Raw genomic sequence first — 66618 nt, 5'->3', positions numbered from 1 at the left:
AGGGTTAGGGCTAGAGTTATGGTGAGGTTGAGGGTGAGGGTGAAGGATAGGGTTAGGGTGGGTTTTAGGGTTCGGGATAGGGTTAGGGTGAGGGTGAGTTTTAGGGTGAGGGTGAGGTTTAATGTTAGGGTTAGGGTGAGAGTTAGGGTTAGGGTTAGGGTGAGAGTAGGATTCAGGTTAAGTTTAGGGTTAGAGTGTGGGTTAGTGTAAGGGTTACGGTGAGGTTGAGGGTTAGGGTTAGGTTGAGGTTTAGGGATAAGATTAGGTTTAATGGTGGGTGAGGGTTAGGGTTAGGGTAAGGTTTACGGTGAGGGTGAGGGTTAGGATTAGGTTTAGAGTTAGGATTTGTGTTAGGGTGAGGGCTAGGGTGAGGGTGAGGGTTAGGGTAAGGTTTTGGTTTAGGCTTAGGTTTAAGCTGAGCGTGAGGTTGAGGGTGATCTTTAGGGTTAGTGTGAGGTTTAGTGTTAGGGTTAGGGTTAGAGTTAGGATTAGGGTGAGGTTTAGGGGAAGAGTTAGTGTTAGGGTGAATTTAGGCTTAGGGTGAGGGTTAGGTTGTGGGTGACTCTAAGGGTAAGGTGAGGGTTAGGCTGAGGGTGAGGGTCACGGTAAGGGTGAGAGTTAGGGTTAGGTCGAGGGTTAGGGTTAGGGTTAGGGTTAGGGTTAGTGTTAGGGTGAGGGTAAGTGTTAGGGTGAGTTTTAGGGTTAGGGTGAGGGTTATGGTTAGGATGAGGGTCAAGGTTAGGGTTAGGGTTACTTTGAGCGTGAGGGTTAGGGTTAGGGTGAGGTTAGGGTTCGGGTTATTGTGAGGGTTAGTGTTAGGGTTAAGGTTAGGGGTAGGGTGAGGGTAAGTGTTAGGGTGAGGTTTAGGGTTAGGGTGAGGATTATGGTTAGGGTGAGGGTTAGGGTTATTGTTAGGGTTATGGTTAGGTTTAGATTTAGGGTTAGAGTGAGGGTGAGATTTAGGGTTAGAGTTAGGGTTAGTGTTAGGGTTATTGTTAGGGTGAGGGTTAGGGTTAGGTTTTGGCTTAGGCTTAGGCTTAGGCCGAGCATGAGGGTGAGGGTTAGGGTGAGGGTTAGTGTTAGGGTTATTGTTAGGGTGAGGGTTAGGGTTAGGTTTTGTCTTAGGCTTAGGCTTAGGCCGAGCATGAAGGTGAGGGTTAGGGTGAGGGTTAGGGTTTGGTTTGTATCAGGTTTAGGATGAGGTTTAGGGTTAAGGTTTGGGTTAGGGTGAGGGCTAGGCTGAGGGTTAGGGTTAGGGATTGGGTTAGGTTTAGGATTACGGTTAGGGTGAGGGTGAGTGTGAGGCTTAGGGTTAGGGTTAGGGTTAGGCTTAGAGTTAGGGTGAGGGTTATGGTTAGGGTTTGGTTTAGGGTTAGGGTTAGGGTTATGGTGAGGGTTAGGCTTAGGGTTAGGGTTAGGCTTAGGGTTAGGCTTATTGTTAGTGTTATGGTTAGGATTAGTGTTATTCTTAGGGTTAGGTTTAGAGTTATGGTGAGTGTGAGGTTGAGGGTGAGGGTGAGGATTAGTGTTAGGGTTAGGGTCAGGTTTAGGGTTAGGGTTAGGATTAGGACAAGGGTGAGGGCGAGGTTTAGTTTTAGATATAGGGTTAGGGGGAGGGTTACTTTGAGGGTTAGGGTTAGGGTTAGTGTCAGGGTTAGGGTAAGGTTGAGGGTTAGGTTGAAGTTTAGGGTAAGGGTGAGTGTTAGGGTTAGAGTTAGGCTTAGGCTTAGGGTTAAGCTGAGTGTGAGGTTGGGGTGAGGATTAGGGTTAGGGTGATGGTTAGGGTAGGTTAGGGTGAGGGTTAGGAGGAGGTTTAGGGTTAGGATTAGGGTTAGGCTGAGGGTGAGGATGAGGTTATTGTTACGGTGAGGGTTAGGGTTAGGGTTATTGTTAGTGTAATGTTTAGGGTGAAGTTTGCGGTGAGGGTGAGGCTGTAGGTGAGGGTCATGGTTATGGTTATGGTTAGGGTTAGGGTTAGGGTTAGAGTTAAGGTTAGGTTGTGGGTGAGGTTGAGTGTTAGGGTTAGGGTGAGTTTTAGGGGGAGGTTTAGGGTTAGGGTTTGGGTTAGGTTTAGGGTGAGGGTGAGGTTTAGGGTTAGAGTTAGGATTGAGGGGAGGGTTAGGGTGAGGTTTAGGTTTAGGGTTATGATGAGGGTGAGGGTTAGGTTGAGGTTTAGGGATAGGGTTAGGTTTAGGATTAGGGTTAGGATGAGGGTGAGTGTGAGGGTTAGGGTGAGGGTTAGGCTTAGGCTTAGGGTTTGTCTGAGGGTGATGGTGGGGGTGAGGATTAAGGTTAGGGTGATGGTAAGGGTTAGGGTTAGTGTAATAGTTAGGATTAGTTTTAGGGTTAGGATTAGGGTGAGGGTGAGTTTTAGGGTTAGAGATAGGGTTAGGGTGAGTGTTAGGCTTAGGGTGAGTGTTAGAGTGGGGGTGACGTTAAGGGTAAAGGTGAGGTTTAGGCTGAGGGTGAGGGTTACGGTAAGGGTTAGGTTTAGGGTCAGGGGGAGGGATAGGGTTAGGGTTAGGGTGAGGGTGAGGGTTAGGGTTAGATTGGGGATTAGTGTTAGGGTTAGTGTGAGGTTTAGGGTGAGGATGCGGTTTAGGGTTAGGGTGAGGTCTAGGGTGAGGATGAGGGTTAGGGTTAGTGTTAGGGTGAGGTTTAGTGTTAGGGTTAGGGTTAGGATTAATGTGACGGTTAAGCTTAAGGTGAGGGTTAGGGTGAGGGTGAGGTTTAGGGTTAGGGTTTGGATTAGGAATAGGGTTAGGGTTAGGGTGAGTGTGAGGTTTAGGTTTAGCGTTAGTGTTAGGCTTAGGGTTAGGCTGAGGGTGAGGGTGAGGGTGAGGGTTATTGTTAGAGTGAGGGTTATGGTTAGGGTTAGGGTGAGAGTTAGGGTTCGGGTTAAGTTTAGGGTTAGAGTGAGGATTAGGGTAAGTGTTACAGTAAGGGTGAGGGTTAGTTTTAGGTTGAGGGTTAGGGTTAGGGTTAGGGTGAGGGTTAGGATGAGGGTTAGGGTTTGGATTAGGTTTAGGGTGAGGGCTAGGGTGAGGGAGAGGTTTAGGGTTAGGGTTAGGGTGAGGTTTAGGTTTAGGTTTAGGGTTACGGATAGGGTGAGGGTGAGGTTTAGGGTTAGAGTTAGGGTTAGGTTGAGGCTGAGGGTGAGGTTTAGGGTTAGAGTTAGGGTTAGGTTGAGGCTGAGGGTGAGGGTTAGGGTTAGGGTTAGTTTACGGTGAGGGTTAGGGTGAGAATGAGGGTTAGGCTTAGTGTTAGGATTAGGATTAGTGTAAGGGTTAGCATGAGGGTGAGGGTGAGGGTGAGGGTGAGGGTTAGGGATAGGGTAAGGTTTAGGGATAGGGTTAGTTTGAGATTTAGGGTTCGGGTTAAGTTTAGGGTTAGGGTGAGGGTTAGGGTTAGGGTTATGGTGAGCGTGAGGGTTAGGGTTAGGTTGAGGGTTAGGGTTAGATTTAGGATTAGGGTGAGGGTTAGGTTTAGGGTTTGGGTGAGGTTTAGGGTGAGGTTTTGGGTTAGAGTTAGGTTTAGAGGCAGGGTTAGGGTGAGGTTTAGGGTTAGGGTTTGTGTTAAGGTTAGGGTGATTGTTAGGGTTAGGGTTAGGATTAGGGTTATTGTTAGTGTTATGGTTAGGGTGAAGTTTGCGGTGAGGGTGAGGCTGAGGGTGAGGTTTATGGTTATGGTTATGGTTAGGGTTAGGGTTAGTGTTATTGTTAGGGTTAGGTTTAGAATTAAAGTTACATTGAGGTTGAGGGTGAGGGTGAGTGTTAGGGTTAGAGTGAGTTGTAGGGTGAGGTTTTGGTTTAGGGTTAGGGTTAGGGTTAGGGTGAGGGTGAGATTTAGGGTTAGAGTTAAGGTTGAGGGGAGGGTTAGGGTTAGGTTTAGGGTTTGGGTTAGGATAGGGTGAGGGTTAGGTTGAGGTTTAGGCATAGTGTTAGGTTTAGGATTAGGGTTAGGTTGAGGGTGAATATGAGGGTTAGGGTGAAGCTTAGGGTTAGGCTGAGGGTGATGTGGGTGAGGATTAATGTTAGGGTGATGGTAAGGGTTAGGGTTAGTGTTATTGTTAGGGTTAGGGTTAGAGTTAGGATTAGGGTGAGGGTGAGGTTTAGCGGTAGATATAGAGTTAGGGTGAGTGTTAGGCTTAGGGTGAGGGTTAGGGTGGGTGTGAGGGTAAGTGTAAAGGTGAGGGTTAGGCTGAGGGTGAGGGTTACCGTAAGGGTTAGGGTTAGGTTTAGGGGGAGGGATATTGTTAGGTTTAGGGTGAGGGTGAGGGTTAGATTGAGGATTAGTGTTAGGGTTAGTGTGAGGTTTAGGGTGAGGATGCGGGTTAGGATTAGGGTGAGGTCTAGAGTGAGGATGAGGTTTAGGGTTAGTGTTAGGGTGAGGTTTAGTGTTAGGGTGATGGTTAGGGTTAGTGTTATGGTGAGGTTTAGTGTTAGGTTTAGGGTTAGCATTAATGTTAGGGTTAGGCTTAAGGTGAGGGTTAGGGTGAAGGTGAGGTTTAGGTTGAGGGTTAGGATGAGGGTTAAGGTGAGAATTAGGGTTAGTGTGAGGGCTAGGGTGAGGGTGAGGTTTAGGGTTAGGGTTAGGGTGATGTTTAGGGTTAGGGTTAGGGTTACTGATTGGGTGACGGTGAGGTTAAGGGTTATTGTTAGGGTTAGGGTGAGGCTGAGGTTGAGTGTTAGGTTTAGTGTTAGTGTTAGAGATAGGGTTACAGTGAGGATAAGGGTGAGGGTGAGGGTTATGCTTAGTGTTAGGATTAGGTTTAGGGTAAGGGTTAGGGTGAGTGTGAGGGTTAGGGTTACAGTGAGCATGATTGTTAGGGTTAGGTTGAGGGTGAGGGTTAGGCTTAGGATTAGGGTGAGGGTGAGGGTGAGGCTTAGGGTTATGGTAAAGGATAGGGGTAGGGTTAGGGTGAAAGTTAGGTTTCAGGTTAAGTTTAGGGTTAGGGTGAGGATTAGGTTTAGGATTAGGGTGAGCCTGAGGGTTAGGGTTAGGTTGAGGTTAGGGTTAGGCTTAGGATTATTGTGAGGGTTAGGGTTAGGGTTAGGGTGAGGTTTAAGGTGAGATTTTGGATTAGGGTTAGGGTTAGGTTTAGGGTGAGGGTGAGGTTTAGTGTTAGCGTTAGGTTTAGGGGCAGGTTTAGGGTGAGGTTTAGGTTTAGGATTACCGTGAACGTGCGGTTTAGGGTTAGGTTGAGTGTTAGGGTGAGGCTTAGGATTAAGGTGAGGGTTAGGTTTAGGGTTAGGGTGAGATTTAGGGTTAGGTTTTGGATTAGGGTTAGGGTTAGGGTTAGGGTGAGGGTGAGGTTTAGGGATAGAATTAGGTTTAGGGGCAGGTTTAGGGTGAGGTTTAGGGTTAGGGTTAGTGTTAGGGTTAGGGTGAGGTTTAGGGTTAGGGTTATTGTTTGGGTTATGGTTATTGTTAGTGGTATGGTTAGGGTTAAGTTTGTGGTGAGGGTGAGGCTGAGGGTGAGGTTTATGGTTAGGGTTAGGGTTAGGGTTAGAGTTAAGGGTAAGTTGAGGGTTAGGGTGAGGGGAGGGTTAGGGTGAGGTTTAGATTGAGGTTTAGGGTTAATGTTAGGATTAGGGTAAGCGTGAGGGTGAGGTTTAGGGGTACAGTTAGGGTTAGGGGAGGGTTAGGGTGAGGTTTAGGTTTAGGGTTAGGTTGAGGATGAGGGTTCCCATGAGGTTCAGGGATAGGGTTAGGTTTAGGATTAGGGTTCAGGTGAGGGTGAGTGTGAAGATTAGGGTGAGGGTTAGGCTTAGGCTGAGGTTTAGTCTGAGGGTGAGGGTGGAGGTGAGGATTAGGGTTAGGGGGATGGTAAGGGTTAGTGTTAGTGATATTTTTAGGGTTAGGGTTAGAGTTACTCTTAGTGTGAGCGTGGGGGTGATGGTTAGTGTTAGGGTTAGTGTGAGTTTTAGGTTTAGGGATATTTTTAGGGTTATTGTGAGGGTGAGGTTTAGCGTTAGTTATAGGGTTAGGGGGAGGGTTAGGGTGAGGGTGACGGTTAGGGTTAGTGTTAGGGTTATGGTGAGGTTGAGGGTTAGGTTGAGGTTTAGGGTTAGAGTTAGGGTTAGGGTTAGTGTGAGGGTTAGTGTTCGGATTAGGGTTATTTTTAGGGTGAGGGTTTGGGTTAGGGTGAGGGTTATGGTTAGGGTGAGGGTTAGGGTTAGGATTATTGTTAGGGTTAGGTTTAGGGTTATTCTGAGGGTGAGGGTGAGGATGAGGGTTAGGGTTAGGGTGAGGTTTATGGTTAGGGTTAGGGTTAGGGTTAGTGTTATTGTTAGGGTTATGGTTAGAATTAAGTTTAGGTAGAGGGTGAATGTGAGTGTTAGGGTTAGGGTGATTTTTAGGGTGAGTTTTAGGGTTAGGGTTAGGGTTAGGGTTAGGGTGAGTGTGAGGTTTAGGGTTAGAGTTTGGGTTGAAGAGAAGGTTAGGGTGAGATTTAGGGTTAGGGTTAGGATGAGGGTGAGGGTTAGGTTGAGGTTTAGGGATAGGGTTAGGTTTAGGATTAGGGTTAGGGTGAGGGGGAGTGTGAGGGTTAGGGTGAGGGTTCGGCTTAGGCTTAGGGTTAGGCTGAGGTTGATGGTGGGTGTACGGATTAAGGTTAGGATGATGGTAAGGGTTAGGGTGGGTGGGACAGTAAGGGTAAAGGTGAGGTTTAGCCTGAGGGTGAGGGTTACTCTAAGGGTTAGGGTTAGGGTTAGGGGGAGGGATAGGGTTTGGTTTAGGGTGAGGGTGAGGGTTAGATTGAGGATTAGTTTTAGGGTTAGTGTGAGGTTTAGGGTGAGGATGAGGATTAGGATTAGGGTGAGGTCTAGGGTGAGGATGAGAGTTAGGGTTAGTGTTAGGGTGAGGCTTAGGGTTAGAGTGATGGTTAGGGTTAGTGTTAGGGTGAGGTTTAGTGTTAGGGTTAGGGTTAGGATTAATGTGAGGGTTAAGCTTTAGGTGAGGGTTAGGGTGAGGGTGAGGTTTAGGGTTAGGTTTAGGATTAGGAATAGGGTTAGGGTTAGGGTAAATGTGAGGTTTAGGGTTAGCGTTAGTGTTAGGCTTAGGGTTAGGCTGAGGGTGAGGGTGAGGGTGAGGGTTATTGTTAGGTTGAGGGTTAGGTTTAGGGTTAGGGTGAGAGTTAGGGTTCGGGTTAAGTTTAGGGTTAGAGTGAGGATTAGGGTAAGGGTTACCTGGAGGGTGAGGGTTAGGGTTAGGTTGTGGGTTAGGGTTAGGGTGATTGTTAGGGTGAGGGTGAGGGTGAGGGTTAGGGTTAGTGTTAGGGTGAGGATTAGGATGAGGGTTAGGGTTCGGATTAGGGTTAGGGCGAAGGCAAGGGTGACGGTGAGGTTTAGGTTTAGGGTTAGGGTGAGGTTTTGGTTTAGGTTTAGTGTTAGGGAAAGGGTGAGGTTTAGGGTTAGAGTTAGGGTTAGGTTGAGGCTGAGTGTGGGGGTTAGGGTTAGGGTTAGTGTTAGAGTTAGTGTTAGAGTTAGGGATATGGTGAGGTTTAGGGTCAAAGTGAAGTTTAGGCTTAATGTTAGGATTAGGATTAGGGTAAGGGTTAGGGTGAGGGTGAGGGTGAGGGTTAGGGTTAGGGTAAAGGTTAGGGGTAGAGTTAGGGTGAGATTTAGGGTTCTGGTTAAGTTTAGGGATAGGGTGAGTGTTAGGGTTAGGGTTACGGTGAGCGTGAGGTTTAGGATTAGCTTGAGGGTGAGGGTTAGGCTTAAGATTTGGGTTAGTGTTAGGGTTAGGGTTAGGGTGAGGTTTAGGGTGAGGTTTTGGGTTAGAGTTAGGTTTAGGGGCAGGGTTAGGGTGATGTTTATTGTTACGGTTAGTGTTAAGGTTAGGGGGAGGGTTACGGTTAGGGTTAGGGTTATGGTTACTGTTAGTGTTATGGTTAGGTTGAAGTTTGCGGTGAGGGTGAGGGTTATGGTTATGGTTATGGTTATAGTTAGTGTTAGTGTTATTGTTTGGGTTAGGGTTAGAGTTAAGTTTAGGTTGAGGGTGAGGTTGAGTGTTAAGGTTAGGGTGAGGTTTAGGGTTAGGGTTAGGGTGAGGGTGAGGTTTAGGGTTAGAGTTAAGGTTGAGGGGAGGGTTAGGGTTAGGTTTAAGGTTAGGGTTAGGATGAGGGTGAGGGTTAGGTTGAGGTTTAGGCATAGGGTTAGGTTTAGGATTAGGGTTAGGGTGAGGGTGAGTATGAGGGTTAGTGTGAGGGTTAGGGTGAGGCTTAGGGTTAGGCTGAGGGTGATGTTGGGGGTGAGGATTAAGGTTAGGGTGATGGTAAGTGTTAGGGTTAGTGTTATTGTTAGGGTTAGGGTTAGAGTCAGGATTAGGGTGAGGGTGACGTTTAGGGGTAGAGATAGGGTTAGGGTGAGTGTTAGGCTTAGGGTGAGGGTTAGGGAGGGTGTGAGGGTAAGGTTAAAGGTGAGGGTTAGGCTGAGGGTGAGGGTTACGGTAAGGGTCAGTGTTAGGTTTACAATTAGGGTTACGGTGATTGTGAGTGTGAGGGTTATGGTGAGGGTTACCCTTAGGCTTAGGTTTAGGCTGAGGCTGAGGTTGAGGGTGAGGGTTAGCTTTAGGGTGAGGGTTAGGGTAAGGTTTAGAGGGAGGGTTAGGATGAGAGTTAGGGGTAGGATTAGGGTTAGGGTGAGGGCTAGGGTTAGGGTGAGGTTTAGGGTTAGGGTTTATGTTAGGATTAATGTTAGGGTTAGGCTTAAGGTGAGGGTAAGGGTTATGGTTAGAGTTATGGTGAGGGTGAGGTTTAGGGTTAGGGTTATGGTTACATTGAGCGTAAGGTTTACGGTTAGGTTGAAGGTTAGGTTTAGTGTTAGGGTGAGGTTAGGGTTAGTGTGAGGGTTAGAGTTGGGGTTATGGTTAGTGTTATGGTGAGGGTAAGTGTTAGGGTCAGGGTTTGGGTTAGGGTGAGGGTAATGGTTAGGTTAGGGTTAGGATTAGGGTTAGGGTTATTGTTAGGGTTAGGGTGAGGTTTAGGTTTAGGGTTAGGGTTAGGGTTAGGGAGAGGGTGAGGTTTAGGATTAGTAGGAAGGTTAGTTTGAGGGTTAGGGTTAGGGTTAGTTTTAGGGTTAAGGTTAGGGTGATGGTTAGGTTGAGGTTTAGGGTTATTGTTAGAGTTAGGGTTAGGATTAGGGTTAGGGTGAGGGTGAGTGTGAGGTTTAGGGTTAGGCATATGCTTAGGCTTAGGGTTAAGCTGAGGGTGAGGGTGGGAGTGAGGATTAGAGTTAGGGTGATTGTTAGTGTTAGTGTTAGGGTGAGGGTTAGGATGAGGGTTAGCGTTAGGATTAGGGTTAGGGTGAGGGTGAGGGTTACTGTGAGAGTTAGTGTGAGGGTTAGGGTTAGTTTTAGGGTTAGGCTTAGTGTTAGGCTGAGGGTTTGGTTGAGGATGAGGATTAGGGTTAGGTTAGGGTGAGCTTTAGTGTTAGGGTTAGGTTATATTTACGGTTAGGGGGAGTGTGAGGATTAGGGGTAGAATTAGGGTTAGGGTGAGGGTTAAGTTTAGGGTGAGGTTTAGGGTGGGGGTGATGGTAAGGGTAAAGGTGAGGTTTAGGATGAGAATGAGAGTTATGATAAGGGTGAGGGTTAGTGTTAGGGTGAGTGTAAGGGTTAGATTGAAGATAAGTGTTAGGGTTAGTGTGAGGTTTAGGGTGAGGATGAGGGTTAGGGTTAAGGTGAGGGTAAGTGTTAGGGTGGGGGTTAGGGTTAGGGGGAGGGTTATGGTTAGGGTGAGGGTGAGGGTTAGGATTAGGGTTAGGGTTAGTGTTAGGCTGAGGGTAAGTTTTAGGATGAGGGTTAGGGTTAGTGTGAGGGTTATGGTTAGGGTGAGGTTTAGGGTTAGGGTTATGGTTACATTGAGTGTAAGGGTTAGGGTTAGGTTGAAGGTTAGGTTTTGTGTTAGGGTGAGGTTAGAGTTAGTGTGAGGGTTAGAGTTGGGGTTATGGTTAGTGTTACGGTGAGGGTAAGTGTTAGGGTCAGGGTTTGGGTTAGGGTGAGGGTAATGGTTAGGTTAGGGTTAGGATTAGGGTTAGGGTTATTGTTAGGGTTCGGTTTAGTTTTAAGGTTACAGTGAGGGTGAGGATTAGGGTTAGGGTTAGGGTGAGGTTTAGGGTTAAAATTAGGGTTAGGGTGAGGGTTAGGTTGAGGGTTAGGGTTAGGGTTAGTGTTAGGGTTAGGGTTAGGGTGAGAGTTAGTAGGAGGGTTTGGGTTAGGATTAGGGTTAGGATTAGGTTAGGGTTAAGTTGAGGGTGTGTGTTAGGGTTAGGTTTAGGCTTAGGCTTAGGTTTAGGATGAGGGTGAAGTTCACGGTGAGGGGTAGGGTTAGGCTGAGGTTAAGGGTAAGGGTTAGTTGGAGGCTTAGGATGAGTGTTAAGGTTAGGATTAGGGTTAGGGTGAGGGCTACGGTGAGGGTGAGGTTTAGTTTTAGGGTTAGGGTGAGGTTTAGGGTTAGGGTTAGGGTGAGAGTTAAGGTTCGGGTTAAGTTTACGGTTAGGTTGAGGGTTAGGGTAAGGGTTATTTTCAGGGTAAGGGTTAGGGTTAGGTTGCGGGTTAAGGTTAGGATTAGGGTTAGGGTGAGGGTGAGTGTGAGGGTTAGGGTTAGTGTTAGGGTAAGGATTAGGATGAGAGTTAGGGTTAGGATTAGGGTTAGGGTGAGGGCCAGGGTGAGGTTGAGTTTTCGGGTTAGGGTTAAGGTGAGATTTAGGGTTAGGGTTAGTGTTAGGGTGAGTGTGAGATTTAAGGTTAGAGTTAGGGTTAGGGTGAGGCTGAGCGTGAGGGTTAGGTTTAGGGTTAGTGGTAGAGTTAGGGTTAGGGTGAGGGTTAGGTCGAGGTTTAGGGTTAGAGTTAGTGTTATATTTAAGTTTAAGGTGAGGGTTAGCTTGAGGTTTAGGTTTAAGGTTAGGGTTAGGGTTAAGATTAGGGTTAGGGTGAAGGTTAGGGTGAGTGTGAGGGTTAGGGTTAGGGTTAGGGTTAGACAGGTTTAGGCTGAGGGTGAGGGTGAGGGTTAGGGTTAGTTTGAGGGTTAGGTGTATGGTTAGGGTGAAATTTAGGGTTCAGGTTAAGTTTAGGGATAGGGTGAGGATTAGGGTTAGGGTTATGGTGAGGGTTAGGATGAAGATTAGGGTTAGGATTAGGCTTAGTGTGAGGGCTAGGGTGAGGGTGAAGCCTAGGGTTAGTGTTTCGGTGAGGTTTAGGTTTAGGGTTAGGAGTAGGATGAGGGTTAGAGTTACGGTTTGGGTGAGTTTTAGGGTTAGGCTGAGGGTTAGGGTTAGGATTTGGGCTAGGGTAAGGGTGAGTTTTAGGGTTACAGTTAGGGTTAGGGGGAGTGTTAGGTAGAGGATTAGGGATAGGTGTAATGTTAGGGTTAAGGTTAGGGTTAGGGTTAGGGTCAGGGTTAGGGTTAGGATAAGGGTTAGGGTTAGGGTGAGGATTAGGTTGAGGTTTAGGGTTAGGGTTAGGTTTTGCTTTAGGGTTAAGGTGAGTGTGAGGGTTAGGGTTAGGGTTACGCTTAGGCTTAGGGTTAGGCTGAGGGTGAGGGTGTGGGTGAGGATTAGGGTTAGGGTAATGGTTAGGTTTATGGTTAGCGTGAGGGTTAGGATGAGGATTAGGGTTAGGGTGAGCGTTAGGTTGAGGGTGATAGTAAGTGTAAAGGTGAGGGTTAGGCTGAGGGTGAGGGTTAAGATAAGGGTGAGGGTTAGGATTAGGGTGAGGGTGTGGGTAAGGGTTCGGTTTAGGTTTAGGGTGAGGGTTAAATTGAGGAATAGGGTTAGGGTTAGTGTGAGATTTAGGGTGAGGATGAGGAATAGGGTTAGCGTGAGGGTGAGGGTTAGAATTAGGTTTAGCATGAGGGATACCGTGATGGTGAGGGTTAGGGTTAGGGTTAGGCTTAGGGTTAGGGTGAGGTTTAGGATTAGATTGAGAGTTAGGGTTAGTGTGAGGGTTAGTGTGAGGGTTAGGGTTAGTGTTAGGGGAGGGTAATTGTTAGGTTGAGGGTTAGGTTTAGGGTGAGGGTTACGGTTAGGGTTAGGTTTGGGGTTACATTTACGTTGAGGGTGAATGTGAGGGTTAGGGTTAGGCTTAGGTTTAGTGTTAGGGTATGGGTTAGATTTAGGGTTAGGGTGAGGGTGAGGTTTAGGGGTAGAGTTAGAATTAGTGTGGGGGTTAGGGTGAGGTTAGGGTTAGGGTGGGGGTGACGGTAAGGGTAAAAGTGAGGGTTAGGCCGAGGATGATAGTTAGGGTTAGGGTCAGGGCTAGGGTGAGGGTGAGGGATAGGGTTAGTTTTAGGGTGAGTTTTAGGGTTAGGTTGATGGTTAGGGTTGGTGTGAGGGTTAATGTTAGGGTTAGGTTAATGTTAGGGTGAGGGTTAGTCTTAGGGTGAGGATTATGGTTAGGGTGAGGTTCAGGGTTAGTGTTAGGGTTAGAGTTAGGGTTAGTGTGAGGGTTAGGGTTATGGTGAGGGTAAGGTTGAGGGTTAGGGTTGGGGTTAGGATGAGGTTTAGGTTTAGGTTTAGGGTTAGAGTTAGGTTTATGGTGAGGGTGATTTTTAGGGTTAGAGTTAGGTTTAGTGTTAGGGTTAAGGTTAGGGTGAGGGTGAGGGTGAGGGTTAGGCTTAGGCTTAGGCCTAGGCTTAGGCTTAGCCCGAGCATGAGGGTTAGGGTTAGTGTTAGGGTGAGTGTTATTGTTAGGGTGAGGGTTAGGGTTAGGGTTAGGTTTAGAGTTAGGTTTAGTGTTAGCGTTAGGGTTACGGTGAGGGTAAGTGTGAGGCTTACGGTTGGGGTTAGGATGAGGTTTAGGGTTAGAGTTAGGTTTGGGGTGAGTGTAAGGTTTAGGGTTAGAGTTAGGGTTAGGGTTAGTGTTAGGGTTAGGGTTAGGATGAGTGTTAAGTTTAGGATGAGGTTTAGGGTGAGGGCTATTGTGAGGGTGAGGTTTAGGGTTAGGGTTAGGGTGAGGTTTAGGGTTAGGGTTAGGTATAGGGTGAGGGTTAGGTTTAGGGTTAGAGTTAGGGTTAGAGTGAGGCTGAGGCTGAGGGTTAGGTTTAGGGTTAGTGTTAGATTTAGGGTTAGGGTGAGGGTTAGGTTGAGGTTGAGGGTTAGGCTTAGAGTTAGGATTAGGATTATGGTAAGTGTTAGGGTGAGTGTGAGGGTTAGGGTTAGGGTTAGGGTTAGGCTTAGGGTTAGGTTGAGGGTGAGGGTGAGCGTGAGGGTTAGGGTGAGGGTTAGGGTTAGGGTTAGGGTGAGTGTTAGGGTTCAGGTTAAGTTTAGGGTTAGGGTGAGGGTTAGGGTTAGGGTTAGGTTGAGGGCTAGGATTAGAGTTAGGGTTACGGTGACGTGAGGGTTAGGGTTAGGGTGAGGGTTAGGTTTAGAATTAGGGTTAGGGTGAGCGTGAGTGTTAGGATTAGGTTTAGGGTTAGGGTTAGGGTTAGGTTTAGGGTTAGGAGTAGTGTTATTGTTAGGGTTAGGGTTAGAGTTACAGTGAGTGTGAGGGTGAGGTTGAGGTTTAGGGTGAGGTTTAGGGTTAAGGTAAGGATTAGGGTTAGGGTGAGGTTGAGGTTTAGGGTTAGATTTACGGTTATGGGGAAGGTTAGGTAGAGGGTTTGGGTTAGGGTTGGTGTTAGGGTTAATGTTAGGGTGAGGGTTAGGTTGAGGTTTAGGGTTAGGGTTAAGTTTAGGATTAGGTTTAGGCTGAGGGTGAGGGTGCGCGTTACAGTTAGGCTTAGGCTTAGGGTTAGGCTGAGGGTGAGGGTGGGTGTGAGGATTAGGGTTATGGTGATGGTTAGGTTTAGGGTTAGGTGACGGGTAGGGTGAGGGTGAGGGTTAGGGTAAGGCATAGACTTAGGCTTAAGTTTAGTTTGATCTTGAGGTTGATGGTGAAGGTTAGGCTTAGGGTGATGTTTAGGTTTAAGATTAGGGTGAGTGTTAGGATGAGGTTTAAGGTTAGGGTGCGGGTAAGGGTGAGGATGATGGTAAGGGTAATGGTGACCTTTATGCTGAGGGTGAGGGTTAAGATAAGGGTGATGGTTAGGGTTAGGTTTAGGGTTAGGGTTAGGGTTAGGGTGAGGTTTAGATTGATTATTAGGGTTAGGGTTAGTGTGAGGTTTACAGTGAGGCTGAGGGTCAGGGTTAGGTTGAGGGTGAGCGTTAGAATTAGGGATAGTGTGAGGGCTAGTGTGAGGATGAGAGTTAGTATTAGGGTTAGGGTTAGGGTGATGTTTAGGGTGAGGGTGAGGTTTAGGGTGAGGGTTAGGGTTCAGGGAATGGGTAGGGTTAGGGTGTAGGTGAGGGTTAGTGTAAGGGTGAGGCTTAGGGTGACCATGAGGGTTAGGGTTCAGGGGAGGTTTAGGGTTAGGGTTAGTGTTCGGGTTCAGGTTAGGGTGAGTGTTAGGGTTAGGTTTAGGATGAGGGTTAGGCTTTTTGGGAGGATTAGAGTTAGGGTTCGGTTTAGGGTTAATGTGAGGATAAGGGTTAGGGTAAGGGTTAGGGTGAGACTGAGGGTTAGGGTTAGCCTTAGGGTTAGGGTTAAGGTTAGGGTGGGGGTTAGGGTGAGGGTTAGTATGAGGGTTAGGGTTGGGTGAGGGTTAGGGTGATTGTAAGGTTTAGGGTGAGGGTTAGGTTGAGGTTGAGGAATAGGGTTTGTTTTTTTTTGTCTTTTTTTTTTTAATTGTATTTTATTTTATTTGAGAACATACTGTACAGAGGGGCTACAATTACATGGGCAGGATAATGCATACATTTCTTACCAAGCATTGCAGCCTCCTCCTTTGTTTACCCTTCACTTCCCTTCCCCACCTCCCCCCTCCCCCCACCCAATTTTACCCCCCTCCCCCCACCCAATTATACCCCCTCCCCCCCCCACACCGACATTGTAAAGCTTGCTTTGACATGACATTTTGTACTTCTCATTGTTGCAACAGGTCCACCTGAATCCTTAAACGACTTGTTTGTCCCCATCTCCTCCACATGTTATACTGACATCAAATATAGTGAAAGCGGGGGTTACACTGTGGGGGAGGGACATACAAAGCAACAAAGAAATAATCTTATAAATGCGTTAGAAACACATGCATGAAAGAAACGAAAACATTAAAATACATATTTAAGGGTTCATTTTCCTAACATCACATTATCTGACCTTTTCCGCTTGACTCATACCTATACTAGATATTGCAAATAAGGGAAACCATGGGACCTATGCTTCTTTGGGCCTGGCTTACTTCACTTAATATAATTTTTTCCAAACCTTTCCATTTCCTAACAAATGGGGAAATGTCATTCTTTCTGATGGAGGCATAGAATTCCATTGTGTATATATACCACATTTTCTTGATCCATTCATCTACTGAGGGGCATCTGGGTTGGTTCCATATCTTAGCTATGGTAAATAATGCTGCAATAAACATAGTTGTGCTGGTAGCTTTAGTGTGGTCTTGTTTGTAAACATTTGGGTAAATGCCCAAAAGTGGGATTGCTGGATCATAGGGGAGATCTATGTGAAGTCTTTTGAGGAACCTCCATACTGCTTTCCAAAGTGGTTGAACAAGTTTACATTCCCACCAACAATGAAGTAAGGTTCCTTTCTGTCCACATCACCTCCAGCATCTGTTGTTGTTAGAGTTCTTGATTTTTGCTGTTCTAACTGGAGTGAAGTGATATCTCAATGTTGTTTTGATTTGCATTTCTTTTATGGCTAGGGATGTTGAACATTTCTTCATGTGTCTATTGGCCATCCTTGTTTCTTCTTCAGAGAAGCTTCTCTTTAAGTCTTTCGCCCATTTATTTATTGGGCAGTTGTTTCTTTGAGGATTTGTTGTTGGGTGGTTTAATTTTTTGAGTTCCAAGTATATTTTAGATATGAGTCCCTTGTCCGTTGTATGGCTAGTAAAGATCTTCTCCCAATCGGTGGGCTTTCTATTGATCTTGCTAGCTATGTCATTTGCCCTGCAGAAGCTCTGCAATCTTATGCAATCCCATTTGTCCAACCTTTCTTTGATTTGTTGTGCTTCCGGGTCTCTATTCAGAAATTTTCGACCTGAGCCAAGGAGACCTAGGGTTTCTCCTATTCCATCCTGTAATGTTTTCAGAGTGTCTGCTTTGAGTTCAAGGTCTTTGATCCATTTGGAGTTGATTCTGTTGCAGGGTGATATATAAGGATCTAGCTTTAGTTTTCTACATGTAGTTAACCAATTTTGCCAGCACCATTTACTGAAGAGGCTGTCTTTCTTCCATTCTATTGTTTTAGCTTCCTTATCGAAGATTAGATGGCTATAGGTCTGTAGGTTCATTTCTGGGTTTTCAATTCTATTCCATTGGTCCTGAGGTCTGTTCTTATGCCAATACCAAGCTGTTTTGATTACTATGGCTTTATAGTAGAGTTTGAAATTTGGTATTGATATTCCTCCAGCAGTGTTCTTTCCGTTGAGGAGCGTTTTTGCTATTCGGGGTCTTTTATTGTTCCATATGAATTTTTGGATTGCCTCCTCTATTTCCTTGAAGAATGAGGGTGGAATTTTGATAGGTATCGCGTTGAATTTGTAGATAGCCTTGGGAAGCATTGCCATTTTCAGGATGTTAATCTTGCCAATCCAGGAGCATGGGAGGTTTTGCCATTTTTTAAGTTCTGTGTTGATTTCCTTTTTCAAGATTTTAAAGTTTTCATCATAGAGGTCCTTCACTTCTTTGGTTAAGTTAATTCCTAGGTATTTTATTTTTTGTGGGGCTATTACAAATGGAGTTGCTTTCCTAATTTCAGCCACACTTTTCTCATTGTTGGCATATAGAAAAGCCATTGATTTTTGGGGGTTAATTTTATAACCTGCTACTTTGCCAAAGTTTTGAATCAGCTTGAGTAATTTGGGAGTGGAGTCTATGGGATTCTTTAAATACAAGATCATGTCATCTGCAAAGAGGGAGAGTTTTATCTCTTCTTTCCCTATTTGGATCCCCTTTATGTCTGCATCTTGTCTTATTGCTGTAGCTAGGCATTCTAATACTAGATTGAAGAGAAGTGGAGAGAGTGGGCATCCTTGTCTTGTTCCTGAGTTAAAAGGAAATGGCTTTAGTTTTTCACCATTGAGTATAATGCTGGCTGTAGGTTTGTCATATACAGCCTTTATTGTATTGAGGAATGTTCCATGGATTCCTAATTTTTCCAGAACCTTCATCATAAAGGGGTGTTGGATCTTGTCAAATGCTTTTTCTGCATCTATTGAGATAACCATGTGGTTCTTATTCTTGTTCCTGTTGATGTGATGAATAATATTAATTGATTTACGTATATTGAACCAGCTTTGCATCCCTGAAATGAATCCTGTTTGATCATGGTGTATGATTTTTTGGATGAATTGTTGAAGTCGATTGGCCAAAATTTTGTTGAGAAGTTTTAGGGTTATGTTTAGCATTAAGGGTAGTGTGAGGTATAGGGTTAGAGTTCGGGTGTTGGTTAGGTTGAGGGTGAGAGTTAGAGTTAGGGTTAGGGTGAGGGTTAGGGTTGGGGTGAGTGTTAGTGTTACGGTTAGGGTGATGGTTTGGTTTCGGGTGAGGGTTAGGGTGTGGGTTAGGGTTAAGGTTGTGGTGAGGGTAAGGGTTAGGGTGAGATTTAGGGTGAGGGTTAGGGTTAGGTTGAGGGTTCGGGTGACGTCGAGGGTTAGGGTGACAGTGATGATTAGGGTCAGGGTTAGGCTTAGTGTGAGGGTTAAAGTGAGGGTTAGGGTTAGGGTTGGGGTTAGTTTTAAGTTTATAGTGAGGGTAAGGGTTAAGGTGAGGTTTAGGCTGATGGGTAGGTTTAGGGTAAGGGTGAGGGAGAGGGTGAGGGTAAGGATTAGAGTGAGAGTTAGGGTGAGGTTGAGGGTTAGGGTTAGCATTAGGGTTAGGGTTTGGGTTAGGGTGAGGGGTAGGGTTAGGGTTAGGGTGAGGATGAAGTTTAGGGTTAGCATTAGGTTTAGGGTTAGGTTGAGGGTGAGGGTTAGGGTTAGGTTTAGGGTGAGTGTTAGGTTCAGGTTTAGGGTCAGGGGTAGAGTGAGGGTTAAGGTTAAGGTGTGGGTTCCAATTAGGGTGAGGGTGAGGCTAAGGATTCGGGTGAGGTTTAGGGTATGGGTGAGGGTTAGGGTTTGAATTAGAGATAGGGTTAGGGTGAAGGTGAGGGTGAGGGTTAGGGTTAGAGTTAGGGTTTAAGTGAGGGTCAGGGTGAGGGTGAGGGTTAGGTTTAGGGTTAGGATTAGTGTAAGGTTGAGGGCTAGATGAGGGTGAGGGTTAGGGTTTGGGTTAGGGTGAGGGTAAGTATTAGGGTGACGGTTAGGGTTAGGGTTGGGATGAGGTTGGGGGTTAGGTTTAGTGTGAGGGTGTGGGTTAGGGTTAGGGTAAGGTTAAGGTTTAGAGTGAGGGTTAGGTTGAGAGTGAGTGTTAGGGTTAGCGTGAGTGTGAGGGTGAGGGTTAGGGTGATGTTTAGGGTGACAGTGAGGGTTAGGATGAGGGTTAGGTTTAGGTTTAGTGTTAGCGTTACAGTGAGGGTTAGGGTCAGGGTTAGGATTAAGATGAGGGTTAAAATGAGGGTGAGGGTTAGGTTTCGGTTTAAGGTGTGGGTTATGGTTAGGGTTAGGATTAGGGTGAGGTTTAGGGTGAGGGGTTGGGTCAGGGTTAGTGTGAGGTTTAGAGTTAGTGTGAGGTTTTGGGTTAGGTTTAGGGTAAGTATGAGGATAAGGGTTAGAGTGAGGGATAGGGTTATTTTTAGGGTTAGGGTGAGGGTGAGGTTGAGGGTGAGGGTTCGGTTAGGGTGAGGGTTAGGGTGAGGGTTAGGGTTAGGGTAAGGCATAGGGTTGGGGTTAGGGTAAGGGTGCGTGTGAGAGTGATGGTTAGTGTTAGGTTTATGGTGAAGGTGAGCGTTTGGTTTAGGATTAGGGTTAGGGTTAGTTTTAGGGTGAGGGTGAGGGTTAGGTTTAGGATTAGGGTTAGGGTTAGGCTTAAGGTGAGGGTGAGGGTGTGGGTGAGGGTTAGGGAGAGGATTAGGGTTAGGTTTAGGGTTAGGGTGAGAGTGAGGGTTAGGTTGAGGTGAGGGTTCGGGTTTGGGTGAGGGTGAGGGTTAGGGTTAGAGTTAGGGTGAGGTTAGGGTTAATGTGAGGGGTAGGGTTGGGGTTAGGGTGAAGGTGAGGTTTAGGTTTAGTATGAGGGTTAGGGTTAGTATTAGGGTTATGGTAAGGTTAAGGGTTAGGGTGTGGTTTAGGGTAAGAGTGAGGGTTAGGGTTAGCGTGAGTTGGAGGGTGAGGGTTAGGGTTAGGGTGAGGGTTAGGGTGAGGGAGAGGCTTATGTTTATGGTTAAGGTGAGGGTTAGGATGAGGATGAGGTTTAGGGTGAGGTTGAAGGTTAGGGTGAGGGTGAGGTTTAGGGTTAGGGTTAGGTTTAGGGTGTGGGTTAGGTTTAGGGTTAGTGTTAGGCTGATGGTTAGGTTTGGGGTTAGGGTAAGGGTGAGGGTTACGGTGAGGGTTAGGTCTAGGTTTAGGGTGAGTGTGAGGGTTAGGTTTAAGATTAGTTTTAGTATGATGGTGAGGGTGAAGTTTACAGTTAGTGTTAGCTTTGCGGCGAGGTTGAGCCTGAGGGTGAGGTTTAGGGTGTGGGTGACAGGTTTAGGGTGAGGGTTAGGGTGATGGTGAGGGTTAGATGAGGGTGAGATGTAGGTTTAATGTTAGAGTTAGGCTGAGGGTTAAGATCAGGGTCAGGATTAAGGTGAAGGTTAAGGTGAGGTTTAGGGTTAGGGTTAGGTTTAGGGTTAGTGTGAGGATTAGGTTTAGGGTGAGGGTAAGCTTTAGGGTGAGGGTTAGACTGAGGGTGAGGGATAGGTTTAGTGTTAGTGTTAGTGTGAGCATTTGGGTGAGGGTTAGGTTCAGGGTTAGGGTTAGGGTGAGTGTTAAGGTGAGGGCAAGTGTTAGGGTTAGGTTTAGGTGGACGGTGAGGGATAGGGTTATGGTGAGGTGAGGGTGAGAGTGAAGGTAAGGATTAGGGTTAGCGTTAGGTTGAGGGGAAGGTATAGGTTGAGGGTAAGTACTAGAGTTAGGCTGAGGGTGAGGGTGATGTTGAGGTTTAGGGTTAGGGTAAGGGTTAGGTTTAGTGTGAGTGTTAGTGTTAGTGTTAGGGTTAGGGTTAGTGTGAGGGTAAGTATTAGGGTGAGGGTTTGGGTTAGGGTGAGTGTTATGGTTAGGGTGAGGGTTAGGGTTAGGTTTATTTTTAGGGTTAGTGTTATGGTAATGGTGAGGGTGAAGGTGAGGGTTAATGTTAGGGTTAGGATGAGATTTAGGTTTAGGGTTAGGTTTAGCGTTATGCTGAGGGTTAGGTTTAGGGTTAAATGTGAGGGTTAGGGTTAAGGTTAGGGTGAGGGGGAGGATTCGGGTTAGGGTTAGCTTGAGGTTAGGGTTAGAGTTAGGGTGAGCGTGAGGGTTAGGGTGAGGCATAGGGTTAGGGTTAGGGTGAGGGTGAGGGTTAGGTTTAGGGTGAGGGTTACGGTTAGGTTTAGGGTGAGGGTCAGGGTTAGGTTTAGGGTGAGGGTTAGGGTTAGGGTTAGGGTGAGGGTAAGGGTTATGGTTAGGGTAAGGGTAAGGGTGAGGATGAGGGTGATTGTTAGGGTTAGGTTTAGGGTGAGGGTGAGCGTTAGATTTAGGATGAGGGTTAGGGTGAGCGTGAGGGTGAGGGTTCCGGTTAGGATTAGGTTTAGGGTGAGGCTTGGGATTCGGTTTAGGATCAGGGTTAGGGTTAGGCTTAGGGTGAGGGTCAGGGTGAGGGTGAGGTTGACGGTGAGGGTTAGGGTAAGGGTTAGGGTTACGGTAAGGGTGAGGGTGAGGGTTAGGGTTAAGGTGAGTGTGAGGTTTAGGGTTAGAGTTAGGGTTAGCGTGAGGGTTTTGATTAGGGTTAGGGTTAGGGTAATGGAGAGGGTTAGGGTGAGTGTGAGGTTGAGGTTTAGGGTGAGGGTGAGGGTTAGGGTGTGGGTTAGGGTTAGGGTTAAGGTGAGTGTTAGGGTTAAGGTGAGTGTGAGGGTTAGGTTTAGAGTTAGGGTTAGCATGAGGGTTATGGTTAGGGTTAGGTTTAGGGTGATGGTGAGGTTGAGGGTGAGGTTGAGGGTGAGGGTGAGGACGAGGGTTAGGGTGAGGGTGAGCGTTAGGGTGAGAGTGTGGGTTCCGGTGAGAGTGAGGCGGAGGGTTATGGTTAGTGTTCGGTTTAGAGTTAGGTTGAGGGTGTGGGTGAGGGTTAGGTTTAGGATTAGGGTTAGGTTTAGGGTTAGGCTGAGGGTGAGTGTGAGGGTGAGGTTAGGGTTCGGATTAGGGGGAGGGTTAGGTTAATGTTAGCGTTAGGGTTAGGGTGAGGGATAGGGTTAGGGTTAGGGTTAGGGTTAGGATGAGGGTTAGGCTGTGGGGTAGGTTTAGGGTTAGGGTGAGGGTTAGGTTTAGTGTGAGTTTTAGGGTTAAGGTTAGGTTCAGGGTTAGGTTTATGGTGAGGAGAAGGGTTAGGGTGAGGGTTAGGTTTAGTGTGAGGTTTAGGTTTTGGGATAGGGTTAGGGTATGTTTAGGGTGAGGGCTAGGGGGGGTGTGAGTGTTAGGGTTAGGGTTAGGGATAGGGTGAGAATTAGGTTTAGGGTTAGGGTTAGAGTTCGGGTGAGTCTTAGGCTGAGGGGTAGGTTTACGGATAGGGTGAGGGTTAGGTTTAGTGTGAGGTTTAGGGTTAGTGTTAGGATTAGGGTTAAGGGGAGGGTTAGATTGAGGGTCAGGGTTAGGGTTAGTGTTAGGGTTATGGTGAGGGTGATGTTTAGGGTGAGGGTGAGGGTTAAGGGGACGGTTAGATTGTGGGTCAGGGTTAGGGTTAGTGTTAGGGTTAGGGTTAGGATGAGGGTTAGGTTGACGTTTAGGGTTAAGGTTATTGTTAGAGTTAGGGTGAGGGTTAGGCTTAGGTTTATGGTTAGGTTGAGGGTTAGGGTTAGGGTTAGGATTATGGTAAGGGTTAGGGTTAGAGTGAGAGTTAGGTTTAGGGTGATGTTAAGGGTGACTTTGAGGGTTACAGTTAGGGTGAGGTAGAGCGTGAGGATTAGGGTGCGGGTGAGGGTGAGTGAGAGGGTGATGGTGAGGATTAGGGTTAGGGTTAGGTTTAGGTTGAGGGTAAGAGTTAGGGTTTGGATTAGGGTTAGTGTAAGCGATAAGCTGAGGTTGAGGGCGAGGGTGAGGTTAAGGGTGAGGCTTTCGGTTTGGTAAGGGTTAGGGTTAGGTTCAGGGTGAGGATTAGGGTGAGGGTGAGGGTTAGGGTTAGGGTTAGGGATAGGGTTAGGGTGAGGGTTTGGGTGAGAGGTAGGGTTAGGGTTAGGATGAGGGTTAGGCTTTGTTTGACCATTACGGTAAGGGTTAGGGTTATTGTGAGGATAAGGTTTAGGGTGAGGGTTAGGTTGAGACTGAGGGTTAGGGTTAGCGTTAGGGTTATGGTGAAGTGTTAGGTGGGGTTTAGGGTGAGAGTTAGGGTTTGGGTTATGGTTGGGTGAGGGTTACGGTGAGCGTAAGAGTTAGGGTGTGGGTTAGGTTGAGGGTTAGGGATAGGGTTATGGTGAGGGTTAGGGTTAGGGTGAGAGTAAGGGTGAGGTTTAGGGTGAGGCTGAGGGTGATTCTAAGGGTGAGGGTGAGGATTAAGTTTAGGGTTAGGTTTATGGTGAGGGCTAGGGTGAGGGTGATATTTTTGGTTAGGAAAGGTTTAGGGATAGGTTTAGTGTGAGGTTTAGGGTGAGGGTGAAGTTTAAGGTGAGGGTTAGGTTTAGGGTGAGGGTTAAGGTTAGGGTTAGGGTGAGGTTAAGGGTTCGGATGACAGTTAGGTTGAGGGTGAGGGTTAGGCTTAGGTTTAGTGTTAGGGTGAGGGTTAGGGTTAGGGTTAAGGTGAGGGTTAGGTGGAAGTTTAGGGTTAGGGTTAGGGTTCAGGTTAGGGTGAGGGATAGGGTGAGGGGAAGGGGTAGGGTGAGGGTTAGGGAGAGGGTGAGGGATAGGGTTATGGTGAGGGTAAGGGTTAGGCTGAGGCTTAGGTTGAGAGTGAACATTTGTGTTAGCATCAGTGTTGGGTTTAGGGTGAGCGTTAGGGTTAGGCTGAGGGGTAGTTTTAGGGTTAGTGTGAGGGTTAGGGTTAGGGTTAAGGTTAGTGTTAGGGTGAGGTTAAGGGTTAGGGTGAGTGTGAGGGTGAGGGTTGGTTAGGGTTAGCCTTAGTGTGAGGATGAGGGTTAGGGTTAGGTTTAGGGTGAGTGCGAGTGTGAGGGTTAGGTTTAGGATTAGGGTTAGGGTTAGGGTTAGGCTGAGGTTGAGGGTATGAGTGAGGCTCACGCTAGCCCTCATGGCTAGGGTTAGGGTGAGGGGTAGATTTAGGGTTAGAGTTAGGGTGAGGCTTTTATTTAGTGTGAGGGTTAGGGTTTGGGTAAGGGTTAGGGTGATGGTAAATATTAGGGTGAGAGTGAAGGTTAAGTTTAGCCTAAGTGTCACGTTGTGTGTTAGGGTAAGGGTTAGGGTTAGGGTTAGGGTTAGGGTGAGGGTGAGGGTTATGGTTAGGGTTAGGGTGAGTGTTAGGGTTAGGGTGATGTTTAAGGTGAAAATGAAAATTAAGGAGAGTGAGAGGGTTCGGGTGAGGGTGAGGGTTAGGTTGTGGGTGAGATTGAGGGTTTGCGTTTGGGTGAGGGTGAGGGTTAGGGTGATGTTTAGGTTGAGGGTGAGGTTTAGGGTGAGAGTTAGGCTTCAGGGAATGGAAAGGGATAGGGTGTAGGTGAGGGTGAGGCTTAGGGTAACCATGAGTTTTAGGGTTCGGGGGAGGATTAGGGTTAATGTTATGGTTCGGGTTAGGGTTAAGGTTAGGGTTAGGGTGAGTATTAGGGTGAGAGGTAGGGTTAGGTTTAGGATGAGGTTTAGGCTTAGTGTGAGGGTTACGGTTAGAGTTAGTGTGAGAATAAGAGTTAGGGTGAGGGTTAGGGTGAGACTGATGTGTAGGGTTAGCCTTAGGGTTAGGGTGAATGTTAGGGTGGGGGTTAGGGTGAGGTTTAGGGTTAGGGTTACGGTTGGGTGAGGGTTAGGGTGAGTGTAAGGTTTAGGGTGAGGGTTAGGTTGAGGTTGAGGGATAGGGTTATGGTGAGGGTAAGGGTTAGGGCAACGGTTAGGATGAGGTTGATGTTTAGGCTTATCATTAATGTTAGGGAGATGGTGAGGGTTAGGGTGAGGATGAGGGTTAAGCTGAGGGGTAGGATTAGGGTTAGGGTAATAGTTAGGGTTAGGGTGAGTGTTAGGGTTACGGATAGGATGAGGGTGAGGGTTTGGGAAAGGTTTAGGGTCAGGGTTAGGATGAGGGAGAGGGTTAGGGTTACCATTAGGGTTAGGGTTAGGTTTAGGTTGAGTGTTAGGGTTAGGGTTAGGGTGAGGTTGAAGGTTAGGGTTAGCATTACTGTTAGGGTTAGGCTTATGTTGCAGGTTAGGGTTAGGTTTAGAGTGAGGTTGAAGGTCAGGGTTAGGATTAGTATTAGGTTGAGTGTTAGGGTGACGCTGAGGGTGAGGGTGAGCGTGAGGGTGAGGGTGAGGGTTAAGTTTAGCGTTAGGTTTAGGGTGAGGGCTAGGGTGAGGGTCAGGGCTAAGGTGAGGGTTAGGGTGAAGGTGAGGTTTTCGGTTAGGAAAGGTTTACATTTAGGTTTAGGGTGAGTAATAGGGTGAGGGTGAGGTTTAAGTTTAGGGTTAGGGTTATGGGGAGGGTTAGGGTTAGGGTTAAGTTGAGGGTTAGGGTTAGGGTGATGTTTAGGGTGAGGGTGAGGGTGAGAGTGAGGATTCGTTTGAGGGTGTGGCTAAGGGTGTTGGTGAAGGTTAGGGTGAGAGTGAGGGTTCGGGTGAGGGTGAGAGTTAGGGTGTTGGTGAGGGGTAGGGTTAGGGTGAGGTTTAGGGTGAAGGTGAGGGTTACGGTCAGGTTGAGGGTTAGGATAAGTGTAAGAGTGAGGGTTAGGTTTAGGCTGAGGAGTAGGGTGACGGGTAGGGTTAGGGTTAGGGAGAGGGTTAGGTTTAGGGTTAGGATTATGGTGAGTGTTATGGTTAGAGTTAGGGTGACGGTTGGGGTGAGTGTTATGTTTAGGTTTAGGGTGAGGATTAGGTTTAGTGTAAGGGTTAGTGTTAGGGTTAGTGTAAGGATCAGGGTTAGGTTGAGGATTAGGGTGAGAGTGAGGGTGAGGGTTAGATTAAGGTTTAGGGTGAGGGTTAAAGTTAGGGTTAGCATGAGGATTAGGGTTGGGGTGAGGGTTAGGGTTAAGGTGAGGGTGAGGTTTAGGGTGAGGGTGAGGGTTAGGGTTAGAGTGAGCGATAGGGTGAAGTTTAGGGTTAGGGTGAGTGTGAGAATTAGGGTTAGGGTTACTCTTAGGGCTATGGTGAGGGTTTGGTTTACGGTGAAATTTAGGGTGAGGGTGAGGTTTAGGGTTAGCGTTAGGGTTAAGGTGAGAGTTAGGGTGAGAGTTAGGGTTAGGGTGAGGTTAAGGGTTAGGGTTAGGGTTAGGTTTAGGGTAATGTTTAGGGTTAGGGTGTGCATTAGGGATAGGTTTATGGTTAGGGTGAGGGTTAGGTTTACGGTTAGGGTTCAAGTTAAGGTGAGTGTGAGGGTGAGGGTTAGGGTTAGGATTAGGGTTCGGGTTAGTGTTAGGCTGAGGGTGAGTGTGAGAGTTAGGGTTAGGGTAATGTTTTGGGTTAGGGTTAGTTTGAGGGTTAGGTTTAGGGTTAGGATAAGGTTTAGGGTGAGCATTATGGTTAGGGTTAGGGTGAGGGTTAGGTTTAGTGTGAGGGTTATGGTTAGGTTTAGGGTGAGGGTGTGGGTAAAGGTTAGGGTGAGGGTCAGGGTGAGGGTGAGGTTTAGGGTAAAGTTTAGGGTGAGTGTTTGGGTGAGTTTTAGGTTTAGGGTTAGGGTTAGGGTGAGGGTTAGGATGAGGGTAAGGGTTTGGGTGAGGTTTAGGTTGTGGTTGAGTATTAGGGTTAGCATTAGTCTTAGGGTGAGGGTTAGGGTTGGGTATAGCATTAGGGTTAGGGTTAGGGTTAGGGTGAGGTTAGAATTAGGGTTAAGGTGAGGGTGAGGTTTAGGGTTAGCATTAGGTTTACAGTTAGGGTTAGAGTGAGGGTGAGGCTGAGGTTTAGGGTTAGGAATATGTTTAGGGTTAGGGTGAGGCTGAGGTTGAGGATGAGGTTGAGTTTGAGGGTTAGGGTTAGGGTTTGGCTTAGTGTGAGGGCTAGAGTGAGGGCGACGGTTAGGGTGAGGGTGTGGTTTTTTGTTAGGAAAGGGTTAGGTTTAAGTTTAGGGTGAGGATTAGGCTGAGGGTGTGGTTGAAGGTGAGGGTTAGGGTTAAGGTAAGGTTTAGGGTTAGGGTTAGGCTGAGGGTTAGGGTTAAGGTGATGTTTAAGGTGAGGATGAGGTTGGGGGTGAGGGAGAGGGTTAGGGTGTAGGTGAGGGTTAGGGTTAGGTTGATGCTGAGGGTTAGGTTGAGGGTTAGGGTTAGTGTGAGGGTTAGGATTAGGGTTAGTGTGAGGAAAGGGTTCGGGTGAGGATGAGGATGAAAGTAAGAGTTAGGGTTAGGTTTAGCCTTAAGGTTAGGGTGAGGTATAGGGTTAGAGTTCGGGTTAGGCTTAGGTTGAGGGTGAGGGTTAGACTTAGGTTTAGGGTGAGGGTTAGGGTTGGGGTGAGTCTTAGGCATACAGTTAGGGTGAGGGTGAGGGTGACGGTGAGGATTCTGTTGAGGTGTAGGCTGTGGGTTAGGGTTAAGTTTATGGTTAGGGTAAGGGTTAGGGTGAGGTTTAGGGTGAGTGTTAGGGTTAGGGTGACATTGAGGGTTAGGGTGACAGTGGGGGTTAGGGTGAGGGTGAGGTTTAGGTTTAGTGTTAGTGTTACAGTGAGGGTGAGGGTCAGGGTTAGGATTAGGGTGAGGGTTAAAGTGAGGTTTAGGGTTAGGCTTAGGTTTAGGGTTAGTGTGAGGATTAGGGTTAGTGTTAGGTTTATAGTGATGGTAAGGGTTAAGGTGAGGGTTAGGCTCATGTGTATGTTTAAGGTAAGGTTAGGGAGAGGGTGAGGGTAAGGGTTAGGGTGAGGATTAGGGTGAGGGTGAGGGTTAGGTTTAGCATTAGGGTTAGCTTTTGGGTTAGGATAAGGGGTAGGGTTAATGTTAGGATGAGGATGAGGGTTAGGGTTAGCATTAGGTTTAGGGTTAGGGTGAGGGTGAGGGTTAAGGTTAGGGTTAGGGTGAGTGTGAGATTGAGGGTTAGGGTTAGGGGTAGGGTGAGGGTTAAGGTTAAGGTGTGGGTTCCGTTTAGGGTAAGGGTGAGGCTAAGGATTAGGGTGAGGTTTAGGGTCTGGGTGAGTGTTAGGGTTTGAATTAGCGTTAGGGTTAGGGTTAGGGTTAGGGTGAGGGTGAGGGTTAGGGTTAGGGTTAGGTTTAGGGTTAGGGTGAGGTTCAAGGTGAGGGTTAGGGTGAGGGTTAGTTTTAGGGTTAGGGTTAGGGTTAGGATTAGTGTTAGGGTGAGGGCTAGGTTGAGGGTGAGGGTTAGGGTTTGTGTTAGGGTGAGGGTAAGTGTTAGGGTGAGGGATAGTGTGAGGGGTAGGGTTATGGTTAGGGTTAGGGTGAGGGTTAGGGTTAGCGTGAGTGTGAGGGTCAGGGTTAGGGTGAGGGTTCGTGTTAGGTTTAGGATTAGGGTTGGGTTGAGGGTGAGGGTTATGTTTAGGGTTAGGGTGAGGGTTAGGTTTAGGGTGATGTTTAGGGTGAGGTTGAGGGTTAGGGTGACAGTGATGTTTCGGGTGAGGGTGAGGATTAGGGTGTGGATGAGGTTTAGGGTGAGGGTGAGGGTTAGGGTTAGATTTAGGGTGTAGGTTAGGGTTAGGGTTAGGATTAGGGTGAGGGGTATGGTCAGGATTAGGGTGAGTTTTGGGGTTAGTGTGAGGTTTAGGGTAAGTGTGAGGATAACGGTTAGGGTGAGGGATAGGGTTATTTTTAGGGTTAGGGAGAGGATTAAGGTTAGGATTAGGGTTAGGGTGAGAGTGAGGGTTAGGTTGAGGTGATGGTTCGGGTTTGGGTGAGGTTTAGGGTGATGGTGAGGGTTAGCGTAAATGTGAGGGTGAGGATCAGAGTAATGGTTAGTGTTAGGTTTAGGGTGAGGGTGATGTTTAGGTTTTGGATTAGGGTTAGGGTTAAGCTTAGTGTGAGTGTGAGGGTGAGGATGAGGGTCAGGGTTAGGATTAGGGTGAGGGTTAGGGTTATGGTTAGGGTTAGGGTGAGGATTATGGGTATGGCTAGGGTTAGGATTAGCGTTATGCTGAGGGTTAGGGTTAGGGTTAGTGTGCAGGTTAGGTTTAGGGTTAAGGTTAGGGTGAGGCTGAGGGTTTATTTTAAGTAAAGTTTAGGGTAAGATTAGGGTGACCTTTAGGATGAGGTTGAGGGTTAAGGTGAGGGTTTCGGTTAGGGTGAGCGTTAGGGTTAGGATTAGGGTGAGGGTTATTGTTAGGGTGATGTTTATGGTGAGGGTGAGGGTGAAGGTTTGGGTGAGGGGGAGGGTTAGGGTTAGGGTAAGGGTTAGAGTGAGGGTGAGCGTTACGGTGAGAGTGAGGTTTCGGGGAGGGTTCGAAGGAGGGGGAGGGTTATGGTTAGGGTTCTGTTTAGAGTTAGGGTGAGGGTGTGGGTGAGGGTTAGGTTTAGGATTAGGGTTAGGGTTATGGTAAGGCTGAGGGTGAGTGTGAGGGTGAGGGTGAGGGTGAGGGTTAGGGTGAGGGTTAGGGTTAGGGTTAGGGTTAGGTTGAGGGATAGGGTTAGGGTTAGGGTTAGGATGAGGGTTAGGCTGTGGGGTAGGGTTAGGTTTAGAGTAAGGGTTAGGTTTAGTGTCAGTTTTAGGGTAAAGGTTAGGGTCGAGTTAGGATTAGTGTGAGGAGAAGGGTTAGGGTGAGGGTTAGGATGAGGGTGAGGTTTAGGGTTAGTAATAGGGTTAGGGTGAGGTTAGGTTGAGGGCTAGGGTGAGTGTGAGGGTTAGGGTTAGGGTTAGGGATAGGGTGAGGTTTAGGTTTAGGGTTAGGGTGAGTCATAGGCGGAGTTTTAGGGTTAGGGATAGGGTGAGGGTTATGTTTAGTGTGAGGTTTAGGGTTTGGGGTAGGGTTAGGGTGAGGGCTAGGGTGAGTGTGAGGGTTAGGGTTAGGTTTAGGGATAGGGTGAGGTTTAGATTTAGGGTTAGGCTTCGGGTGAGGTTTAGGCTGATGGGTAGGGTTACAGTTAGGGTGAGTGTTAGGTTTAGTGGGAGTGTTAGGGTTAGTTTTAGCGTTAGGGTTAGGGTTCGGGTTCAGGTGAAAGTTTGGTTTAAGGTGTGGATGAGGGTTAGGGTTAGTGTGAGGACTAGTTTTAGGGTTAGGGTTACTGTTAGGGTTTGGGTTAGGGTGAGGGTAAGGGTTAGAGTTAGGGTGATTGTGAGGGTAAGGGTTAGGATTAGTGTTACGTTAGGGTGATGGTTCGGGTTAGTGTGAGGGTTAGGGTTAGGGTTAGGTGAAGGTGAGGGTAAGGGTTAGGGTGAGGGTTAGGGTGAGGGTGAGGGTTCGGATTAGAGTTAGGGTTAGAATTAGGGTTAGGGTGAGGTTGAGGTTTAGTGTTAGGGCGAAGGATAAGGTTATTGTTAGGGTTAGGGTTCAGGGGAGGATGAGGGTTAGGGTTAGGGTAGGGTTAGGTTTAGGCTGAGGGTGAGGGTGAGGGTGAGGTTGATGGTTAGGGTTAGGGTTAGGGTGAGGTTGAGGCCTCGGATGAGGGTGAGGTTTAGTGTGAGATTGAGGACGATGCTTTCTTTTTCGTTAGGGTTAGGGTTAGGGTGAGGATTAGGGTGAGGGTGAGGGTGAGGGTTTCGTTTACATCAGGGTTAGGATTAAGCTGAGGTTAGTGTTAGTGTGAGGGTTAGGGTTAGGGTTAGGGTATGGGTTAAGTTTAGAATGATGTTTAGGTTGAGGGGGAGGGTTAGGGTCAGAGTTAGGATGAAGTTTAGGGTTAGTGTTAGGATTAGGGTTAGGTTGAGGGTGAGGTTTAGGGTTAGAGTTAGGGTTATGGGGAGGGTTAAATTGAGGGTCAGGGTTAAGGTTAGTGTTAGGGTTAGGGTTAGCATGAGGGTTAGGCTGAGGATTAGGGTTAGGGTTAGTGAGAGGGTTAGGGTTTGGTTAGGGTTAGGGTTAAGGTTTGGTTAGGGTGAAGGTTAGTTTTAGGTTTAGGGTTAGGATAAGGTTTAGGCTGAGGGTTAGGTTTAGGTTTAGTGTGAGGGTTAGGTTTTGGGTTAGGGTGTGGACTATGGTGATGGTGAGGGTTAGGGTGAGGGTTAGGGTTAGGGCTGGGGTTAGCGTCAGGGGTAGGCTGAGGGTTAGGATTAGAGTATAGACTAGGGTTAGGGTGAAGTTGAGGGTGAGGTTAAGGTTGAGCGTTACTGTTAGAGTGAGGGTTAGAGTGAGGGTGAGGGGGAGTTGGAGTGATTTCTTTAGGGTTAGAGTTAGGTTGACGGTGAGTGTTAGGATTAGGGTTAGCACTAGGTTTAGGCTGAGGGTTAGGGTGAGTTTGAGGGTGAGGTTTTCGGTTAGGGTGAGGGTTAGGGTTAGGGTTAGTTTTAAGGTAAGGTTTAGGGTTAGGGTTAGGGTTAGGATGAGCATTAGACTGAGGGTTAGGGTTAGGGTTAGGGTTAGGGTTTGGTGGGTGAAGGTTGCTTTTAGGTTTAGGGTTAGGATAAGGTTTAGGATAAGGTGAGGGTGAGGGGTTAGGGTGAGGTTGTGGGTTTGGGTTATGGTTAGGTTTAGGGTTAGGGTTAGGGTGAGGGGAAGGGTTAGAGTGAGCTTTAGGCTTAGGGTAAGTTTTAGGGTTAGGTTTAGGATTAGGGTGAGGGCTAGGGTGACGATGAAGGTTAGTGTGAGGGTTAGGGTGAGGGTTTCTTTTAGCCAAGGTTTAGTGTTATGGTGAGGATTAGAGTGAGGGTGAGGTTTAGGGTTAGGATTAAGGTTATGGTGAGAGTTATGGCAAGGGTTAAGGTGAGAGTTAGGGTTTGGGTGATGTTTAGTGTGAGGGTGAGGGTTAGGGTGAGGATGAGGGTTCGAGTGAGGGTAAGGGTTCGAGTGATGGTGAGAGTTAGGGAGTGGGTGAGTATTAGTGTTAGGTTGAGTGTTAGGGTTAGGTTTAGGATTAGTGTTAGGGTGAGGTTTAGGGCTAGGGTCAGGGTTAGGTTGACGGTTAGGATTAGGGTTAGGCTTAGTATGAGGGTTAGGGTGAAGGGTAGGGTTAGGGTGAGGGTGAGGGTTAGGGTGAGGGTGAAGTTTAGGGTGAGGGTGTGGGTGAGGTTTAGGTTTAGGTGTAGGGTTAGGGTGAATTTGAGGTTGAAGCTTAGGTTTAGGATTAGTATTATGGTTAGGGTTAGGAAGAGAGTTTGGGTGTCGGTGAGGGTTCGGGTGAGGGTCAAAGTTAAGATGTGGGTGAGGGTTAGGTTTAGGGTGAGCATTAATGTTAGAGTTAGGTTTATGGTGAGGATAAGGGTTAGGGTGAGTTTTAGTGTGAAAGTTAGGGTTAAGTTTAGGCTGATTGTGAGGGTGAGGTATAGGGTTTGGGTTATGGTTAGGGTGAGGGTTAGGGTTAGGTTTAGGGTGAGGGAGAGGGTGAGGGTGAGGGTTAGGGTTAGGTTTTGTGTTAGAGTTAGGGTGAGGGTGAGGGTTAGTATTAGGGTTAGTATTAGAGTTAGCCTGAGCGTGAGGGTAAGGTTTAGGTTTAGGGTGAGTGTTAGGGTTAGGGGTACGGTTAGGGTGAGGGTTAGGATTAGGGTTAGGGTTAGGATGAGCATTAGGCTGAGGTTTAGTGTTTGAGTTAGTGTGAGGTTTAGGGTTAGGGTTAGGGTGAGGGTTAGGGTTAGGTTTAGGTTTAGGATAAGGGTTAGGTTGAGGGTTATGTTTAGGGTTAGTGTGAGGGTTAGGTTTAGGTTTAGGGTTAGGGTTAGGGTCATGGTAAAGGTTAGGGTGAGGGTTAGGGTTAGGGTGAGAGTAAAGATTACTGTGAGGCTTGGGGTCAGGGTGAGGATTAGGGTGAGTGTGAGGGTGAGTGTGAGGGTTTGGTTTAGGGTTAGAGGTAGGGTGAGTGTGAGGGTTAGGATTAGGGTTAGCACTAGGTTTTGGGTGAAGGTGAGGGTGAGGTTGAGGGTGAGGTTTAGGGTTAGTGTGAGGGTTAGGGTTAAGATTAGGTTTAGGGTGAGGGTTAGTGTTAGGATTAGGATGAGCATTAGGCTGAGGGTTAGGGTTAGGGTTAGTGTGAGGGTGAGAGTAAGGGTTAGGGTGAGGGTTATGGTGAGGTTGAGGGTTAGGATTAGAGTTAGGGTTAGGATTAGGGTGAGGGTGAGGTGAGGGTTAGTGTTAGGGTGAGGTTTAGTGTTGGGGTGAGGGTTAGGGTTGGGGTGAGGGTGAGGGTGAGGTTTAGGGTTAGGGTTAGGATTAGGTTTAGGCTGAGGTTGAGGGTGAGGTTGAGGGTTATAGTTAGGGTTAGGGTGAGGGTGATGGCTCGGGTGAAGGTGATCGTTAGGGTGAAGGTGAGGATAAAGGTTAGTGTGAGGTTTAGGGCGAGGCTGAGGGTTAGGTTTAGGGTGAGGGTTATTGTGAGGGTTAGGGTGAGGGTAAGGGTTAGGGTGATGTTAAGATTGAGTTTGAGGGATAGCATTATGTTGTGGGTAAGGGTTAGGGTGAGGGTTATGGTGAGGGTTTGGGTTAGAGTGGGGGTTAGGGTTAGGATTAGGTTGAGGGTTAGGGTTTAGGTGATGTTTAGTGTGAGAGTATGGTTTAGGGTGAGGGTGAGTGCTCGGGTGAGCATGAGGTTTAGGATGAGGGTGAGCGTTAGGGTTATAGTTAGGGTTAGGGAGAGGGGTAGGGTGAGCATTAGGGTTAGGATTAGGGTTAGGATTTGGGTTAGAGTGAGGATTAGTGTGAGATTTAGTGTGTGGGTAAGTGTTATGGTTAGGGTTAGTGTTTGGGCTAGGGTGAGGGTGAGTGTTAGTTTGTGGGTGAGGGTTTTGTTTAAGTTACGGTTAGGGATAGGGTGAGGATTAGGTTGAGGGTGAGGGTTAAGCTGAGGTTAGGTTTAGGGTGAGGGTTAGTGTTAGGGTGATATTTAGGGTGAGGGTGAGTGTTCCGTGAGGTTGAGGGTGAGGGTTAGTGTTAGCGTTAGGTTTAGGTTGAGGGTGATTGTGAGGGTTAGGATTAGGAATAGGGTTAGGTTTTGGGTGAGGGTAAGTGTGAGGGTGAAGCTTAGGGTTAGGGTTAGGGTTATGGTTATTTTGAAGGTTACGGTTAGTGTGAGGGTTATGATTAGGGTTAAGTTTAGGGTTACAGTAAGCGTAAGGGTTAGGGTGAAAGTTAGGGTGAAGGTGAGGATTAGGGTTGGGTTAGGGTTAGGGTGAGGGTGATGTTTAGGCTGAGGGTGAGGGTTAGGGTGAGAGTGAGGGCTAGGGTTAGGGTTAGGGTTAAGCTTAGTGTGAGGATCAGGGTGAGGGTGAACGTTAGGGTCAGGTTTAGGGTTAGGGTTAGAGTGAGGGTTACGGTTAGGGTTAGGGTCAGGGTAAGGGTTAGGGTGAGGGTAAGGTTTAGGGTGAGGGTTAGGGTGAGTGTGAGGGTTTGGACTAGGGTATGTGTTAGGGTTGGGGTGAGGGTTAGTGTTTGGGTGATGTCTTGAGTGAGGGTGAGGGTTAGGGTGAGGATGAGGGTTTGGGTGAGGGTGAGGGCTTGGTTGATTGTGAGGGTTAGGGTGTGGGTGAGGATTAGGCTTAGGGTGAGGGTAAGGGTTAGGGGTAGGGTTAGGGTAGGTTTAGGGTTAGGGTAAGAGTTAGGGTGAGGGTAAAGGTAAGGGTGAGAGTCAGGGGAAGGGTGAGGGTTAGGGTTAGGGTGAGGGTTAGGATAAGGGTGTGGGTAAGTGTTAGGGTAAGGTTTATGGTGATGGTGCGGGTTAGAATCAAGGTTAGGTTTAGGGTTCGGGTTAGGGTGAGGGTTAAGTTTTGGGTAAGTGTTAGAGTGAGGTTTAGGGTGAGGGTGAGGGTTAGGGTTAGGGTGAGGGTAAGTGTTAGGGTTAGGGTTAGGGTGAGTCTTAGTGTTAGGGTTAGCATTAGGGTGAGGGTGAGGGTGAGAGTTAGGGTTAGGATTAGAGTTAGGGTGAGGGCAAGGCTTAGGGTGAGGGTTAGGGTGAGGTTGAGGGTTATGATTAGGGTGAGGGTGAGGGTAAGTGTTAGGGTGAGGACTACGGTTAGGGTTAGGATTAGGATGAGTGTTAGGGTTAGGGTGAGGGTGTAGGTAAGTGTTAGGGTGAGGGTTAGGGCGAGGTTGTGGGTTAGGTTTAGGGTATGGGTAAGGGTTAGGGTGAGGGTAAGGGTTAGATTGAGGGTTAGGTTGAGGGTGAGGGTTAGGGTTAGCATTAGGGTTAGGGTGAGGTTGAGGGTTAGGGTGTGGTTTAGTTTTAGTGTGAGGTTTAGGTTTAGGGTTAGGCTTAGGATGACTGTTAGGGTTAGGTTGAGGGTGAGGGTGAGGGTGAGGGCTAGGGTTAGTGTTAGTTTGAGGGTTAGTGTTAGGGTGAGTGTTAGGTTTAAGGTGAGAGTTAGGGTTAAAGTAAAGTTTAGGGTGAGGGTTAGCGTTAGGGATAGGTTTAGGGTGAGGATTAGGGTGATTGTTAGGTTTAGGTTGAGGGTTAGGTTTAGGGTGAGGGTTAGGGTTAGGGTGAGCGTTAGGGTGATGTTGAGGGTTAGGGTGAGTGTTAGGGTTAGGGTTAGGTTTAGGGTGAGAGTTAGGGTGAGGTGTCAGGATACGGTTAGTTTGAGGGTTAGGGATAGTGTGAAGGTTAGGGTTAGGGTTAGTGTGAGGATAATGTTTAGGGTTAGGGTTAGTTTTAGGGTGAGAGTTAGATTGACCATTAGGGTTAGGTTAGGTGATGTTTAGGGTGAGGTTGAGGGTTAGTGTGAGGGTGACAGTGAGGTTGAGGTTTAGGGTTAGGATTAGGGTTAGGGTGAGTTTTAGGGTTAGGATTAGGGTTAGAGTTATTGTTAGGGTTAGGGTTTGGGTTAGGATGAGGGTGAGGGTTATTGTTAGGGTTAGGGTTAGGGTGAGGGTGGGGTTGAGGGTTAGTGTTAGGATTAGGGTTATTGTTAGGGTAAGGCTGAGGGGGAATGGGAATTTGAATGTGAGTGTTAGGGTTAAGGTTAGGGTTAGGGTGAGGGCTTGGGTGAGGGTGAGTGTTAGGCTGAGGGTGACGGTGAGGGTTTCGGTTAGTTAAAGGTTAGGGTTATGGTGAGGATTAGGGTGAGGGTGAGGATTAAGCTTAGGTTAGCTTCAGGGTGAGGGTTCGGGTTAGGGTTAGGGTGAGGGTTAGGGTTAGGGTGATGTTTAGGGTGAAGGTGAAGGTTAGAGTGAGGGTGAGGGTTAGGGTTAGGGTTAGGTTTAATGTGAGGCTGAGTGTTAGGAATAGGAATAGGATTAGGGTTAGGGTTCAGCTGAGGGTGAGGATCAGGGTGTGGGTGAAGGTCAGGGTCAGGGGTACGTTTAGGGCTAGAGTGAGGGTTACGGTTATTTTGAGGTTATGGTTAGGGGTAGGGTGAGGGTAAGGGTTAGGGTGAGGGTAAGGGTTAGGGTGAGGGTTAGGGCGAGTGTGAGGGTTTGGAATAGGGTTTGGGTTAGGGTTAGGGTGAGGGTTAGGTTTTGGGTGATGTTTAGAGTGAGGGTGATGGTTAGGGTGAGGATGAGGGTTTGGTTGAGGGTGAGGGTTCGGTTGAAGGTGAGGGTTAGGGTGTGGGTGAAGATTAGGGTTAGGGTGAGGGTACGGTTGAGAGTGAGGGTGAGGGTTAGTGTTAGGGTTTGAGTTAGAGATAGTGTGAGTTTGAGAGTGAGGGTTAGGTTTAGGATTAGGGTGAGGGTTAGGGTTAGGTTGAGGATTAGTTATATTGTTAGGGTTAAGGTAAGGGTGAGGGTGGGTGTTATGGTTAGGTTTAGGGTTAGAGTTAGGTTGAGGGTGAGGGTAAGGGTTATGATTAGGTTAGGATTAGGGTTAGGCTGGAGGTGAAGGAGAGGGTGAGGGTGAGTGTTAGGTTTAGGGTGAGGTTTAGGTTTACGGTTAGGTTTAGGGTGAGGGTAAGGATTAGGGCTATGGTTAGGATGAGGGTTAGGCTGAGGGTTAGGGTTAGGATTAGGGTGAGGTTTAGGGCTAGGTTTAGGGTTAGGATAAGGGTTAGACTGAGGGTTAGGGTTAGGGTTAGTGTGAGGGATAGGCTTAGGTTTAGGGTAAGAGTTAGGGTGAGGGTAAAGGTTAGGGTGAGAGTTAGAGTGAGGGTGAGGTTTAGGGTTAGGGTAAAATTTAGGTTTAGGGTTAGGGTTAGGGTGAGGTTAAGGGTGTGAGTAAGTGTTAGGGTGAGGTTTAGGGTGAGGATGAGGGTTAGCGTCAAGGTTAGGTTTAAGGTGATGGTTAGGGTTTGGGTAAGTGTTAGGGTGAGGTTTAGGGTGAGGGTGAGGGTTAGGGTTAGGGTGAGGTTAAGTGTTAGGTTGCGGGTTAGTGTGAGTCTGAGCGTTAGGGTTAGCATTAGGGTGAAGGTGAGGGTTAGGGTTAGGATTAGAGTTAGGGTGAGAGTAAAGCTTAGTGTGAGGGTTAGGGTGAGGTTGAGGTTTAGTGTTAGGGTTAGTGGGAGGGTAAGTTTTAGTTTGAGGACTAATTTTAGGGTTCAGATTAGGGTGAGTGTTAGGGTTATTGTGAGAGTGAGGGTGAGGGTTAAGTTCAGTTTTAGGTTTAGGGTTAGTGTGAGGGTTAGTGATAGGGTTAGGGTTAGGGTGAGGGTCATAGTTAGGGTTAAGGTGAGGGTTAGTCTGAGAGATAGGGTTAGGGTTAGGGTGAGGGTTAGGCTTAGTGTGAGGGTTAGGGTTAGGTTTAGGGTTAGGGTGAGGGTGAGTTTGAAGGTGAGGGTTTGGGTTAGGGTGAGGGTTAGTGTTAGGGGGAGGGCTAGGTTGGGGGTTAGGGTTTGGGTGAGGGTGAGGTTTTCGGTTAGGTAAGGTTTAGGGTTAGGGTTAGGGTGAGGATTAGGGTGAGGTTGTGGGTTAGGTTTAGGGTGAGGGTGAGGGTCAGGCTTAGTGTTAGGATGAAGGTTAGCTTTAGGCTTAGGGTGAGTGTGAGGGTTCGGGTTCGGGTGAGGGTGAGGGTTAGGGTGTGGGTTAAGTTTCGGTTTAGGGTGAGGCTTAGGGTGACGGTGAGTGTTACGGTGAGGGTGAGGGTTAGGATTTGGTTTAGGGATAGGATTAGGGTTAGGTTTAGGGTAAGGGTTAGGGTTAGGTTGAGGGTTAGGTTTAGGGTTAGGGTGAGCGTTAGGGTTTGGTTTAGGTTTAGGGTAATGGTTAGGGTTAGGATTAGGGTGAGCCTGAGGGTTAGGTTGAGGGGTAGGTTTAGGGATAGGGTAAGGTTTAGGGTTAGGGTGAGGGTTAGGTTTAGGGTTAGGGTTAAGATGAGGGTGAGGGTGAGGATTAGGGTTAGGGCTAGGGTTAGGGTGAGGGATAGTGTGAGGGTTAGGTTTAGGTTTAGGGTAAGGGCTAGGTTTATGGTGAGGTTTAGTTTCAGGTTTAGGGTTAGGGTGAGGTTGATGCTGAGGGATAGGGTTCGAGTTAGTGTGAGGATAAGGGTTAGGGTGAGGATTAGGGTGAGGGTGAGTTTTAGGTTTAGCATAAGGTTTAGGGTGAGGGTTAGGGTTAGGGTTAGGGTTAGGGTAAAGGTTAAGGTTAGGGTAAGGGTTAGGGTTAGGCTTATGGTTATGGTTAGTGTTAGGGTTAGGGTGAGGGTTAGGCTTAGGGTTAGGTTTAGGGTGAGGGTTAGGCTGAGGGGTAGGGTTAGGGATAGAGTGAATCTTAGGTTTAGTGTGAGGATTAGGGTTAGGGTGAGGTTTAGGTTGAGGGTGAGGTTGAGGGTGAGGGCTATTGTTAGGGTTCGTTTGAACGTTAGTGTTAGGGTGAGCGTTAGGTTTAAGGTGAGTGTTAGGGTTAAAGTAAGGTTTAGGGTGCGGGTTAGCGTTAGGGTTAGCGTTAGGGTGAGGGTCAGGGAGAGGGTTATGTTTAGGTTGAGGGTTAGGTTTAGGGTGAGGGTTAGGGTTAGGGTGAATATTAGGATTATGGTGAGGCTTAGGTTTAGGGTGAGAGTAAATATTAGGGTTAGGGTTAGGATGAGGCTTAGGCTGAGGCTTAGGGTTAGGGTTAGGGTGAGGTTTAGGGGTAGGATAAGGGTTGGGCTGAGGGTTAGGGTTAGGGTTAGTGTGAGTGTTAGGTTTAGAGTTAGGGTAAGTGTTAGGGTGAGGGTAAATGTTAGGGTGAGAGTTAGGGTGAGGGTGAGGTTTAGGGTTAGGGTGAGGGTTAGGGTCAATTTCAGGTTTAGGGTTAGGGTTAGCGTGAGTGTAAAGTTGTTGGTAAGTGTTAGGGTGAAGTTTAACATGAGGGTGAGGGTTAGTGTCAAGGTTGGGTTTAGGGTTAGGGTTAGGGTGAGGGTTAGGGTTTGGGAAAGTTTTAGGGTGAGGTTTAGGTGAGGGTGAGGGTTAGGGTTAGGGTGAGGGTAAGTGTTAGTGTGAGGGTTAGGGTGAGTCTGAGGCTTATGGTTAGCATTAGGGTGAGGGTGAGGGTGAGGGTTAGGGTTAGGATTAGAGTTTGGGTGAGGGTATAGCTTAGGGTGAGGGTTAGGGTGAGGTTGAGGGTGAGGGTAAGTGTTAGGGTGAGGACTACGGAAAGGGTTTGGATTAGGGTGAGTGTTAGGGTTATGGTGAGGGTAAGGGTTAGGTTCAGTATTAGGTTTAGGGTTAGTGTGAGTGTTAGTGATTGGGTTACGGTTAGGGTGAGGGTTAGTCTGAGAGGTAGGGTTAGATTTAGCATTAGGGTTAGGGTTAGGTTTAGGTTTAGGGTGAGGGTGAGTGTGAGGGTGAGGGTTAGGGTTAGTGTTGGGGGGGCTAGGTTGAGGGTTAGGGTTTGGGTGAGGGTGAGGTTTTCGGTTAGGTAAGGTTTAGGGTTAGGTTTAGGGTGAGGTTTTTGGTTAGGGTTAGGGTGAGGGTGAAGGTGAGGGTTAGTGTTAGGATGAGGGTTAGGTTTAGGGTTAGGGTGAGGGTGAGGGTGAGGGTGAGGGTGAGGGTTAGGGTGTGGGTTAAAGTTCGGTTTTGGGTGAGGGTTAAGGTGACGGTGATGCTTAGAGTGAGGGTGAGGATTAGGATAAGATTTAGGGTGAGGGTTAGGGTTAGGGTGAGGGTTAGGGCGAGGAGTAGGGTTAAGGTTAGGAAGAGGGTTAGGGTTTGTCTGAAGGTTAGGGTTAGGGTTAGAGTTAGGTTTAGTATGAGAATAAAGGTTAGGGTGAGGGTTAGGGTGAGGGTTAGGCTTAGTGTGAGGGTTAGGGTTAGGGTTAGGTTTAGGGTTAGGTTTAGGGTAAGTGTTAGAGTTAGGGTGAGGGTTAGGTTTAGGGTTAGCGTTAAGGTTAAAGTTAGGGTTAGGTTTAGGGTGAGGGTCAGGGTTAGGGTTTGGGTGAGTGTGAGGTTTAGGTTGAGGGGTAGGGTTAGGGTTAGGGTAAGGGACAGGGTTAGGGTAATGGTTATGTTTAGGGTCAGGTTTAGGGTGAGGGTGAGGGTTAGGGTTAGGTTTACGATTAGGGTGAGGGTTAAGGTTAGGTTCAGGCTTAGAGTCAGGGTTAGGGTTAGAGTGAGGGTTATGTTTATGGTTAGGGTTAGAGTGAGGGGGAGGCCGAGGTTTAGGGTTGGAGTTACTTTGAGGATAAGGATTAGGGTGAGGTTTAGGGTGAGGTTGAGGGTTAGGGTTAGCATTATCGTTAGGGTGATTTTTAGGGTGATGGTGAGGGTTAGGGTGAGGGTGAGATTGAGCATGAGGGTTAGGGTGAGTGTGAGGGTGACGGTTAGGGTTAGGTTTAGGGTGAGGATAAGGGTTAGGGTTAGGATTAGGGTTAGTGTAAGGGTTACGCTGAGGTTGAGGGTGAGGTTTAGGGTGAGGGCTATGGTGAGAATGAGGGTTAGTGAGAGGATGAGAGTGAGGTTGATTGTTTCGGTTAGGTAAGATTTAGGGTTATGGTTAGCATGAGGATTAGGGTGGGGTATGAGGTTTAGGCTGAGGGTTAGGGTTAGGGTGAGGGTTAGGGTGAGGCTGAGGTTTAGTGTGAGGGTTAGGGTTACAGTGAGGGTTAGGGTTAGGGTTAGGTTGAGGATGAGGTTTAGGTATAGGTTAAGGGTTCGGTTACAATGAGGGTTAGGGTTAGGGCAAGTGTTAGGGTGAGGATGAGCGTTAGGTTTAGGGTTAGGTTGAGGTTTAGGGTTAGGCTTAGGGTTTGTGTAAGAGTTAGAGTTAGGGTAAAGGTTAGGGTTAGGGTTAGGATTAGGGTTAGGGTTAGGGTTAGGGTGAGGGTTAGTGTTAGGGTTAAGGTTGGGGTTAGGTTGAGGGTACGTGTTAGGGTGAGGGTTAATGGTAGGGTGAGGATATTGTTAGGGTGAGGGTTAGGATTACAGTTATTGTTAGGGTGAGAGTTTGGTTTAGGGTTACGGTTAGGGTAGGGGTTAGGGTTAGCGTGAGGGTTAGGTTTAGAGTGATGTTTAGGATGACGGTGAGCATTAGGGTGAGGGTGAGGGTGAAGGTGAGGGTTAGGGTGAAGGTTAGGGTTAGGGTTAGGGTTAGGGTTAGGATTAGGGTTAGTGTTAGGGTTAGGGTAAGGTTTAGGCTGAGGGTGAGGGAGAGGATGAGGTTGCGGGTGAGTGTTTCGGTTAGGTAAGGGTTAGGTTTAGGTTTAGGGTGAGGATTATGTTGCGGGGCAGGGTTAGCTTGTGGGTGAGGTTGAGTTTTAGGTTGAGGGTAAGTGTTAGGGTGATGTTTAGGGTGAGGGTGAGTTTTAGGGTGAGAGTTAGGGTTCAGGGAAGGGGAAGGGTTAGGGTGTAGGTGAGGGTTCGGGATCGGGGGCAAATTAGGGTTAGGGTTAGAGTTCAGGTTAGGGTTCAGTTTAGGGTTAGGGTGATTGTTAGTGTGAGAGGTAGCGTTAGGGTTAGGATGAGGGTTAGTCTTAGTGTGAGTGTTACGGTTAGGGTGATTGTTAGGGTTAGTGTGAGGATAAGAGTTAAGGTGAGGGTTAGGGTGAGACTGAGGGTTAGGGTTAGCCTTAGGGTTAGGGTGAAGGTTAGGGTGGGGGTTAGGGTGAGGTTTAGTGTTAGGGTTAGGGTTGGGTGAGGGTTTGGGTGAGTGTAAGGGTTAGGGTGAGGGTTAGGTTGAGGTTGAGGGATAGGGTTATGGTGAGGGTAAGGTTTAGGGTGACGGTTAGGGTGAGGTTGATATTTAGGGTTAGCATTAATGTTAGGAAGAGGGTGAGGGTTAGGGTGAGGGTAAGGGTTAGGCTGAGTGGTAGGATTAGGGTTAGGATTAGAGTTAGGGTTAGGGTGAGTGTTAGTGTTACAGATAGGGTGAGGGTGAGGGTTAGGGTAAGGGTTAGGTTCAGGGTTAGAGTTAGGGTGAGGGTTAGGGTTAACATTAGGGTTAGGGTTAGGTTTAGGTTGAATGTTAGGGTAAGGTTTAGGGTGAGGTTGAGGGTTAGGGTTAGCATTAGGGTTAGTGTTATGCTTATGGTGCAGGTTAGGATTAGGTTTAGAGTGAGGGTGAGGGTCAGGTTTACGGATAGGATTACGTTTAGGGTTAGGGCTAGAGTTTGGTTTAGGGTTAGGGTGAGGGTGAGGTATAGAGTGAGTGTTAGTGTTAGGGTGAGGGTTAGGTATATGGTTAGGGTGAGTTCCATTGTTAGGTTTAGAGTTAGGGTGAGGGTGAGTGTTAGGATTAGGGTTAGGGTTAAGGTTAAGGATAGGGTGAGGATTAGGGTTAGGGTTAGGTTTAGGGTGAGTGTTAGGCTGAGGGGTAGGGTTAGGGATAGTGTGACTGTTAGGTTTAGTTTGAGGATTAGGGTTAGGGTGAAGTTTAAGTTTAGTGTGAGGTTTTGGTTTAGGGTTACGGTTAGGATGAGTTAGGGTTAGGTTGAGGGTGAGTGTGAGGTTGAGGGCTAGGGTTAGGGTTAGTGTGAGGGTTATGTTAGGGTAAGCATTAGGTTTAGGGTGAGGGTTAGGGTTAAAGTAAGGGTTAGGGTCAGGGTTAGAGGTAGGGTTAGGGTTAGGGCGAGGGTCAGGGTGAGGGTTATGTTTAGGTTGAGTGTTAGGTTTAGGGGGAGGGTGAGGGTTAGTGTAAGCGTTAGGGTGATGGTGAGGGTTAGGGTGAGGGTGAGGGTGAGGTTTAGAGTTAGGGTTAGGGTGAGAGTTAGGGTGAGGTGTCGGGATACGGTTAGCTTGAGGGATAGGGTTAGTGTGAAGGTTAGGGTTAGGGTTTGGTTTAGTGTGAGGATAATGTTTAGGGTGAGGGTTAGTTTGTGGGTGAGAGTTAGGGTGAGCGTTAGGGTTAGGTTCATTGTGAATGTTAGGGTTAATGTGATATTTAGGGTGAGGTTGAGGGTGAGTGTGAGGGTGAGTGTGAGGTTGAGAGTTAGGGTTAGGATTAGGGTTAGGATGAGTTTTAGGGTTAGGGTTAGGGTTAGAGTTATTGTTAGGGTTAGGGTTAGGGTTAGGATGAGGATGAGGGTTATTGTTAGGGTTAGGGTTAGGGTTAGGGTGAGGTTGGGGTTGAGCGTAAGTGTTGCGATTAGGGTTATGGTTAGGGTAAGGCTGAGGGTGTAGGGGAGTTTGAGGGTGAGAGTTAGGGTTAAGGTTAGGGTTAGGGTGAGGTCTTCGGTGAGGGTGAGGGTTAGGCTAAGGGTGAGGGTAAGGGTTTCGGTTCGGTAAAGGTTAGGGTTAGGTTGAGGATTATGCTGAGTTTAGGTTCAGGGTGAAGGTTCGGGTTAGGGTTAGGGTGAGGGTTAGGGTTAGGGTGATGTTTAGGGTGAGGGTTAGGGTTAGGGTGAGGGTGAGGGTGAGGATTAGGGTTAGGGTTAGGTTTAGTTTTTAGGGTTAGGGTTAGGGTTAGGGTTAGGGTTAAGCTGAGTGTGATGATCAGGGTGTGGATGAAGGTTAGGGTGAGGGTTAGGGTTAGGGTTAGAGTGAGGGTTACGGTTATTGTGAGGGTTATGGTTAGGGTTAGGGTGAGGTAAGGGTTAGGGTGAGTGTACAGGTGAGGGTGAGGGTTTGGATTAGTGTGTGGGTTAGGGTTAGGTTGAGGGTTAGTGTTTGGGTGACATTTAGAGTCTGTGTGAGGGTTAGGGTGAGGATGATTGTTTGGGTGAGGGTGAGGGTTTGGTTGAGGGTGAGGGTTAGGTTGTGGGTGAGGATTAGGTTAGGGTGAAGATTAGCGTTAGGGATAGGGTTAGGGTTAGGTTGAGGGTTAGTTAGGGTTAGCATTAGGGTTAGGGTGAGGGGTAGGGAGAGGGGTGGGCTTAGGGTAAGGGTGAGGGTGAGTGTTAGGGTTAGGTTTAGGGTTAGAGTTAGGGTGAGGGTGAGGGTGAGTGTTAGGTTTAATATTAGGATGAGCGTTAGTGTTAGGTTGAGGGTTAGTGATAGTGTTAGGATTAGGGTAAGGGTGAGGGTGAGTGTTACGGTTAGGTTTAGGGTTAGAGTTAGGTTGATGGTGAGGGTGAGACTTATGATTAGGTTAGGATTAGGGTTAGGCTGAGGGTGATGGGGAGGGTGAGGGTGAGGGTTAGGGTTAGGGTGAGGTTTAGGTTTACGGTTAGGTTTAGGATGAGGGTTAGGATTAGGGTTAGGGTTAGGATGAGTGTTAGGCTGAGGGTTAGGGTTAGGGTTAAGGTGAGGTTTAGGGCTAGGTTTAGTGTTAGGATAAGTGTTAGGCTGAGGGTTAGGGTTAGGGTTAGTGTGAGGGTTAGGTTTAGGGTTAGGGTAAGAGTTAGGGAGAAGGTAAACGTTAGGGTGAGAGTTAGGGTGAGGGTTAGGGTCAAGTTTAGGTTTAGGGTTAGGTTTAGGGTGAGGGTAAGGGTGTGGGTAAGTGTTAGGGTGAGGTTTAGGGTGAGGGTGAGGGTTAGCGTTAAGATTAGGTTTAAGGTTAAGGTTAGGGTGAGTGTTAGGGTTTGGGTAAGTGTTAGGGTGAGGTTTAGGTTGAGAGTAAGGGTTAGGGTTAGGGTGAGGGTAAGTGTTAGGGTGAGGGTTAGGGTGAGTCTGCTGGTTAGGGTTAGCATTAGGGTGAGGGTGAGGGTTAGGGTTAGGATTAGAGTTAGGGTGAGGGTAAGGCTTAGGGTGAGTGTTAGGGTGAGGTTGAGGGTTAGGGTTAGGGTGTGTTTGAGGGTAAGTGTTAGCGTGAGGACTACGGTTAGGGTTAGGAGTAGGGTGAGTGTTAGTGTTATGGTGAGGGTGAGGGTGAGGGTTAGGTTCAGTATTAGGGTTAGGGTTAGTGTGAGGGTTAGTGATATGCTTAGGCTTAGGGTGAGGGTTAGAGGTAGGGTTAAGGTGAGGGTTAGTCTGAGAGGTAGGGTTAGGGTTAGTGTAAGGGTTAAGCTCAGTGTGAGGGTTAGGGTTAAGGTGAGAGGGTTAGGTTTAGGGTTAGGGTGAGAGTGAGTGTGAGGGTTAGGGTTAGGGTGAGCATTAGTGTTAGAGGGAGGGCTAGGTAGAGGGTTAGGGTTAGGGTGAGGGTTACTGTTAGGTTTAGGCTTAGTATATGGGTTAGGCTGAGGGTAAGCCTTAGGGTTAGTTTGAGTGTTAGGTTTAGGGTTAGGGTTTGGCTTTTGTTGAGGGTAAAGGTTAGGGTCAGGGTTAGGGAAAGGGTGAGGATTAGATTTATGGTGAGGGTTCGGGTTATGGTTAGGATTAGGGTTATTTTTAGGGTTAGCGTGTGGGTAAGCGGAAGGTTAGGTTTATTTATAGGGTTAGGGTGATGGTTAGGGTGTCAGTAAGAGTTAGAGTGAGGGTTAGGGTGAGGTTAGTGTTAGGGGGAGGGGGAGGTTTAGTGTTAGCATTAGGGTTAGGGTGAGGGTGAGGGTTAGGTTGAGGATTAGGGTTGAGTTTAGGGATAGGGTGTGGATTAGGGTTAGGGTTATATATAGGGTGAGGGTTAGGGTTAGGATTATGGTGAGGGTAAGGGTTAGGTTGAGGTTTAGGGTGAGCGTGAGGTTTAGGGTTAGCATTAGGTTTAGGTTTAAGGTTAGGATGAGGGTTAGGTTTAGGGTGAGGCTGGGTGTTAGAGTTAGAGTGAGGGTGAGGGTGAGGGTGAAGGTTAGGATTAGGGTTAGGGTTAGGGATAGGATCAGGTTGAGGATGAGGATTAGGGTGTTTTTGAGGGTTAGGGTTAGGGTGAGGGTGAGGGTTAGGGTTATGGTTAGGATGAGTGTTAGGGAAAGGGGTAGGGTTAGGGTTAGGCTGAATGTTAGGATTAGGGTGAGGGTTAGGGGCAAGGTAAGGGTTAGGGTTAGGGTGAGGTTAAGGATTAGTGTGAGGGTGAGGGTTAGGGTTAGGGTTAGGGTGAGGGTTATGTTGAGGGTGAGGGTGAGGGTGAGGGTGAGGGTGAGGGTGATGGTGAGGGTTAGGGTGTTGTTTAGTGTTCAGTTTAGGGTGAGGGTTAGGGTGACGGTGAGCGTTAGGGTGAGGGTGAGGGTTAGGATACAGGTTAGGGTGAGGGTTAGAGTGAGGGGTAGGGTTAAGTTTAGTGAGAGAGTTAGGGTTTGTGTGAGGGTTAGGGTTAGGGTTAGAGTTAGGGTGACTATGAGGATAAAGTTTAGGATGAGGGTTAGTGTGAGGGTTAGGGTTCAGATTAACGTTTGGGTTAGGGTTAGGGTTACGTTTAGGGTAAGTGTTAGGGTTACGGTGAGGGTTAGTTTTAGGGTTAGCATTAGGGTTAGAGTTAGGTTTAGGGTGAGGGTCAGGGTTAGGTTTTGGGTGAGGGTGATGTTTAGGTTGAGGGGTAGGTTTAGGGTTACGGTAAGTGTTAGGGTTAGGGTGAGGGTTATATTTAAGCTTAGGTTTATGATGAGGGTGAGGATGATGGTTAGTGTTAGGGTTACGGTTAGGGTGAGGATTAGGATTAGGTTTGGGTTAGGGTAAGGGTTAGGGTTAGAGTAAGGTTTAGGTTTAGGGTTAGGGTTAGGGTGAGGGTGAGGCTGAGGGTGAGGTTTAGGGTTAGTGTGAGGATAAGGTTTACGGTGAGGTTTAGGTTGAGGTGGAGGGTAAGAATTAGCATTAGGGTTAGGGTGAGAGTTAGGGTTATGGTTAGGGTAAGGGTTAAGTTTAGGGTGAGGTTTAGGGTTAGGGTGATTTTTAGGGTGACGTTGAGGGTTAGGGTGAGGGTGAGGCTGAGCGTGAGGGTTAGGGTGAGGGTGAGTTTGAGTGTGAGTTTGACGGTTAGGGTTAGGTTTAGGGTGAGGATAAGAATTAGGGTTAGGTTTAGGGTTAGTGTTAGGGTTAGGGTTAGGGTGAGGGTGAGGGTGATGGTTAGGGTTAGACTTAGTTTTATTGTTAATGTTATGTTTAGGGTGAGAGTGAGGGTGAGGGTTAACATGTGGGTTAGGGTTAGGGTTATGGTTAGAGTGAGGGTGAGGGTGAGGGTTAGGGTTAGGATTAGTGTTAGGGATAGGTTTAGGATGAGGGTTAGACTGAGTGTTAGAGTTAGGGTTAGTGTGAGGCTTAGGGTTAGGTTTACAGTTAGGTTGAGGGCAAGGGTTAGGGTAAGGTTTAGGGTGGGTTTGAGGGTTAGGGTTAGGGTGAGGTTTATGGTGAGGGTTTGGGTGAGGGTTAGAGTTAGGGTGAGAGTTAGGGTTAGCATTAGTGTTAAGATGAGAGTTAGGTTGAGAGTTACGGTTAGGGTGAGTGTGAGGGTTAGGGTTAGGGTTAGGGTGATGTTTAGGGTTAGGGTGTAGGTTAGGGATAGGTTTATGGTTAGGGTGATGGTTAGGGTTAGAATTAGTGTGAGTGTGAGGGTGAGTGTTAGGTTTAGGATTAGGGTTAGGCTTAGTGTTAGGCTGAGGTTGAGGGTGAGGGTGAGGGTGGGGGTTAGGGTTTGGGTAATGTTTATGTTTAGGTTTAAGTTGAGGGTTATGTTTAGGGTTAGGATGAGGGATACTGTGAGGATTATGGTTATGGTTCAGGTGAGGGTTAGATTTAGTGTGAGGGTTAGGGTTAGGGTGAGGGTAAGTGTTAGGGTGAGGGTTAGGGTGAGGGTGAGCGATAGGGTGATTGTTAAGGTTAGGTTGAGCGTATGGATGAGGGCTAGGGTGAGGGTGAGGATTAGGGTTGGGGTTAGGGTTAGGGTAAGTGTTATTGTGAGGGGTAGGGTTAGGGTAATGGTTAGGGTGAAGGTTAGGATGAGAGTGAGGGTTAGGGTTAGTGTGAGTGTGAGGGTGAGGGTTATGGTGAGGTTTCGTGTTAGAGTTAGGATTAGGGTTGGGGTGAGGGTGAGGGTTATGTTTAGGGTTAGGGTGTGGGTTAGGGTTAGGGTGATTTTCAGGGTGAGGTGAGTGTTAGGGTGACTGTGAGGGTTCGGGTTTGGGTTCAGATTAGGGTGTGGATGAGGGTTAGGGTGAGGGTGAGGGTTAGGGTTAGGTTTAGGGTGTGGGTTAGGGTTAGGGTTAGGATTAGGGTGAGGTTTAGGGTGAGGGGTAGGTTCAGGGTTAGGGTGAGGTTTAGGGTTAGTGTGAGGTTTAGGGTTAGGTTTAGGGTAAGTGTGAGGATAATGGTTAGGGTGAGGGATAGGGTTATTGTTAGGGTTAGGGTGAGAATGAGGGTGAGGGTTATGGTTAGGGTAAGGGTTAGGGTGAGGGTTAGGGTTAGGGTAAGGCTTAGGGTTAGGGTTAGGGTAAGGGTGCGTGTGAGGGTGATGGTTACTGTTAGGTTATGGTGAAGGTGAGGGTTCGGTTTAGGATTAGGGTTAGGGTTAGGTTTATGGTGAGAGTGAGGGTTAGGATTAGGATTAGGTTTAGGGTTAGTCTTTAGGTGAGGTGAGGGTGAGGGTGAGGGTTAGGGAGAGGATTAGGGTTAGGTTTATGGTTAGGGTGAGAGTGAAGGTTAGGTTGAGGTGAGGGTTCAGGTTTGAGAGAGGGTTAGGGTGACGGTGACGGTTAGGGTGAGGGTGAGGTTTAGGTTTAGTGTTAGCTTTAGGGTGATGGTTAGGATCAGGTTTAGGATTAGGGGGAGGGTTAAGATGAGGGTTAGGGTTAGGGTTAGGGTGAGGGTGAGGGTTAGGTTTATGGTTAGGGTTAGGGTAAGTGTTAGGATTAGGGTAAGGGTGAGGGCTAGGGTGAAAGTGAGGGTTAGGGTTAGGGTTAGCGTGAGGGTTAGGGTTAGGCTGAGGTTTAGGGTGAGAGGTAGGGTTAGGGTTAGTGTGAGGGTGAGGGTTAGGTTTAGTGTGAGTGTCATGGTTAGTGTTAGGGTTATGGTAAGTTTAAGGGTTAGGGTGAGGTTTATGGTAAGAGTGAGGTTTAGGGTTAGCATGAGTTTGAGGGGGAGGCTTAGGTTTAGGGTTAGTGTTTGGGTGAGGGTGTGAGTTATGTTTAGGGTTAGGGTGAGAGTTAGGGTTAGGGTGATGTTTAGGGTGAGGGTGAGGGTTAGGATGAGGGTGAGGTTTCGTGTGAGGGTGAAGGTAAGTGTGAGGGTGAGGTTTAGGGTAGGGTTAGGGTTAGGGTTAGGTTTAGGGGGAGGTTTAGGGTGAGGGTTAGGGTTATCATTAGGGTTAGGGTGAGGGGGAGTTTGAGGGTTATGGTGAGGGTTAGGGTTAGGCTGAGGGTTAGGTTTGGGTTTAGGGTAAGGGTGAGGGTGAGAGTGAGGGTGAGGTTTATCGTGTGGGTGAGGGTTAGGTTTAGGGTGAGGGTTAGGGTGACGGTGAGGGTTAGGTGTGGGTGAGGTTTAGGTTTAGTGTTAGAGTTAGTTTGACAGTTAGGGTCAGGGTTAATATTAAGGTGAGTGTTAAGTTGAGGGTTAGGGTTAGGTTTAGGTTTAGGGTTAGTGTGAGGATTAGTTTTAGTGTGAGGGTAAGCATTAGTGTGAGGGTTAGACTGAGGGTGAGGGTTAGGTTTAGTGTTAGGGTTAGGGTGAGCATTTGGGTGACTGTTAGGTTCATGGTTATGGTTAGGGTGAGGGTTAGGGTGAGGGCAAGTGATAGGGTCAGGTTTAGATTGAGGGTGACGGATAGAGTTATGGTGAGGTGAGTGTGAGGGTGAGGGTGAGGGTTAGGGTTAGGGTTAGGGTTAGTTTGAGGGTGAGGTACAGGGTGAGGGTTAGGACAAGGATTAGGCTGAATTTGAGGGTGAGGTTTAGGGTGAGGTTTAGGGTTAGGGTGAGGGTTAGGGTGAGTGGGAGTCAGAGGGTGAGCGTTAGGTTTAGGGTTAGAGTAAGGGTTAGGTTGAGGGTTAGGATTAGGTTAGGACTAGGTTTAGGCTGAGGGTGAGGTTGAGGTTGAGGTTGAGGGTTAGGATTAGGGTGAGGTTTAGGGTTAGGGTTAGGGTTAGGGTTTGTTTAGGGTGAAGGTTAGTTTTAGGTTTAGGGTTAGGATAAGGTTTAGGCTGACGGTTAGGGTTAGGGTTAGTGTGAGGGTTATGTTTAGCGTTAGGGTAAGGGTGTGGGCTAGTGTGAGGATGAAGGTTAGGTTGAGGGTTTAGTTTAGGTAAGGGTAAAGGTTATGTTAGGGTGAGGATTAGCGTGAGGTTGAGGGTTAAGGTGAGGGTTAGGGTTAGGGTGAGCGTTAGGGTTATGATTATGGTTAGGTTTAGTGTTAGGGTGCTGTTTAGGGTGAGGGTGAGTGTGAAGGTTCGGGTGAGAGGGAGGGTTAGGGTTAGGGTTAGAGTTAGGGTGAGCGTGAGGGTTAGGGTGAGGGGTAGGTTTAGGGTTAAGGTGAGGATGAGGGTTAGGTTTAGTGTTTGGGTTAGGGTTAGGGTGAGGGTCAGGGTGAGGGTTAGTGTGAGGATTATGGTTAGGGTGAGCATGCGCGTGAGATTGAGGGTGATGGTTAGGGTTAGGTTTAGGGTGAGGGTGAGCATTAGGGTGAGAGTGAGGGTTCAGTTGAGGGTGAGGGGTAGGGGGAGGGTTATGGTTTGGGTTCGGGTTAGAGTTAGGGTGAGTGTGAGGGTGAGGGTGAGGATTAGGGTTAGGTTGAGGGTTATGGTTAATGTCAGGGTTAGGGTTAAGTTGAGGGATAGGGTTAGGGTTAGGTTTAGGATGAGGGTTAGGCTGTGGGGTAGGGTTAGGGTTAGGGTGTGGGTTAGGTTTAGTGTGAATTTTAGGGTTAAGGTTAGGGTCAGGGTTAGGATTAGGGTGTAGGTAAGGGTTAGCTTGAGGGTTACATTGAGGGTGAGGTTTAGGGTTAGGGATAGGGTTAGGGTGAGGTTAAGGTGAGAGCTAGGGTGAGGGTGAGGGTTAGGGTTAGGGTTAGGGATAGGGCTAGGATTAGGTTTAGGGTTAGGGTTAGGGTTAGGGTGAGTCTTAAGCTGAGGGGTAGGGTTAGGTATAGGGTTAGGGTTAGGTTTAGTGTGAGGGTTAGGGTTTGGTGTAGGGTTAGGGTGAGGGCTAGGGTGAGTGTGAGGGTGAGGGTTAGGTTTAGGGATAGGGTGAGGATTAGGATTAGGTTTACGGTTAGGGTGAGGTTTAGGGTGATGGGTAGGGATACAGTTAGTGTGAGGGATAGGTTTAGTGGGAGGTTTAGGGTTAGGTTTAGGGTTAGTGTTAGGGTGAGGGTTCGGGTGAGGGTTCGGGTTAAGGTGTGGTTGAGGATTAGGGTTATTGTGAGGACTAGTTTTAGAGTTAGGGTTACTGTTAGGGTTAGGGTTAGGCTGAGGGTAAGGGTTAGAGTTAGGGTGATTGTGAGGGTAAGGTTTAGGGTTAGTGTTACGGTTAGGGTGAGGGTTAGGGTTAGTGTGAGAGTTAGGGTTAGGGTTAGGTGAAGTTGATGTAAGGGTTAGGCTTAGGGTTAGGGTGAGGGTGAGGGTTAGGATTAGAATTAGGGTTAGGATTAGGGTTAGGGTGAGGTTGAGGTTTAGTGTTAGGGTGAGGGTTAGGGTTATTGTTAGGGTTAGGGTGCGAGTGAGGGTGCGGGTGAGGGTAAGGTTTAGGGTTAGGGTAGGGTTAGGTTTAGGCTGAGGGTGAGGTTGATGGATAGTGTTCGTGTAAGGGTGAGGGCTAGGGTGAGGGTGAGGGTTAATGTGAGGGTGTGGGTGAGGGTTTCGTTTATGTCAGGTTTCGGGTTAAGGTGAGGATTAGGGTGAGGGTGTGGGTTTCTTTTACATCAGGTTAGGGTTAAGCTGAGGTTAGGGTTACAGTGAGGGTTAGGGTTAGGGTTAAGGTGTGGGTTAAGGTTAGGGTGATTTTTAGGGTGAGGGTCAGGGTTAGGGTGAGAGTTAGGGTGAGGTTTAGGGTTAGTGTTAGGATTAGGGTTTGGGTGAGTGTGAGGTTTAGGGTTAGAGTTAGGGTTATGGGGAGGGTTAAATTGAGCGTCAGTGTTAGGGTAGTTTTAGGGTTAGGGTTAGGATGAGGGTTAGGTTGAGGTTTAGGGTTAGGGTTAGGTTTAGGGTTAGGATGAGCGTTAGGCTGAGGGTTAAGTTTAAGGTTAGTGTGAGGTTTAGGTTTAGGTTAGGGTTAGGGTTAGGGTTTGGTTAGGGTGAAGGTTAGTTTTAGGTTTAGGGTTAGCATTAGGTTTAGGCTTAGCGTTAGGGTACGGGTTAGTGTGAGGGATAGGTTTAGGGTTAGGTTTAGGGTGTGGACTATGGTGAGGGTGAGGGTGAGGGTTAGGGTTAGTGTTAGGGTTAGGGTTAGGTTCAGGGGTAGGTTAAGGGTTAGGATTAGGTTAAGGACTAGGGGTTAGGCTGAGGGTGAGGGTGAGGTTGAGGGTGAGGGTTAGGGTTAGAGTGAGGGTTAGATTAAGGATGAGAAAGAGGGGGAGATTTTGGTTTAGGGTTAGAGTTAGGTTGAGGGTAAGGGTTAGGATTAGGGTTAGCACTAAGTTTAGGCGGAGGGTGAGGGTGAGGCTGAGGGTGAGGTTTAGGTTTAGGGTGAGGGTTAGGGTTAGGGTTAGTTTTAGGGTGAGGGTTAGGGTTAGGGTTAGGGTTAGGTTTTGGTTAGGGTGAAGGTTAATTTTAGGTTTAGGCTTAGATTAAGGTTTAGTCTGAGGGTTAGGGTTAGGGTTAGTATGAGGGTTAGGTTTAGCGTTAGAGTTAGGGTGTGGGCTAGGCTGACGGTGAGGGTTAGGGTGAGGATGAGGGTGAAGGATTAGTTTAGGTAAGTGTTAAGGTTAGGTTAGGGTGAGGATTATGGTGAGGTTGAGGGTTAAGGTGAGGGTTAGGGTTAGGGTGTGGGGTAGGGTTACTGTAAGGGTTAGGATTAGGGTTAGGGTGAGGGTGAGGGTAAGGGTTAGTGTGAGGGTTAGGGTGAGGGTGCGGTTAGGGTTAGAGTTATGGTTAGGATTAGGGTGAGGGTGAGGATTAGGATAAGTGTTAGGGTGAGGGTTAGGGTTGGGGTGCAGTTTAGGGTTAGGGTTTGTGTTAGGGTGAGTGTGAGGGTTAGGGTTAGGTTTAGTGTTAGGAATAGGCTGAGGGTGAGGGTTAGGGTGACGTTGAGCGTTAGGGTTATGGTTAGAGTGATGGTGAGGGATAGGGTGAGGGCGATGGTTATTGTGAGGGTGAGGGTGAGGTTTTCATTTACATCAAGGATAGGGTTAATCTGAGGTTAGTTTTAGGGTGAGGGTTAGGTTTAGAGGTAAGTTGAGGTTTAGTGTTAGGTGATGTTTAGGGTGAGGGTGAGGGTTAGGGTGAGGGTGAGGATTACGGTATGGGCGAGGGTGAGGGTTAAGATTGGGAATACGGTTAGGGTTAGGGTTAGACTGGAGTTGATGGTGAGGGTGAGGGTGAGGGTTTGGTTTAGGTTAGGTTTAGGGTTAGGGTGAGGGTTACGGTTTCTGTGAGGGTTATGGTTAGGGTTAAGGTTAGGGTTAGGGTGAGGGGAAGGGTTCGAGTGAGGTTTAGGGTGAGGGTGAGGTTTAGGGTTAGGGTTAGATTTAGGGTGAGGGCTTGTGGGAGGGTGAGGGTTAGTGTGAAGGTAAGGGTGAGGGGTTCTTTTAGCCAGGGTTTAGTGTTATGGTGAAGATTAGGGTGAGGGTGAGGGTTAGGTTGAGGGTTAGGTTTAGGGTGAGGGTTAGGGCAAGGGTTAGAGTGAGGGTTATGGTTTGGATGATGTTTAGCATGAGGGTGAGGGTTATGGTGAGGATGAATTTTCGGGTGAGGGTCAGGGTTCAAGTGAGGGTAAGAGTTAGGGTGTGGTTGAGGATTAGTGTTAGGTTGAGTATTATCATTAGATTTAGGGTTAGTGTGAGGGTGAGGGTTAGGGCTAGGATTAGGTTTAGGTTGACGGCTAGGATTAGGGTTAGGTTTAGTAGGATTGTTAGGGTGAAGGGTAGGGTTAGGGTTAGGGTTAGGAAGAGTGTTATGGTGTCAGTGAGTGTTGGGGTGAGGGTCAGGGTAAGGGTATGGGTGAGGGTTAGGTTTAGGGTGAGGATTAGGGTTAGAGTTAGGTTAATGGTGAGGGTAAGGGTTAGGGTGAGGTTTAGTGTGAGGCTTAGGCTTAGGGTTAGTGTTAGGGTTAGGTTGAGGGTGAGGGTGAGGTATAGGGTTTGGGTTAGGGTTAGGGTGAGGGTTAGTGATAGGTTTACGGTTAGGGTGAGAGTGAGGGTGAGGGTTAGGGTAAGGTTTAAGGTTAGAGTTAGGGTGAGGGTGAGGGTTAGTATTAGGGTTAATATTTGAGTTAGCCTGAGGGTGAGGGTGAGGGTTAGGTTTAGTGTAAGTGTTAGGGTTAGGGTTACGTTTAGGGTGAGTGTGAGTGTTAGGGTTAGGGTTAGGATGAGCCTTAGGCTGAGGTTTAGGGTTAGGGTTAGTGTGAGGGTTAAGAATTAGGGTTAGGGTTAGGGTTAGGGTGAGGGTTGGGGTTAGGTTTAGGATTAGGATAAGGGTTAGGTTCACGGTTAGGCATAGTGTTAGTGTGAGGGTTAGGTTTAGGGTTAGAGTTAGGTTTAGGGTCAGGGTAAATGTTAGGGTGAGGGTTGGGGTGAGGGTGAGGGATAGGGTTAGGGTGAGGGTTAGGGTGAGGGTGAGGGGGAGTGTGAGGGTTTGGTTTAGTGTTAGAGTTAGGGTGATTGTGAGGGTTAGTAGTAGGGTTAGCTCTAGGTTTAGGCTGAGGGTGAGGGTGAGGTTGAGTGTGAGGTTTAGGGTTAGGGTGAGGGTTTGGGTTAGGATTAGGTTTAGGCTGAGGGTTAATGTTAGGGTTAGGGTTAGGATGAGTTTGTTAGGCTGAGGGTTTTTGTTAGGGTTAGTGTGAGGGTTAGGATTAGGGTTAGGTTTAGGATTAGGGTTTAGTTAGGGTGAAGTTCTGTTTTAGGTTTAGGGTTAGGATAAGTTTTATCCTGAGTCTTATGGTTAGGATTATTGTGAGGGTTAGGTTTAGGGTTAGGGTTAGGGTGTGGGCTAGGTTGAGGGTGAGGGTGAGGGTTTAGTTTATGTAAGGGTTAAGGTAAGGTTAGGTTGAGGATTAGAGTGAGGTTGAGGGTTAAGGTGAGGGTAAGGGTTAGGGTTAGGGTTAGGTTTACTGTGAGATTTAGGGTTACGCTAAGCGTGAGGGTGAGGGTTAGGGTTAGGGTGAGGGTTACGGTGAGGGTGAGGGTTAGGATTAGAGTTAGGGTTAAGATTAAGGTGAGGTGGAGGGTGAGGGTTAGTGTTAGGGTGAAGGTTAGGGTTGGGGTGAGTCATAGGGTTAGGGTTAGGGTTGGGGTGAGGGTGAGGTTGAGGGTGAGCGTGAGGTTTTTGTTTACGTGAGGGTTAGGGTTAAGATGACGTTAGGGTTAGGGTAAGGGTTAGGGTTATGGTTAAGGTGAGGTTTACGGTTAGTGTAAGGTTTAGGGTGAGGGTGAAGGTTAGGGTGAGGGTGAGGGTTAGGGTAAGTGTCAGGGTGAGGGTTTGGATTGGGAATAGGTTAGGGTTAGGGTTGGGCTGAAAGTGAGGGTGAGGGTGAGGGTGAGGCTGAGGGTTAGGGTTAGGGTTAATGTTAGGTTTAGGGTTAGGGTGAGGGTAATGGTTACTGTGAGGGTTATGGTTAGGGTTAGGGTTAGGGTAAGGGTAAGGATTAGAGTGAGGTTTAGGGTGAGGGTGAGGTTTAGTGTTAGGGTTAGGATTAAGGTGATGGCTAAGGTGAGGGTGAGTGTTAGTGTGAGTTTTAGGTTGAGGGTTTATTTTAGCCAAGGATTTGGGTTATGGTGAGGAATAGGGTGAGGTTGAGAATTAGGTATTGGGTTAGGGTTAGGATGAGGGTTAGGGCTAAGGTTAGGGTGAGGGTTAGGGTTTGGGTGATGTTTAGCATGAGGGTGATGGTTAAGTGAGGGTGAGGGTCAGGGGGTGGGTGAGGATTAGGGTTAGGTTGAGTGTTAGGTTTAGGTTTAGTGTGAGGGTGAGGGTTATGGGTAGCATTAGGGTTAGGTTGAGGGTTTGGATTAGGGTTAGGGTTAGTCTGAGGGTGAGGGTGAATGGTAGGGTTAGGGTTTGGGTGAGGTTTAGGGTGATGGTGAGTGTTAGGGTGAGGGTATGGGTGAGGGTTACTGTTAGGTGTAGGGTTAGGTTGAGTTTAAGGGTGAGGTTTAGGTTTAGAAATAGGGTTAGGGATAGGGTGCGGGGGAATGTTAGGTTTAGGGTGAAGATTAGGGTTAGATTTAGGTTTATGTTGAGGGTAAGGGTTAGGGTGAGGTTTAGTGTGAGGGTTATGGTTAGGGTTAGGGAGAGGGTGAGGTATAGGTTTTGGATTACCGTTAGGGTGAGTGCTAGGTATAAGTTTAGGGTTAGGTTGAGGGTGAGGGTGAGGGTTAGGGTTAGGTTTAAGGTTAGAATTAGGTTGAGGGTGAGGGTTAGGCTTAGTATTAGAGTTAGCCTGAGGGTGAGGGTGAGGGTTAGGGTTAGTGTGAGGGTTAGGGTTAGGGTTAGGGAGAGGGTGAGGTTTAAGTTTAGGGTTAGGATCCGGGTTAGGTTGAGGGTTAGGTTTAGGGTTAGTGTGAGGGTTAAGTTAAGGGTTAGGGTAGGGTTAGGGTCAGGGTAAAGGTTAGGGTGAGGTTTAGGGTGAGGGTGAGGGTTAGGGTTAGGGTTAGATTGAGGGTTAGGGTTAGGGTGATGTTTATTGTGAGAGTATCCTTTAGGGTGAGGGTGAGTTTTCGGGTGAGCATGAGGGTTAGGATGAGGGTGAGGGTTAGGGTTACAGTTAGGATTAGGGAGAGGGGTAGGGTGAGCATTAGGGTTAGGATTAGGGTTAGAGTGAGGATGAGGGTGAGCGATAGGGTGTGGGTAAGTGTTATGGTTAGGTTTAGGGATAGGGCTAGGGCTAGGGTGAGGGTTAATGTGACGGTTAGTGTGAGGGTGAAGGTTTCCTTTACATTAGTGTTACGGTTAGGGTGAGGATTAGGTTGAGGGTGAGGGTTAAGCTGAGGTTAGGATTAGTGTGATGGTTAGGGTTAGGGTGATGTTTAGTGTGAGGGTGAGTGTTCGGTGAGGGTGAGGGTGAGGGTGAGGATTAGTGTTAGGGTTAGGTTTAGGTTGAGGGTGATTGTGAGGGTTAGGATTAGGAATAGGATTAGGGTTAGGGTTAAGCTGATGCTGCGGGTCAGGGTGAGGGTGAAGATTAGGGTCAGGTTTAGGATTAGGGTTAGAGTGAGGGTTACGGTTAGTGTGAGGGTAATGGTTAGGGTTAGGGTGAGGGTAAGGATTAGGGTGAGAGTAAAGGTTAGGGTGAGGGTTAGGGTGAGTGTGAGGGTTTGGATTATGGTTTGTTTTAGAGTTAGGGTGAGGGTTAGGATTTGGGTGATGTTTAGAGTGAGAGTGAGGGTTAGGGTGAAGATGAGGGTGCGGGTGAGGGTGAGGGTTCGGTTGAGGGTGAGGGTTAGGGTGTGGGTGAGGCTTAGTTTAGGGTGAGGGTTAGCGTTAGGGGTAGGTTTAGGGTTAGGTTGAGGGTTAGGGTTAGGGTTAGGGTGAGGGGTAGGGACAGGGTTAGGGTCTGGTTTAGGGTGAGGTTTAGGGTGAGTGTGAGGGTTTGGTTGAGGGTGAGGGTGAGGGTTAGGGTTAGGGTTTGCGTTAGACTTAGGGTGAGTTTGAGGGTGAGGGTTAGGTTTAAGATTAGGGTGAGGGTTAGGGTTAGGTTGAGGGTTAGGGATAGTGTTAGGGTTAGGGTAAGGGTGAGGGTGAGTGTTAGGTTTAGGTTTAGGGTTAGAGTTAGGGTGATGGTGAGGGTGAGGCTTAGGATTAGGTTAGATTTAGGGTTAGGCTGAGGGTGATCGAGAGGATGAGGTTGAAGGTTAGGGTTAGGGTGAGGTTTAGGTTTCCGGTTAGGGTTAGGGTGAGGGTTAGGATTAGGGTTATGGTTAGGATGAGGGTTATGCTAAGGGTTAGGGTTAGGGTTAGGGTGAGGTTTAGGGCTAGGTTTAGGGTTAGGATAAGGATTAGGCTGAGGATTAGGGTTCGGGTTAATGTGAGGGTTAGGTTTAGTTTTAGGGTAAGAGTTAGGGTGAGGGTAAAGTTTAGGGTGAGGGTTAGGGTGAGGGTGAGGTTTAGGGTTAGGGTCAATTTTAGGTTTAGGGTTAGGGTTAGAGTGAGGGTAAGGGTGTGGGTAAGTGTTAGGGTGAGGTTTAGATTGAGGGTGAGTGTTAGCGTCAAGGTTAAGATAAGGATTAGGGTTAAGGTGAGGGTTAGGGTTTGGGTGAGTGTTAGGGTGAGTTTTGGGGTGAGGGTGAGGGTTAGGGTGAGGGTAAAGTGTTAGGGAGAGGATTACGGTGAGGCTGAGGGTTATGGTTAGCATTAGGGTGAGGGTGAGGGTTAGGGTGTAGTTTTGGGTTAAGGTTAAGGATAGGGTGAGGATTAGGATTAGGGTTAGGTTGAGGGTAAGAGTTAGGGTGAGGGGTAACATTAGAGTTTGGGTGAGGGTTAGGTTTAGTGTGAGGGTTAGGGTTGGTTTACGGTGATGGTAAGGGTTAGGGTGACGGTTAGGTTGAGTGTGAGGTAGGATGAGGGTTAGGGTTAGGGTGAGGGTTAGGGATAGGTTTAGGGTTAGAGTGAGGGTTAGGGTTAGGGTTAGGATTAGAGTTAGGGTGACGGTAAGGCTTCGGGTGAGGGTTAGGGTGAGAATGAGAGTTAGAGTTAGGGTGAGGGTGAGGGTAAGTTTTAGCATGAGGACTAGTGTTAGGTTTAGGATTAGGGTGAGCGTTAGGGTTATGGTGAGGGTGAGGGTGAGGGTTAGGTTCAGTATTAAGGTAAGGGTTAGTGTGAGGGTTAGTGATAGTGTTAGGGTTAGGGTGAGGGTTAGAGTTAGGGTAAAGGTGAGGGTTAATCTGAGAGGTAGGGTTAGGTTTATGGTGAGAGTTAGGCTCAGTGTGAGGGTTAGGGTTAGGGTGAGGGTTAGGATTAGGTTTAGGGTGAGGGTAAGGGTGAGTGTGAGGGTGAGGGTTAGGGTTATGGTGAGGGCTAGTTTTAGGGGGAGGGCTAGGTTGAGGGTTAGGTTGAGGGTGAGAGTGAGTGTGAGGTTTTCGGTTAGGTAAGTTTTAGCGTTAGGGTTAGGGTGAGGATTAGGGTGAGGTTGTGGCTTAGGGTTAGGGTGAGGGTGAGGGTTAATGTTAGGATGAGGGTTAGGGATAGGGTTAAGGGGAGGGTGCGGGTGAGGGTGAGGGTTAGGCTTAGTGTTAATGTGAGGTTTAGGGTTACGGTTAGGGTGAGGGTTAGGGTTAGGGTTAGGTTGAGTGTTAGTGTTAGGTTGATGTTTAGTGTGAGGGTGAGGGTTAGGGTGTGGGTGAGTGTTTGGGTAGAGATAGAGTTAGGGTTAGGGATAGGGTTAGGGTTTGGGTAAAGTTTAGGGTGAGGGTGATGATTAGGGTTAGCGTGAGGGTTAGGGTTAGATTTAGGGTTAAGATGAGGTTTAGGCTGAGGGTTAGGGTTAGGTTTAGGGTTAGTGTGAGGGTTCAGGTTAGGGTGAGGGTTGGATTTATGTTTAGGGTTAGTATAAGGGATAGGGTGAGGGTTAGTGTTACGGTTAATATGAGTGTTAGGTTTAGGGTTATGGTTTTGGTTAGGTTGAGGGTAATGGTTAGGGTGAGGGTTAGGGTGAGGCTGAGGGATAGGTTTATGGTGAGGGTTAGGTTGAGTGTTAGGATTATGGTTATGGTTAGGGTAAGGCTCAGGGGGAAGGAGAGGTTGAGGGTGAGCATTAGGGTTAAGATTACTGATAGGGTGAGGATTTCGGTTAAGGTTAGATTTAGGGTGAGGGTTAGGCTCAGGGTATAGGGTTAGGTTTAGGTTGAGGGTTAGGTTTAGTGTGAGGTTTAGGGTTAGGGTTAGAGTGAGGGTTAGGTTTAGTGTGTTGGTTAGGGTTAGGGTTAGGTTGAGGGTAAGGGTTAGGGTGAGGGTTAGGGTGAGGCTGAGGTTTAGGGTTAGCATTAGTTTTAAGGTTAGGGTTAGGATGAGGGTTAGGGTGAGGGAGAGGGGAGGGTGAGGTAAGGGTTAGGATGAGGGTTATATTTAGTGTGAGGGTGAGGGTTACGTTTAGTGTGAGGATGAAGTTTAGGTTTAGGGTGAGTATTAGGGTTAGGGTAAGGGTGAGGGTTAGGGTTAGGGTTAGGGTTAGGGTGAGGGTCAGGGTGAGGGATAGGTTTAGGTTGAGGATTAGATTTAAGGTGTGGTTTAGGGTTTGGATTAGGGTGAGATTTAGGGTTAGGGTGATGTTTATTGTGAGGGTGAGTGTTAGGGCGAGTGTGAGTGTTCGGGTGAGGGTGAGTGTTCGGGTGAGGGTGAGGATTAGGGTGTGGTTGAGGGTTAGGGTTAGTATGAGAGTCAGGGTGAAGTGTAGGGATAGGGTTAGAGTGTGGATTAGGGTTAGTGTGAAGGTTAGAGTTAGGGTTAGGGTTAGCGTTAGTGTGAGGATAAGAGGGTGTGGGTTAGTGTGAGGGTGAGGGTTAGGGTTAGCGTTAGGGTTAGGGTGAGCGTTACGGTGAGGTTTAGGGGTAAGGTGAGGGTTAGGATTAGGGTTAGTGTGAGGGTTAGTGTTGGGGTGATGTTTAGGGTGAAGTTGAGGGATAGTGTGAGGGTGAGAGTGAGGGTGAGGGTTAGTGTGAGGGTGCGGGTGCGGGTGAGGGTGAGGGTGAGGGTTAGGGTTAGGTTTAGGGTAAGGGTGAGGGTTAGGGTTAGGATTAGTGTTAGGATTAGGCTGAGGGTGAGGATGAAAGTGAGGGTGAGGGTTAGGGTTAGGGTTAGGGTGAGGATTCGAGTTAGTGTGGGGGTTAGTGTGATGGTGAGGGTCAGGGTGAGGGTGAGTGTTAGAATGAGGGTGAGGGTGAGGGTTAGGGTTAAGATTAGGTTAAGGTGAGTTTTACGGTGAGGGTTAGGGTTAGGTTTATTGTTAGGGTTAGGGTTTGGGTTAGGTGAGGGTGAGGGTGAGGTTTTGCGTTAGGGTTAGGGTTAGGGTTAGGGTGAGGGTGGGGTTCAGGTTTAGGGTTAGGATTATGTAAAGGGTAAGGCTGAGGGGGAAGTGGAGGTTGAGTGTGAGGTTTTGGGTTAGGGTTACGGTTAGGGTTAGGGTTACTGTTAGGTTTATGTTTAGTCTAAGGTCTAGGCTGAGGGTAAGGGTTAGATTTAGTGTGAGTGTTAGGTTTAGGGATAGGGTTTGGGTTAGGTTGAGGGTAAAGTTTAGAGTGAGCGTTATGGAGAGGATGAGGGTTAGGGTTACTGTGAGAGCTCGGGTGAGGGTTAGGGTTAGGGTTATGGTTAGGGGTAACGTGAGGGTTAGGGTGAAGGTTAGGTTTAGGGTTAGGGTTTGGGTGTGGGTTAGGGTGTGGGTAAGTGTTAGAGTGAGAGTTAGGGTGAGGGTGAGGGTTAGGAGGAGGGTGATGGTTAGTGTTAGCATTAGGGTTAGGGTGAGTGTGAGGGTTAGGTTTAGGGTGAGGGTTAAGGTGAGGGTTAGGTTTAGTGTGAGGATTAGGGTTATGTTTAGGGTGAAGTTTAGGTTTAGTGTGAGGGTTAGGGTTAGTTTTAGGGTGAGGGTAAGGGTTAGGGTGAGGTTTAGGGTGAGGGTGAGGTTTAGGGTTAGCGTTAGGTTTAGGTTTAAGGTTAGGATGAGAGTTAGGGTTAGGGTGAGGGTGAGAGTGAGGGTGAGGCTTATGTTTAGGATGAGGGTTAGGGTTAAGGTGGGGGTTCGGGTTAGGTTTAGGGTGAGGGTTAGTTTCAGGGTAAGTGTTAGAGTGAGGGTTAGGGTTATGGTTAGGTTTAGTGTGAGGGTCAGGGTGAGGGTTAGGGTTAGGTTGAGGGTTAGGGTTAGGGTTAGGGTGAGATTTAGGGTTAGGGTTAGTGTTAGGGTGAGGGTGAGGGTTATGGTCCTGGTTAGGTGGAGGATTATGGTGAGGTTTAGGGTTAGGATAAGTGTGAGGGTTAGGGTTAGGCTGAGGGTGAGGGTGAAAGTGAGGGTGAGGGTTAGGGTTAGGGTTAGGGTGAGGGTTAGTGTGAGGGGTAGTGTTAGGTTTAAGGTGAGGGTTAGGGTTAGGGTGAGGGTGAGGGTTAGGGTGAGGGTGAGGGTGAGGGTGAGGGTAAGGGTTAGGGTTTTGTTTTGGGTGAGGCAGAGGGTTAGTGCTAGGAATAGGATTAAGGTGAGGGTTAAGCCGAGCCTGAGGGTAAGGGTGAGGGTGAAGGTTAGGGTCAGGGTTAGGATTAGGGTTAGAGTGAGGTTTATGGTTAATGTGAGTGTTATGGTTAGGGTTAGGGTGAGGGTAAGGGTTAGGGTGAGAGTAAAGTTTAGGGTGAGTGTTAGAGTGAGTGTGAGGGTTTGGATTAGGGTTTGTGTTAGGGTGAAGGTTAGGATTTGGTTGATATTTAGAGTGAGAGTGAGGGTTAGGGTGTAGGTGAGGATTAGGTTTAAGGTGCGGGTTAGCGTTAGAGGTAGGTTTAGGGTTAGGTTGAGGGTTAGGGTTAGGGTTAGGGTGAGGAGTAGGGACAGGGTTAGGGTCAGGTTTAGGGTGAGGTTTAGGGTGAGTGTGAGGGTTAGGTTGAGGGTGAGGGTGAGGGTGAGTGTTAGGGTTAGAGTTTGCGTTAGACTTAGGGTGAGTTTGAGGGTGAGGGTTAGGTTTAGGATTAGGGTGAGGGTTAGGGTTAGTTTGAGGGTTAGGGATAGTGTTAGGTTTAGGGTAAGGTTGGGGGTGTTTGTTAGGTTTAGGTTTAGGGTTAGAGTTAGGGTGAGGGTGAGGGTGAGGTTTAGGATTAGGTTATTATTAGGGTTAGGCTGAGGGTAATGGAGAGGGTGAGGTTGAGGGTTAGGGTTAGGGTGAGTTTGAGGGTGAGGGTTAGGTTTAGGATTAGGATTAGGTTTAGGGATAGGGTGAATGTTACAGTGAGGGTGAGGTTGAGGGTGAAGGTGAGGGTTAGTGTGTGGGTGAGGGTTAGGTTTAGGGTGAGGATTAGTTTTAGGCTTAGGGTTAAGGTTATGGTGAGGGTAAAGTTTAGGGTTAGGTTTAGTGTGAGGATGAGGGTTAGGGTTAATTTTAGGGTTAGGGTGAGGGTTACGGTTAGGGTTATGGTTAGGGTTAGGGTGAGGGTGAGGTATAGGTTGAGGGTTAGGGTTAGGATGAAGGTTAGGGATAGTGTTAGGTTAGGGTGAGGGTGAGGGTGAGTGTTAGGTTTAGGTTTAGAGTTAGGGTGAGGGTGAGGGTGAGGGTTAGGATTAGGGTTAGGGTTATGGTTAGGTTGAGGGTTAGGCTGAGGGTTAGGGTTAGGGTTAGTGTCACCGTTAGGGTTAGGGTTAGGTTTAGGGTTAGTGTGAGGGTTAGTGTTAGATTTAGTGTTAGCATAAGGTTTAGGCTGAGGGTTAGGGTTAGGGTTAGTGTGAGGGTTAGGTTTAGGGTTAGGGTAAGGATTAGTGTGAGGTTAAAGTTTAGGTTGAGGGTTACGTTGAGGGTGAGGGTTAGGGTCAGTGTGAGCGTTATGGTGAAGGTTAAGTTTAGGGTTAGGGTGAGGGTGAGGGTGTGGGTAAGTGTTAGGTAGAGTGTAAGGGTTAGGGTGAGTGTACTGGTGAGGCTGAGGATTAGGTTTAGCGTTAGGGTTAGGGTTAGGGTAAGGGTTAGTGTGAGGTTTTTTTTTTTTTTTCACAGAGAAACAGAAATTATTTAAAATTTAAAAACAACAGTAAATTCTCAATATCATCAAGTGTCCAGATACTGTTGAAATTGTCTCGTTTCATGAATCATTTTTTTCCCAGTTCATTTGTGTTATTACCCCCTAATAAACTCTGTAGCCTGCCTTGGCTGATAAATTGCTTAAGTTGCTTTTGATCTACAAGTTTTCTGTGTGTTTGTTACTTGTTTATCATTTGAGAGCTGCTTACAATTCAATTAATGATTGTACCCTTCTGGTGGGGTTTAACATGTTCTTTTTTTTTTTAATTGTATTTTATTTTATTTGAGAACATACTGTACAGAGGGGCTACAATTACATGGGCTGGATAATGCATACATTTCTTACCAAGCATTGCAGCCCCCTCCTTTGTTTACCATTCACTTCCCTTCCCCGCCTCCCCCCTCCCCCCACCCAATTTTACCCCCCTCCCCCCACCCAATTATACCCCCCTCCCCCCCACACCGACATTGTAAAGCTGGTTTTGACATGACATTTTGTACTTCTCATTGTTGCAACAGGTGTGAGGTTTTGCCTTAAGCTTAAGGATATGGTGAGGACTGGGGTTAGGGTTAGGTTTATGGTGAGGTTTAGGCTGAGGGGAAGGCTTAGGGTTAGGGTGAGGGTGAGGTTTAGTGTTAGGTTTAGGGTTAGGGTTAGGGTGACGATAAGTGTTAGGGTGAAGGTTAGGGTGATTGTGTGGTTTATGGTTTGCATTAGGTTTAGAGTTAGGGTTAGGATGAATGTTAGGGTTATGTTTAGGGTTAGGGTTAAGGTGATGGTGAGGGTTGGGGTTAGGTTTAGTGTTAGGGTTAGTTTTAGGGTGAGGGCAAGGGTGAGGGTGAGGTTTAGGGTGAGGGTGAGGGTGAGGGTGAGGTTTTCATTTAAGTAAGTGTTAGGGTTAGGGTTAGGGTGAGGTGTAGGGTGAGGGTGTGGGTTGGGGTTAGGGTTAGGGTGAGGCTGAGGGTGAAGGTTAGTGTTAGGATGAGGATTAGGGTTAGGGTGAGGGTGAGGGTGAAGGTAAGTGTTAGGGTTAGGATTAGTGTGAGAGTTAGGGTTACGGTGAGGGTTAGGGTTAGGTTGAGGAGTAGGGTTAGGGTTACGGTGAGGGTTAGGGTTGGGTGATGTTTAGTGTGCGGGTGACGGTTAGGGTGAGGGTGAGTGTTCTGTTGAGAATTAGTGTTAGGGTTAGGGATTGGGTTAGTGTGAGGGTAAGGGTTACGGTGAGGGTTAGGGTGAGGGTGAGGTTTAGGGTTAGGGTGAGTGTTAGGTATAGGGTTATGATGAGGGTGAGGGTTAGGGTGAGCCGTAGGTTTAGGGTTAGGGTTAGTTTGCGGGTTAGGGTGAGGGTAAGCGTTAGGGTGAGGTTAAGGGTGAGGGTGAGTTTTAGGGTTAGGGTGAGTGTAAGGTTTAGGATGAGGGTTAGGGTTAGGGTTAGTGATAGGGTAAGGATTAGTGTTAGTGTGAGAGTTAGGGTGACGGTTAGGATTAGTGTTAGTGTGAGGATAAGTGTTAGGGTGAGGGTTAGGGTGAGGGTGAGGGATAGGATTAAGTTTATTGTGAAGATAAGGGTTAGGGTGAGGGTTAGAGTAAGGGTGTGGTGTTGGGTTAGTGTTAGGGATAGGGTGAGCGTAAGGGTGAGGGTTAGGTTTAGGGTGAGGGTTATGTTTAGGTTTAGGGTGAGGGTGAGGGTGAGGTTCAGCATTAGGGTTAGGTTTAGGGTTAGGGTGAGGGTCGGTAGAGGGTTAGGGTTAGGATTAGTGTTAGGGTTAGGGTGAGGGCTAGGGTGAATGTGAGGTTTGGGTGAGGGTGAGGGTAAGTGTTTCAGTTATGTAAGTGTTAGGGTTAGTGTGAGGATTAGGGTGAGGGTGAGGGTTAACCTGAGGTTAGGTTTAGCCTGATGGTTAGGGTTAGGGTTAGGGTGAGGTTTAGGGTTAGGGTGATGGTTAGGGTGAGGGTGAGGCTGAGAGTTAGGATTAGGAATAGGGTTAGTGTTAGGGTCAGACTGAGGTGAGGGTCAGGGTGAGGGTGAAGGTTCGGGTTAGGGTTAGAGTTAGGGTGAGTGTTAAGCTTAGTGTGTGGGTTAGGGTTAGGTTTATGTTTAGGGTGAGGTTTAGGATTATATTTAGGGTTAGCATAAGGGTTAGGCTGAGGGTTAAGGTTAGGGTTAGTCTGAGGGTTAGGTGTAGGGTTAGGGTAAGTCTAACGTTTAGGGTGAGGGTTAGGATGAGTGTGAGGGTTAGGGTTAGGGTGAAGGTTAGGGTGAAGGTTAGGTTTACGGTTAGGGTTAGGGTGAAGTTTAGGGTGTGGGTTAGTGTAAGGGTGAGGGTTAGGGTGAGGGTTAGGATTAGGGTTAGCATTAAATTTAGGGTGAGCATGAGGGTTAGGGTGAGGATTTGGGTTAAGGTTAAAGATAGGGTGAGGATTAGCTTTAGGGTTAGGTTTAGGGTGAGGGTTAGAAGGAGGGGTAGGCTTAGGGTTAGGGTGAAGGTTAGGTTTAGTGTGAGAGTTAGGGTTAGTGTTAGGTTGATGGTAAGGTTTAGTGTGAGGGTTAGGGTGAGTGTGAGGTTTAGGGTTAGCATTACGTTTAGCGTTAGGTTTAGGATGAGTGTTAGGGTTAGGTTTAGGGTTAGGATGAGGGTGAGGGTGAAGGTTAGAGTTAGGATGAGGGTAGGGGTTAGGGGTAGGGTGAGGGTTAGGGTTAGGGTTACTCTGAGGGTTAGGATTATGGTGAGGTTTAGGGTGAAGGTGAGGGTTAGGTTTAGCATTAGGGTAAGAGTTAGCTTTAGGGTGATGTTTAGTGTCCAGGTGAGGGTTAGGATGAGGGTGAGTGTTCTGCTGCGATTTAGGATTAGGGTTAGGGTCAGGGATAAGTTTATTGTGAGGGTAAGGGTTAGGGTGAGTGTTAGGGTGAGGGTCAAGTTTAGGGTTAGGGTGAGCATTAGGGTTAGGGTTAGGGTTATGTTTAGGGTGAGGGTTAGGGTGAGCGGTAGGTTTAGGTTTAGGGTTAGTTTGCGGGTTATGGTGAGGGTAAGGGTTAGGGTGAGGTTTAGGTTGAGGAAGAGGGTTAGGGTTAGGGTAAGTGTAAGGGTTAGGTTGAGAGTGAGTGTGAAGGTGAGGGTTAGGGTTAGCATTAGAGTTAGGGTGAGGGTGAGGGTTAAGGTGAGGTTTAGTTTGAGGATGAGGATTAGGGTTAGTGTGAGGGTTAGGGTGAGTGTTAGGGTGAGGGTTAGGGTTAGGGTTTGGGTTAGGGTGAGGGTGAGGTATAGGGTGAGGGTTAGTGTTAGGGTGAGGGTTAGGGATAGGGTTAGGGTTAGGGTTAGGGTTAGGGTGAGTGTGAGGGTGAGAGTTAGGATTAGCAATAGGGTTAGGGTTAGGGTTAGGCTGAGAGTGAGGGTCAGGGTTAGGGTGAGGGTTAGGGTTTGGGTGATGTTTAGGGTGAGGATGAGGGTTAGGGTGAGGATGAGTGTGAGTGTTAGGGTTAGGTTGAGGGTTAGGTTTAGGGTTAGGTTTAGGGTG

The sequence above is a fragment of the Dipodomys merriami genome, unplaced genomic scaffold (genome assembly GCF_024711535.1).
Source record: "Dipodomys merriami isolate MVZ:Mamm:240054 unplaced genomic scaffold, mDipMer1.0.p SCAF_118, whole genome shotgun sequence".
NCBI lineage: Eukaryota > Metazoa > Chordata > Mammalia > Rodentia > Heteromyidae > Dipodomys > Dipodomys merriami.
The sequence above is the reverse complement of the archived record's forward strand: the minus strand, read 5'-3'. Positions refer to the sequence as shown.